At 36.9% G+C, this 72,089-nt stretch overlaps 2 protein-coding genes and 1 pseudogene across 2 annotated transcripts; 2 read left to right on the forward strand and 1 right to left on the reverse strand.

Annotated features, from left to right (window-relative positions):
- The first annotated feature begins 37,773 nt into the window (after positions 1-37,773).
- LOC130868666 (protein SCO2 homolog, mitochondrial-like) lies at positions 37,774-38,871 on the forward strand. The gene has a single exon (XM_057760807.1). The coding sequence runs from the start codon at positions 37,921-37,923 to the stop codon at positions 38,695-38,697; it is 777 nt and encodes a 258-aa protein (XP_057616790.1). The 5' UTR covers positions 37,774-37,920; the 3' UTR covers positions 38,698-38,871.
- LOC130868665 (condensin-2 complex subunit H2-like) lies at positions 38,577-40,050 on the reverse strand. Its single transcript, XM_057760805.1, has 2 exons — positions 38,898-40,050; positions 38,577-38,713 (listed from the first exon to the last, which is right to left on the reverse strand). Exon 1 carries the CDS (start codon positions 39,999-40,001, stop codon positions 38,928-38,930), a length of 1,074 nt encoding a protein of 357 aa, XP_057616788.1. The 5' UTR covers positions 40,002-40,050; the 3' UTR covers positions 38,577-38,713; positions 38,898-38,927.
- An 11,975-nt stretch (positions 40,051-52,025) lies between these two features.
- LOC130868371 (cytochrome c oxidase subunit NDUFA4-like) lies at positions 52,026-52,308 on the forward strand (annotated as a pseudogene).
- Positions 52,309-72,089: the final 19,781 nt, after the last annotated feature.

The following is a 72,089-nucleotide window of genomic DNA, read 5'->3' on the forward strand; positions in this document are numbered from 1 at the left end:
AGGCAGGCGAGACTTCCTTTGTTTCACTGTCCTGCCTGCAACAAGAAGGTAAAGGCTTTTTGTTTAGGAACTACCCAACCTGCACAGAGATCTGATCTAGGCACCAGGAGAGACAGCAGTGGGGTGAGTTTGTGACCGGCAGCAGCAGAAGCAGCCCTGGATAGGGAACTCTGAAGTTCCTCATCCCCCACCCTATACTCCCTGGGCTCACTGCAGGGGCTCTACACCCTGCATACTGCCTCTCTCTTCTTGTCCCACCCAGTTTGCATCCAGAAACCTTCCTCCTTCTTCCCCCTCTCATCTTTGGGCACATAACACCATCCAGCTGGGTCTGTCTGGCGCTGGGGGCAAATCCTCAGGGCAAGTAGGCAGGCGAGACTTCCTTTGGTTCACTGGCCTGCCTGCACCAAGCAAGGTAGGAGCTTTGTTTAGGAACTACCCAACCTGCACAGAGATCTGATCTTGGCACCAGGAGAGCCATCAGTGGGAGAGCTAATCTGGGTACCAGGAGGGCCGTCTTTGGGCACGGAGATCTGATATTGGTACCAGGAGAGACATCATTGGAGCACCAGGAGAGCTATCACTGCAGGGTGCCATCACTGGGAAGGTACATCAGTAGGTAAGGAGACCTGATCCGGTAAAAGAAGATCCATAGGGGAGCATTCGGAGAAAGAGATGGGCAGGCGCCAATGCAAGAATTCACCCAACAATCTGAAAAACTATATGAAACCACCAGAACCCAGCGACCTCACAACAGGAGTACATGAACACCTTAATCATGAAGAAGTAGATAAAATTGACTTTATGAAAGTGATTGACGCCCTTAAACAGCATGTAAAAAATGCCCTTATAGAAATGGATGAGAAGTATAACAGAAAGTTTGAAGAATTGATTAAATCAGTGAATGATACCCTAGGAAACCAAGGAAAAACAATCAAACAGATAATGGAAACAGTTCAAGACTTAAAAACTGAAATGGAGGCAAAGAAGAAAACACAAACAGAAGGCCAGCTGGACAGAGAAAATCTAGGTAAACGAATAGAGACTACAGAAGCAAGCATAACCAACAAAATACAAGAGATAGAAGAAAGAATCTCAGATTCTGAAGACACCATAGAGAAAATAAACACGCTGATCAAAGAAAACAGCAAGGCCAACAAATTCTCATCACAAAACATTCAGGAAATATGGGACACAATAAAAAGACCAAACCTAAGAATAATAGGAATAGAAGAAAGAGAAGAAGCGCAGCTCAACGGTCCAGAAAATATATTTAATAAAATTATAGAAGAAAACTTTCCCACCCTAAAGAAAGATATACCTATGAAGGTTCAAGAAGCATACAGAACACCGAATAGGCTGGATCAAAAAAAAACCATCCTCTCGCCATATAATAATCAAAATACAAAGCATACAGAATAAAGAAAGAATACTAAGAGCAGCAAAGGAAAAAGGCCAAGTTACTTATAAAGGTAAACCTATCAGACTTACACCTGACTTCTCTATGGAAACCATGAAAGCCCGAAGGTCCTGGATAGATGTACTGCAGAAACTAAGAGACCATGGATGCAAGCCCAGACTACTATACCCAGCCAAGCTCTCGTTCACTATAAATGGAGAAAACAAAATTTTCCAGGATAAAAACAAATTTAAACAATATGTAGCCACAAATCCAGCCTTACAGAAAGTAATTGAAGGAAAATCACTAATCAAGGAGTCCAACAATGACCACAGTAACTCAGACATCTAGAGACCCTTTACCAGCACATCTCAAAGAAGGGAAACACACAAAATCTACTACTAAAAAAAATGACCGGAGTTAACAACCACTGGTCATTAATATCACTTAATGTCAATGGACTCAACTCACCTATAAAAAGGCACAGACTAAGAGATTGGATACGAAAACAGGATCCGACATTCTGCTGTTTACAAGAAACACACCTCAACCACAAAGACAGGCACCTACTCAGAGTAAAGGGCTGGGATAAGGCTTATCAAGTAGATGGACCTAGGAAACAAGCAGGTGTGGTCATACTAATTTCTAACAAAGTTGACTTCAAACTTAAATCAATCAGAAGAGATGGAGAGGGACATTTTCTACTCATAACAGGAACAATTCATCAGGATGAAATCTCAATCCTGAATATCTATGCCCCTAATATAAAAGCACCCACGTACGTAAAATAAACATTGTTAAAACTCAAGGCAGCCATCAAACCGCACACATTAAGAGTAGGAGACTTTAATACTCCTCTCTCACCAATGGACAGGTCAATTAGACAGAAACCTAACAGAGAAATAAGAGAATTAATGGAGGTAATGAATCAAATGGACTTAACAGACATCTATAGAATATTCCACCCAAATAGGAAAGAATATACCTTCTTCTCTGCAGCTCATGGAACCTTCTCATAAATCGACCACATACTCGGTAACAAAGCAAACATCCACAGTTACAAAAAGATATTAATAACCACCTGTATCTTATCAATCACCATGGATTAAAGCTAGAATTCAGCAACAATGCTACCCCCAGAAAGCCTACAAACTCATGGAAACTGAATAGTCAACTACTGAACCATACCTGGATTAAGGAAGAAATAAAGAAAGAAATTAAAGTCTTCCTTGAAGACAATGAAAATAAAGAAACAACATACTCAAACCTATGGGACACTATGAAAGCAGTCCTGAGAGGATAGTTCATAGCACTAACTGCCCACTTAATGAAAACAGAGAAAGCACACATTGGAGACTTAACAGCCCACCTGAAAGCTCTAGATAAAAAAGAAGCAGACTCACCTAGAAAGGGTAGAAGACTGGAAATAATCAAACTGAGGGCTGAAATCAACAAAATAGAAACACAGAAAACAATTGAAAGAATCAATAAATCAAAAAGCTGGTTCCTGGAGAAAATCAACAAGATTGATAAACCCCTATCCAAACTAATCAAACGGCAGAGAGAGAATTTGCAAATTAATAAGATCAGAAATGAAAAGGGAGACATAACCACAGACACAGAGGAAATTCAGAGAATCATTAGATCTTACTACAAAAGCCTGTATGCCACAAAACTGGAAAATGTAAAAGAAATGGACACTTTTTTAGATAAATACCATATACCAAAGTTAAACCAGGACCAGGTGAACAACCTAAATAGATATGTTAGTCGTGAAGAATTAGAAGCGGTTATCAAAAACCTCCCTTCCAAAAAAAGTCCAGGACCTGATGGTTTCAATGCGGATTTCTACCAGAACTTCCAAGAAGACCTAATACCTATACTCCTTAAGCTATTTCACAATATAGAAACAGAAGAGTCATTGCCAAATTCCTTTTATGAAGCTACAGTAACTCTGATACCAAAACCACACAAAGACCCAACCAAGAAAGAAAATTACAGGCCAATCTCACTCATGAACATCGACGCAAAAATCCTCAACAAAATTCTGGCAAACCGAATCCAAGAACACATTAGAAAAATTATCCATTATGATCAAGTAGGCTTCATACCAGAGATGCAGGGCTGGTTTAACATACGCAAATCTATCAATGTAATCCATCATATAAATAAACTGAAAGAAAAAAACCATATGATCGTTTCATTAGACGCTGAAAAAGCATTTGACAAAATTCAACATCCCTTTATGATAAAAGTCTTGGAGAGATTAGGGATACAAGGGTCATACCTAAATTTAATTAAAGCTATATACAGCAAGCCGACAGCTAATATCAAATTAAATGGAGAGAAACTTAAAGCCATCCCACTAAAATCAGGAACACGCCAAGGCTGTCCACTCTCTCCATACCTCTTCAATATAGTTCTCGAAGTTTTAGCAATAGCAATAAGACAACATAAGGGGATAAAGGGGATTCAAATTGGAAAGGAAGAAGTTAAACTTGCATTATTTGCAGATGATATGATAATGTACATGAGCGACCCCAAAAACTCCACCAAAGAACTCCTACAGCTGATAAACGCCTTTAGTAATGTGGCAGGATACAAGATCAACTCCAAAAAATCAGCCGCCCTCTTATACACAAAGGATATGGAAGCAGATAGGGAATTAAGAGAATCATCACCTTTCACGATAGCCACAAAAAGCATAAAATATCTTGGGGTAACTCTAACCAAGGAAGTGAAAGTTCTATTTGACAAGAACTTTAAGGCATTGAAGAAAGAAATTGAAGAGGATACCAGAAAATGGAAGGATCTCCCTTGCTCCTGGATTGGGAGGATCAACATAGTAAAAATGGCAATTCTACCAAGGGCAATTTATAGATTCAATGCAATCCCCATTAAAATCCCATCAAAATTCTTCACAGATCTTGAAAGGACAATAATCAACTTTATATGGAGAAACAAAAAACCCAGGATAGTCAAAACAATCTTATACAATAAAGGAACTTCTGGAGGCATTACCATCCCTGACTTCAAACTCTATTACAGAGCTACAGTAATGAAAACAGCGTGGTACTGGCATAAAAACAGAGCAGTCGACCAATGGAATCATATAGAAGACCCGGATTTTAACCCACAAGCCTATGAACAACTAATTTTCGATAAAGGAGCTAAAAGTATACAATGGAAGAAAGAAAGCATCTTCAACAAATGGTGCCGGCACAATTGGATGTCAACCTGTAGAAGAATGAAAATAGACCCATATCTATCACCATGCACAAAACTCAAGTCCAAATGGATCAAAGACCTCAATATCAATCTGAACACACTGAGCCTGATAGAAGAGAAAATGGGAAGTACCCTACAACGTATGGGCACAGGAGATCGCTTCCTATGTATAACCCCAGCAGCACAGACATTAAGGGCAACATTGAATAAATGGGACCTCCTGAAACTGAGAAGCTTCTGTAAAGCAAAGGACACTGTCATTAAGACAAAAAGGCAGCCTACTGACTGGGAGAAGATCTTCACCAACCCCGCTACAGACAAAGGTCTGATCTCCAAAATATATAAAGAACTCAAGAAACTAGACTTTAAAAGGATAATTAACCCAATTAAAAAATGGGGCACTGAACTGAACAGAGAATTCTCATCAGAAGAAGTTAAAATGGCCAAAACATACTTAAGGTCATGCTCAACCTCCTTAGCGATCAGAGAAATGCAAATCAAAACAACTTTGAGATATCATCTTACACCTGTCAGAATGGCTAAAATCAAAAACACCAAGGATAGCCTTTGCTGGAGAGGTTGTGGAGAAAGGGGTACCCTCATCCATTGCTGGTGGGACTGCAAACTTGTGCAACCACTTTGGAAATCAGTGTGGTGGTTTCTCAGAAAAATTGGGATCAACCTACCCCTGGACCCAGCAATAGCACTCTTGGGAATATACCCAAGAGATGCCCTATCATATGACAAAAGCATTTGTCCAACTATGTTCATAGCAGCATTATTTGTAATAGCCAGAACCTGGAAGCAACCTAGATGCCCTTCAATAGAAGAATGGATGAAGAAAGTGTGGAATATATATATACATTAGTGTACTACTCTGCGGTAAAAAACAATGACTTCTCGAATTTTGCATGCAAATGGATGGAAATAGAAAATACGATCCTGAGTGAGGTAACCCAGACCCAAAAAGAAGATCATGGGATGTACTCACTCATAATTGGTTTCTAGCCATGGATAGGGGCCACTGAGTCTATAATTTGTGATCCTAAAGAAGCTAAACAAGAGGGTAAACCCAAGGAAAAACATATAGATATCCTCCCAGCTATGGGAAATAGACAAGATTGATGGGCAAAAAATTGGAATCTTGGGGGGTGGGGTGGGATGGGGATGAGGGGTGATGGGGAGAGAAAAGTGTGAAGGAGAGGATGAGGGGAACTGGGGGAATCGGGGAGATTGGGGTTAATGGAAGGTTGGATTGGGGAGCAGGGAAACTCATACCTTAGGTAAGGGAGCCACCTAAGGGTTGGCAAGAGACTTGAACCTGGAATGGCTACCAGATGCCCAGGGCAATGTCCCCAGTTAGTTCATTGGGGCACCTGAGGATAGGGAACCTGAAATGAACCTATCCTATAATCATACTGATGAATATCTTGCATATCGCCATAGAACCTTCATCCAGCGATGGATGGAGATAGAGATAGAGACCCACACTGGAGCACCGGACTGAGCTCCCAAGGTTATACTGAGGAGCAGAAGGAGAGAGAACATGAACAAGGAAGTCAGGACCATGAGGGGTGCACCCAACCACTGAGACAGTGTGGCCTATCTATTGGGAGCTCACCAAGGCCAGCTGGACTGTTACTGAAAAAAACATGGGATAAAACCGGACTCTCTGAATGTGGTGGACAATGAGAACTGACGAGAGGCCAAGGAGAATGGCACAGGAACTTTCATTTGGCGATGGATCGAGAGAGAGACAGAGACCCAATTTGGATCAACCGTCTGAGCTCTTAACGTCCAAATGAGGAGCAGAAGGAGGGAGAACATGAGCAAGGAAATCAGGACCACGAGGCATGCACCCACCCACTGTCACAGTGGAACTGATCTATTGGGAGCTATCCAAGGCCAGCTGGACTGGGACTGAAGAAGCATGGGTTCAAACTGGACTCTCTGAACAAGGAGGACAATGAAGGCTCATGAGAAGCCAAGGACAATGGCACTAGGTTTCGATCCTAATACATGAACTGGCTTTGTGGGAGCATAGCCTGTTTGGATGCTCACCTTCCTGGACCTAGATAGAAGTGGGAGGACCTTGGTCTTCCTGTAGAGCAGGGAATTTGGACTGCTCTTCAGTATCGAGAGGGAAGGGGAGTGGACTAGGGGGAGGAGAAGTGGAGTGGGGATAGGGGGAGGGGAGCGGGGGGAGGGGGCAATATGTGGGAGGAGGGGGAGGGAAATGGGAAACGGGGAGCAGTTGGAAATTTTAATTAAAAAAGAATAAAAAAAAAAGAAAGCTAATACTCATACTCCTCAAATTGTTCCACACAACAAAAACAGAAATGATATTGCCAAACTTTTTACAATGTGATAATTACCCTGGTAACAAAACCACACAGAGTTACAACCCAAAAAAGAGAATGACAAGTCAATGTTCCTCAAGAACATTAGTGCAAAAACACTCAATAAAATACTGGCAAACTGAATCCAAGAACAGATCATAAAAATTATCAACCATGTTCAAACAGGTTTCATCCTACAGATGCAGGAATGGTTCAACATATGAAAATCTGTCAATGTAATCTACCATATTAACAAACTGAAAGAAAAAAATACACATAGTCATCTCATTAGATGTGGGAAAGGCCTTTGACAAAATCTAAGACCCCTTCATGATAAAGGTCCTAGAGAAATCAGGGATACAAGGGATATGCAAAACATAATAGAGGCAATATACAGCAAGCCAACATTCAACATCAAACTAAAAGGAGAGAAATTTAAAACATTTCCAATAAAATCAAGAACAAGATAAGACTGTCCACTCCGTATCTATTCAACATAGAACCTGAATTTCAAGCTAGAACAAGACAACAAAAGGAGATCGGGGCGGGGGGGGGGAATGAAAAGGAAGAAATCAAACTTTCGGTGTTTGCAGATGTTATGATAGTATACATAAGCAACCCCAAAAATTCTACGAGGGAACTCCTTTAGCTGATAAACAACTTCAGTAATGTGGCAGGATACAAAAATAACTCAAATAATTTGGATTACAGCTGATAAATTTCTATTGCTGACAATAGCACTGTCTGTAATCTTGGCAACAGGCAAAAACTGTTGACTGGGCCTTGACAAGGAAATGAATAAGTTGGACTAGAATTACTGGTAGAATGGGAAATAAAACGACAAACAGAACTAGATACTACTATTACTAGAATGACCTCTTCTATTTTGAATTGAAGATGAGTCACAAGGTTCTAAGTCAATCTCAATTCAATTATGTTCAACTTCAAAATTTTCTAGAAGGATTTGTCCTGATGTTCCATAAGATGCTATAGCTACTGCAAAGTCTAAACTAGTATTTGAAGTTGAGCCACCAAAATTATTTCAGAATTCTGCATACTTGTTTGATTAGAAAATGAAGAGATGTTTGCATGTTCTTCTTTATTAATTTCCACAGTGATAAAGTTATTTGGTGAAACAGATGTAGCCTGACCTCTATGAGCAGTACTGTCTGTGTGCTCTCTTATTGGAGAAGATGTGAAAGAATAATTTCTTTGCAACTCAGATATGGCCAAGTTTTCTATCAATGGAAAAACTGGTAGAAAACTAGGAAAAGGCTCATGCATGTTAAAATGAGAAAAACTTTCAGGTGTTACACAATGATCTTTCTTTAAAGTAGAATGCAGAATAGGTCGAGGTAACCTACTTTCTGTCATTTCTCCAACTATCAGAATTTCTGGACTCTTACATTGGACATTTCTTTTATCTCTACTAAATGGGTCTTTTTTTGAAATTTCAGTTGTATCTTCTTCTGGCAGAAAGTTAATTACACATGTTGCCTCAGGTTCTTGATGGTGTACTTGCTTCTGGCTGTTTCTATTACTTTCATGACAGCTGAATCCTGAAAGTAATACATGGTCACTTTGTGGACTGGAGTTCTCATTAATAAAGGTAGATCTTATCCCTCCACTGGTATCACCATTGTTTGTGTTACTCTGATATTTTGTTGTTCAAAACGTGCACTCCACTATCACCAATTTTGTCCTATTTTCAGAGTATTGAAGTGAGGTAAGTTGGTCTCTCACAGAATCACCACTAGGCACACTGTCTAAAGTCTTTACTCCATCTGCAAACATAAAGAGCAAGTTAATTAGAACTGTCAAAATTAGAACATATGCTGCTTTGATACTGTTTCAATAACAGAAAATAAGCACCTAAATATTCAAATATTTTATCGTGAATATGATTCATATCTCACATGGAATCAATACTTTTGCAAAACATAAAAATCCAAATTTACAAGTAAAGGCAAGAGGATTTCAAAACTGCCTTTGAAATAACTTAATTGTTCCAGACAAATTTATGGAAATTTAGGGTTTATCAGAGAGTACTTCTGCTCAATGTTTCAGAATCTTGTATATCACCATGGAGAGGCATCTAATCAAGACATTAATACAATCCCCCAAAAGTTCAAAACTTTAAAAATATTTTTAAAAAGTTTACTTATATTATATGCATGTTTATTTGTCTGTGTAAGTGTATGCCTCGTGTGTGCAGATGCTTGTTGGAGATACCAATAATCAGATCCCCTGGATCTAGAGTCATAAGCAGTTGTCAGATACCCAAAATGAAGATTATAAATTGAATACACTTTCTTTGGAAAAAACACATTGTGATCTTGCCTGCTTAGCAATCTATGCAGACTCGAATAAAAGTTCTACTCAAGATACAACACAAATATTAAAGTTAAAATTTACTTGTCTTTTAATATTTATTAGTCTGTAGCTTTATTTCTAGGATCATGGGTAACATGCTTTCATTGGAAACATAAGAAACCATCTTAAGAAAATAAAGCATTACAGTGAGCACTTATTACATAGCAATATTCACACTGCACCCAGAGAGAGAAACAATAATTCTTAGTTTTGAGTATGGTTTTAAAGTAAAGCACCAACTATATTGAAGGCAAACTGGATGTATTGGATGGCATTTTTTATGTTTATAAAACGATTGGCATCATTTTTGGCTTTGTTATACTGGATAGAATTAAGATATCCAGAGATATCCATTATCACAACCAAATTGTTTTACAGATGTTAACATATGTCTCTGAGGAGGAGAATAGAATTATGCAAACTTTCATTTGCTGATAGAAATTTTCTTTTGTTTGACTTCTCAAAAGGTGAAATACATGAAAAATAGTGATATCATTTGCCATCACATACATAAGAGCATATCAAAATTATACCAGGATTCTCTGTTCCTAACTTAAAACAGTTTACTAGCACTACTGATATTAATAATTGCAACAGAAGATAGTTTATAATTAATTCATAGTCAAGAAAAGACAAAACAATAGTGGTTCACTGCAAAGAATCACTGTTGTGTATAGTGTTTTTGGTAACATTCTTCTTGGAAAAGCCTTAAAATGTCCAATAGTTTACAACTCCAATCTTATATGTTGAGTAAATGCTCGTGTTTCTACTTAGTAGTAAATATTATAACCTCATTTACTTTAAACTTCTCAAAAGACTCAGGTAATATATTATACAGAAATTTCCAAAGTATTGAATTCAGAAAAATTAAAGGTAACCTACCTTTAATCCAATCGTTGGTCTTCGGAAGTCCTGGGATACTCCTTGTTCATTTCTGAGATCTATTATATACGATAAATATTTCAGGTTCATCTTCTTTTGAAACACATAGTGTTTTAAATACTGATTCAGATTATGGATATTCTATTAGACTCTGGATATTTTCCATATATTCTGCAAAAATTTTTGCAAGTAACAGTGATTCATGCAGACAAGCTTATATCATACAGGTTAACAATCACCTCTCTATTTTCACTGGGACTATTTGAGTTACTGTGAAGTATTACGGTCCAATATTGGTATTGTCTTAATTCACTATCTGCCATATTTTTAATAATAAAAACAGCCTATCCAGACTCTTAAAAAGTACCACTAGCCATATGCTACAAATGATTTTCTGTACCTGTGACCATGAAATATGACAATATCATAAAGAAACTCTAAAGCAGAGAGGCAACATATAAGAGTGCTTTGAAATTTTTCTTCAAAAACCATAAAAATGGAAGAGGATGCCCAATCAAGACCTGGTCTAGTTTCCAGAGATTAACTAAGGAAAAATGAGGAGGCAGGTACCCAATAAGGTGAGTGATAGAAGAAAACCACGGTTGTCAGTGGTTGTCAGTAGCTCTTTAAAAATGTGAAAAAAAAATCATTCTGATAGGCTTTTTGCCAATTGGGGCTACTTCTAGTATGAAATAAGTACAGTTAAGAGATTTGGAGATGGAGCTCAAGATGAGCAGTGATTCTCAGAAATTTGCACAATACACTAAGTACCAAAACATTTGTAAGGAAGTGTGAGAGAATAGAGAAGAGCCTCTGTGGTAACTGTATTAGCAGAAAGTCAGGGGAGGATCAAACAAAAAGAAGGAAATAAAACAGACTTATAAAACACAGTTAAGCCTGCACTCATCACTGTACACATTTGAAGTGCAATGAAATAGGAAACTTGGGTTCTACATACTTTAAAGGTACACAGAAAATCTTTGCTTTCAGTATTTTATGGGAATAGTTCCAAGAAGTCATTTTCAATATGGTTGCTTAAACAAGATGCATAATGTTCTAACCAGACCACATACCAATGGGGATAGAGTAAACCTTATAAGGTACTACTCCTAAATGAAGAGTTATAGTTAATTTCTTCCACAATGCAAAGTATATGGCCACATACACATGTCCATATGAGCAATAATATATTTACTCTGTAATTCACTAATATATGGTAAGGAGTTTGGTATATATGGTTGGAATTTTAGGAGAGAGTGAGAGGCAGGAATGATGTAAATACATACCCACACATGAAATTCTAAGAAAAATTTTAAATCTGTAAAATATTTTTGAAAAAGCAGACTCTTCCTGATTCCACACTAGGTATTTCTAGAGACAAAAAAAGTTTCTTTCCTACACAACCCATCATGGGAACCTAAGGCAAGTGTCATGGAACTGTTCTCTGGCTCATAGAATGTAGAATAATTCTATTTATAGGGAAAATGATGAATGACAATTGCTCAGTGTTTCACTTGCTGGAAATCAAGTCTGAGCTAAGTCATGCTAGTTTGAGAATCACTATCTCCTCTGCAGAGTGATGAACAGAGCAATTGTTCAAAAATTCTTGGGCCTAAGTCATGCCAGGGAAAAATAGCTGGCAGCCTTTTCCAGCACTTTGGGACTGAGAGATACATATAGTTGTAAAATCTAAAGCCAAGCTTATTAACCACATCCTTGGCGAGACAGACAACCTAAGAAGAATATAAGGGGATTCTTCGTGATATTCTATTGTTTAAGGCAGGTCAAATGCCACTTTCTTGTATCTCAGGGTCAAGATACTAATATGGTCAAGTAATGTATACTCTAGGTAAGATTATGTACTTGTTTTGTAATTTCACTTATATTATAAAGTAATTTTCATTTTTCACTGGAATTGCTTCTAGTCTACTCTCTAGCATTATTTTGATAAAATATGTGATCTTAATAGTATATAACTACTGTAGGTAATGAAAAATAAAGTTTATATAGATTTAAAATCACTTGAATATACCTTTTTTGTGATAACTGTTTATAACACATATTTTGTTCTAATGAATTAACACTCAAAGCTCTTATAATTAACCTACATATGTATTTCAGAAAACATTATCCTTTTCAAGTTTCATTGTGGAAGAGAAAGAAAGGGAAAGTGTTTTATAACAATTGATAAACATATTATAATGTAAGTAGTAAACATAAAGATGTATTTTTATAGAATGAAATGTTCCCATTCACCCATATTTACTTTTGGTCATGGTCTTTCAGCACAGCAATAATCTACCTAAGACAGATAGTCATCAGAATTTTTTCAGTTTTAATGACTAATTAAGTACTAGAAAAGACAAGTGATATACCTTCAGCAATACATCTCATTAACATTTTAGAAAAATGCTAATAAGGTCGAAGGCATGTTCAGAAAAGACAATTGGTGTATCTTCCATATGTATTAAGGTTTTGATCATTTTTTGAATTGACATTAATTGCCTATAGTACCAAATCAATACACTGGAAATAATATAGTATATAACAACATATGCTGAAGAACCTAAGGCATCCTTATATGCTCTATTAGATTCAAATTTAATACCATTTTCATGAAGTAAACTGTTAGGAAAAATCTTAAGACGAGCCACTCCACTGACAAAAGAACTCCAATCAGACCAGATTAAGTCCCATTAAATGCCCATGTTTAATAGACAGCACACTCTCGGGTGGCTGGGAGAGCATGGTGAAGGAAAGACAGAGGGAGCACACATGCAAACCCATATGTTCCTTTTCCCAGTGTGACCTTAAATACCCTGTGTGAGCGGTGCTGACTCTCCCTCCAGGAGGGATCAGTGTTTGTCAGGCTGGGAGTTGGAGTTCGAGTGCTTGGCAGGCTGGGAATTAGAGTCCAGACCAACATTCCAGACCTTTTGGCTATAGGGGTGTGACAATGAGCTGAGGTGATATTTATGACCAGCATTTTATGCTCTCTTTGGATAAACGGGCGTTGGCTGCAGTCTGGCTACTTCCTGCGGACATGGGGTGATGTGGGTGAGGGGAGAGCTGACAGTTGGCATGCTCAGAGAGAGGAGTGGCAGGGGTGGTATCTGATTTGCTGGTATCCTGGAGTCCTTAGGCAGCTGCTTTTTGAGCGGGAAGAGAAGACAGCTTCCCAGGAGAAAAAAAAAATGTTATTATTGTTCCTATTCATTAACTGTCAGAAAGAATGGAACAGGGAATTGCTCTGGTTGGACAGGCAAGGCTCAGGTGTATCAGATACAATCAGATTTTAGTCCTGGTAGGTGTCTTTCATCTAGAAGAGTGGGTACCAATGGTAAAGTATCAGGAGCTGGTGCAGGTGCTTGGCATTATTTGGAGAGCACTTTGTGAGTTGCTCTTGTCCCAGGCAGCAGGAATGACCTGTAAAATATGCTTGAAACTTGATGGGGTTAGCAAAAAGCTCTGGTGACTGTTAGTTTTGTTTTGTCTTTTTACCAGACCTGGTTTTATTTTTATTTTTTTTTATTCTTTTTTAATTAAAATTTCCAACTGCTCCCGGTTTCCCATTTCCCTCCCCCTCCTCCCGCATATTGCCCCCTCCCCCCGCTCCCCTCCCCCTATCCCCACTCCACTTCTCCTCCCCCCAGTCCACTCCCCCTCCCTCTAGATACTGAAGAGCAGTCCAAATTCCCTGCTCTACAGGAAGACCAAGGTCCTCCCACTTCTATCTAGGTCCAGGAAGGTGAGCATCCAAACAGGCTACGCTCCCACAAAGCCAGTTCATGTATTAGGATCGAAACCTAGTGCCATTGTCCTTGGCTTCTCATCAGCCTTCATTGTCCACCTTGTTCAGAGAGTCCAGGTTCAGCCCATGCTTCTTCAGTCCCAGTCCAGCTGGCCTTGGATAGCTCCCAATAGATCAGTTCCACTGTGACAGTGGGTGGGTGCATGCCTCGTGGTCCTGATTTCCTTGCTCATGTTCTCCCTCCTTCTGCTCCTCATTTGGACGTTAAGAGCTCAGACGGTTGATCCAAATTGGGTCTCTGTCTCTCTCTCGATCCATCGCAGGATGAAAGTTCCTGTGCCATTCTCCTTGGCCTCTCGTCAGCTCTCATTGTCTGCCACATTCAGAGAGTCCGGTTTTATCCCATATTTTTTTTCAGTAGCAGTCCAGCTGGCCTTGGTGAGCTCCCAATAGATCGGCCCCCCTGTCTCAATGGTTGGGTGCACCCCTCATGGTCCTGACTTCCTTGTTCATGTTCTCTCTCCTTCTGCTCCTCATTATAACCTTAGGAGCTCAGTCCGGTGCTCCAGTGTGGGTCTCTGTCTCTATCTCCATCCATTGCTAGATGTTCTATGGCGATATGCAAGATATTCATCAGTTTGATTATGGGATAGGTTCATTTCAGGTTTCCTATCCTCAGGTACCCCAATGAACTAACTGGGGACATTGCCCTGGGCATCTGGTAGCCATTCCAGGTTCAAGTATCTTGCCAACCCTTAGGTGGCTCCCTTACCTAAGGTATGAGTTTCCCTGCTCCCCAATCCAACCTTCCATTAACCCCAATCACCCCGATTCCCCCAGTTCCCCTCATCCTCTCCTTCACACTTTTCTCTCCCCATCACTCCTCATCCCCATCCCAGCCCACCCCCCAAGATTCCAATTTTTTCCCATCAATCTTGTCTATTTCCCATAGCTGGGAGGATATCTATGTGTTTTTCCTTGGGTTTACCCTCTTGTTTAGCTTCTTTAGGATCACAAATTATAGACTCAGTGGCCCCTATCCATGGCTAGAAACCAATTATGAGTGAGTACATCCCATGATCTTCTTTTTGGGTCTGGGTTACCTCACTCAGGATCGTATTTTCTATTTCCATCCATTTGCATGCAAAATTCGAGAAGTCATTGTTTTTTACCGCAGAGTAGTACTCTAATGTATATATATTCCACACTTTCTTCATCCATTCTTCTATTGAAGGGCATCTAGGTTGCTTCCAGGTTCTGGCTATTACAAATAATGCTGCTATGAACATAGTTGGACAAATGCTTTTGTCATATGATAGGGCATCTCTTGGGTATATTCCCAAGAGTGCTATTGCTGGGTCCAGGGGTAGGTTGATCCCAATTTTTCTGAGAAACCACCACACTGATATACAAAGTGGTTGCACAAGTTTGCAGTCCCACCAGCAATGGATGAGGGTACCCCTTTCTCCACAACCTCTCCAGCAAAGGCTATCCTTGGTGTTTTTGATTTTAGCCATTCTGACAGGTGTAAGATGATATCTCAAAGTTGTTTTGATTTGCATTTCTCTGATCGCTAAGGAGGTTGAGCATGACCTTAAGTATGTTTTGGCCATTTTAACTTCTTCTGATGAGAATTCTCTGTTCAGTTCAGTGCCCCATTTTTTAATTGGGTTAATTATCCTTTTAAAGTCTAGTTTCTTGAGTTCTTTATATATTTTGGAGATCAGACCTTTGTCTGTAGCGGGGTTGGTGAAGATCTTCTCCCAGTCAGTAGGCTGCCTTTTTGTCTTAATGACAGTGTCCTTTGCTTTACAGAAGCTTCTCAGTTTCAGGAGGTCCCATTTATTCAATGTTGCCCTTAATGTCTGTGCTGCTGGGATTATACATAGGAAGTGATCTCCTGTGCCCATACGTTGTAGGGTACTTCCCATTTTTTCTTCTATCAGGCTCAGTGTGTTCAGATTGATATTGAGGTCTTTGATCCATTTGGACTTGAGTTTTGTGCATGGTGATAGATATGGGTCTATTTTCATTCTTCTACAGGTTGACATCCAATTGTGCCAGCACCATTTGTTGAAGATGCTTTCTTTCTTCCATTGTATACTTTTAGCTCCTTTATCGAAAATTAGTTGTTCATAGGTTTGTGGGTTAAAATCCGGGTCTTCTATACGATTCCATTGGTCGACTGCTCTGTTTTTATGCCAGTACCACGCTGTTTTCATTACTGTAGCTCTGTAGTAGAGTTTGAAGTCAGGGATGGTAATGCCTCCAGAAGTTCCTTTATTGTATAAGATTGTTTTGGCTATCCTGGGTTTTTTGTTTCTCCATATAAAGTTGATTATTGTCCTTTCAAGATCTGTGAAGAATTTTGATGGGATTTTAATGGGGATTGCATTGAATCTATAAATTGCCCTTGGTAGAATTGCCATTTTTACTATGTTGATCCTCCCAATCCAGGAGCAAGGGAGATCCTTCCATTTTCTGGTATCCTCTTCAATTTCTTTCTTCAATGCCTTAAAGTTCTTGTCAAATAGATCTTTCACTTCCTTGGTTAGAGTTACCCCAAGATATTTTATGCTTTTTGTGGCTATCGTGAAAGGTGATGATTCTCTTATTTCCCTATCTGCTTCCATATCCTTTGTGTATAAGAGGGCGGCTGATTTTTTGGAGTTGATCTTGTATCCTGCCACATTACTAAAGGTATTTATCAGCTGTAGGAGTTCTTTGGTGGAGTTTTTGGGGTCGCTCATGTACACTATCATATCATCTGCAAATAATGCAAGTTTAACTTCTTCCTTTCCAATTTGAATCCCCTTTATCCCCTTATGTTGTCTTATTGCTATTGCTAAAACTTCGAGAACTATATTGAAGAGGTATGGAGAGAGTGGACAGCCTTGGCGTGTTCCTGATTTTAGTGGGATGGCTTTAAGTTTCTCTCCATTTAATTTGATATTAGCTGTCGGCTTGCTGTATATAGCTTTAATTAAATTTAGGTATGACCCTTGTATCCCTAATCTCTCCAAGACTTTTATCATAATGGGATGTTGAATTTTGTCAAATGCTTTTTCAGCGTCTAATGAAACGATCATATGGTTTTTTTCTTTCAGTTTATTTATATGATGGATTACATTGATAGATTTGCGTATGTTAAACCAGCCCTGCATCTCTGGTATGAAACCTACTTGATCATAATGGATAATTTTTCTAATGTGTTCTTGGATTCGGTTTGCCAGAATTTTGTTGAGGATTTTTGCGTCGATGTTCATGAGTGAGATTGGCCTGTAATTTTCTTTCTTGGTTGGGTCTTTGTGTGGTTTTGGTATCAGAGTTACTTTAGCTTCATAAAAGGAATTTGGCAATGACTCTTCTGTTTCTATATTGTGAAATAGCTTAAGGAGTATAGGTATTAGGTCTTCTTGGAAGTTCTGGTAGAAATCCGCATTGAAACCATCAGGTCCTGGACTTTTTTTGGAAGGGAGGTTTTTGATAACCGCTTCTAATTCTTCACGACTAACATATCTATTTAGGTTGTTTACCTGGTCCTGGTTTAACTTTGGTATATGGTATTTATCTAAAAAAGTGTCCATTTCTTTTACATTTTCCAGTTTTGTGGCATACAGGCTTTTGTAGTAAGATCTAATGATTCTCTGAATTTCCTCTGTGTCTGTGGTTATGTCTCCCTTTTCATTTCTGATCTTATTAATTTGCAAATTCTCTCTCTGCCGTTTGATTAGTTTGGATAGGGGTTTATCAATCTTGTTGATTTTCTCCAGGAACCAGCTTTTTGATTTATTGATTCTTTCAATTGTTTTCTGTGTTTCTATTTTGTTGATTTCAGCCCTCAGTTTGATTATTTCCAGTCGTCTACCCTTTCTAGGTGAGTCTGCTTCTTTTTTATCTAGAGCTTTCAGGTGGGCTGTTAAGTCTCCAATGTGTGCTTTCTCTGTTTTCTTTAAGTGGGCAGTTAGTGCTATGAACTTTCCTCTCAGGACTGCTTTCATAGTGTCCCATAGGTTTGAGTATGTTGTTTCTTTATTTTCATTGTCTTCAAGGAAGACTTTAATTTCTTTCTTTATTTCTTCCTTAATCCAGGTATGGTTCAGTAGTTGACTATTCAGTTTCCATGAGTTTGTAGGCTTTCTGGGGGTAGCATTGTTGCTGAATTCTAGCTTTAATCCATGGTGATTGATAAGATACAGGTGGTTATTAATATCTTTTTGTAACTGTGGATGTTTGCTTTGTTACCGAGTATGTGGTCGATTTATGAGAAGGTTCCATGAGCTGCAAAGAAGAAGGTATATTCTCTCCTATTTGGGTGGAATATTCTATAGATGTCTGTTAAGTCCATTTGATTCATTACCTCCATTAATTCTCTTATTTCTCTGTTAGGTTTCTGTCTAATTGACCTGTCCATTGGTGAGAGAGGAGTATTAAAGTCTCCTACTCTTAATGTGTGCGGTTTGATGGCTGCCTTGAGTTTTAACAATGTTTATTTTACGTACGTGGGTGCTTTTATATTAGGGGCATAGATATTCAGGATTGAGATTTCATCCTGATGAATTGTTCCTGTTATGAGTAGAAAATGTCCCTCTCCATCTCTTCTGATTGATTTAAGTTTGAAGTCAACTTTGTTAGAAATTAGTATGACCACACCTGCTTGTTTCCTAGGTCCATCTACTTGATAAGCCTTATCCCAGCCCTTTACTCTGAGTAGGTGCCTGTCTTTGTGGTTGAGGTGTGTTTCTTGTAAACAGCAGAATGTCGGATCCTGTTTTCGTATCCAATCTCTTAGTCTGTGCCTTTTTATAGGTGAGTTGAGTCCATTGACATTAAGTGATATTAATGACCAGTGGTTGTTAACTCCGGTCATTTTTTTTAGTAGTAGATTTTGTGTGTTTCCCTTCTTTGAGATGTGCTGGTAAAGGGTCTCTAGATGTCTGAGTTACTGTGGTCATTGTTGGACTCCTTGATTAGTGATTTTCCTTCAATTACTTTCTGTAAGGCTGGATTTGTGGCTACATATTGTTTAAATTTGTTTTTATCCTGGAAAATTTTGTTTTCTCCATTTATAGTGAACGAGAGCTTGGCTGGGTATAGTAGTCTGGGCTTGCATCCATGGTCTCTTAGTTTCTGCAGTACATCTATCCAGGACCTTCGGGCTTTCATGGTTTCCATAGAGAAGTCAGGTGTAAGTCTGATAGGTTTACCTTTATAAGTAACTTGGCCTTTTTCCTTTGCTGCTCTTAGTATTCTTTCTTTATTCTGTATGCTTTGTATTTTGATTATTATATGGCGAGAGGATGGTTTTTTTTTGATCCAGCCTATTCGGTGTTCTGTATGCTTCTTGAACCTTCATAGGTATATCTTTCTTTAGGGTGGGAAAGTTTTCTTCTATAATTTTATTAAATATATTTTCTGGACCTTTGAGCTGAGCTTCTTCTCCTTCTTCTATTCCTATTATTCTTAGGTTTGGTCTTTTTATTGTGTCCCATATTTCCTGAATGTTTTGTGATGAGAATTTGTTGGCCTTGCTGTTTTCTTTGATCAGCGTGTTTATTTTCTCTATGGTGTCTTCAGAATCTGAGATTCTTTCTTCTATCTCTTGTATTCTGTTGGTTATGCTTGCTTCTGTAGTCTCTATTCGTTTACCTAGATTTTCTCTGTCCAGCTGGCCTTCTGTTTGTGTTTTCTTCTTTGCCTCCATTTCAGTTTTTAAGTCTTGAACTGTTTCCATTATCTGTTTGATTGTTTTTCCTTGGTTTCCTAGGGTATCATTCACTGATTTAATCAATTCTTCAAACTTTCTGTTATACTTCTCATCCATTTCTATAAGGGCATTTTTTACATGCTGTTTAAGGGCGTCAATCACTTTCATAAAGTCAATTTTATCTACTTCTTCATGATTAAGGTGTTCATGTCCTCCTATTGTGAGGTCGCTGGGTTCTGGTAATTTCATATAGTTTTTCAGATTGTTGGGTGAATTCTTGCATTGGCGCCTGCCCATCTCTTTCTCCGAATGCTCCCCTATGGATCTTCTTTTACTGGATCAGGTCTCCTTGCCTACTGATGTATCTCCCCAGTGATGGCACTCTGCAGTGATAGCTCTCCTGGTGCTCCAATGATGTCTCTCCTGGTACCAATATCAGATCTCCGTGCCCAAAGACGGCTCTCCTGGTACCCAGATTAGCTCTCCCACTGATGGCTCTCCTGGTGCCAAGATCAGATCTCCGTGCAGGTTGGGTAGTTCCTAAACAAAGCTCCTACCTTGCTTGGTGCAGGCAGGCCAGTGAACCAAAGGAAGTCTCACCTGCCTACTTGCCCTGAGGATTTGCCCCCAGCACCAGACAGACTGAGCTGGATGGTGTTATGTGCCCAAAGAGGAAAGGTGGCAGAAGGAAGAAGGTTCTGGATGCAAGCTGGGTGGGACAAGAAGAGAGAGGCAGTATGCAGGGTGTAGAGCCCCTGCAGGGAGCCCAGGGAGTATAGGGTGGGGGATGAGGAACTTCAGAGTTTCCTGTCCAGGGCTGCTTCCACCGCCGCCGGTCACAAACTCACCCCAGACCTGGTTTTAATACTGCAGTAGAACTTTTCCAGGAACCTGTAAGAAAACTGGAACAGATTTACACCACAGAAAAAGGTTTTTGCTTTAGGTTAAAAGGTATGGACTTTTTAGAATACAATTAAAGTAAATTGAGAACGCTGAACCTCTGAAGATACACCTGAAACTGTTAATCCTCGACTATGAAACCTGTTAAAGAACAGTACCTTAAGTTGTCAAATGCCCTTAGACAGATCTGGGAGGGATAAATGAGCAAAAATGAGACATCCTTTAAGCTATGCAGGCAATCACAGATCCTCTACTAGTTCTTGGAAAACACCAGTCTTAGAAGCAGTGTTTGCCATTAGCTGTTGAGTATAAGAGCCCCAAGGATTTTTCTTGTTGGGGAAGATTTAGTCTACCTGGCTTGGCAGGATGATCAGATCAATTCCCGGATAAAACATACAGAAAGCTGTAGAGGTGAAAGGCCACTTTTTTGCTTTGTGGATTGCTTTGCCAAACCCCGAGGCAAGGAGTGGAGGCAGCTAAATGTGTTCTTGAAGGAGCTAAATGTTCCTGCAGAAGCTGGTGTGTCTTTGTTAAAATTTTTTGTTAAAATGCCATATTCTCAGATCTATAAAGGCACTTGAGAACCAGGTACCTGTTACCTGTTATTTTAAACTGGGCAGATAAGCTAAATTTAGATGTGTATTTTATATAATTAGTTACATTTTATCAATGCTAGTAGAATACTAGCACATACAGTTACCCTTACCAATGATGGTGGACTTGCACATGTGATTGCACTTACAAAAGATGAATGCAAGGTTAAAATGTCGGCTACCCACGTGTTTGTAGTTTTGCAGAGCTGTTGTAATCTGGAGATATAAATTTTACAGATTTTAATACAAGTACACATGCATACAGAAGTTTAAATTGAACTGAGGTGATATTTATGACCAACAAAACTATTTTAATCACCCTTGACATGATAGTAATAATAATCATCCATAGTTCACATTTTAAGAGAAATACCAGTTCTAGGGTTAGAACATTTTTTTAACATCAGCATTACTGAATTTATGCCCAGATAATTCCACTGGGGATGTGTCCTTTGAATTTTGTGAAACAATAAACATTTTTGGTTTTTCTATGGTAGATAAGTAATAGCATGGTGCCTAAACTTAAGATTAAACATGTAACCAAAGATAGACACAATTGTCTGCAGGCAAGAGCTTCTTGGTTAGTACATTTCTTTGCACGTTGAAGATATACATCTGACACTTCAAAAGAGAGCAATAAATAGTAAACATATATTCAAAAATGATGACTATTATTAAACAAACATATATGGATATGTCATCAAATCCCATTGAAAATGGCTGTCAAAAATTAATGAACACTTCATGCCACATTCAAAATGGTCTGAAGCACATTCCAGGCATTCTTTGGTAAAGAAATTTTTAAAAATACATAATATTTTACTCTGTAAATTTAATTGTGACTTGCATCAGTTCCTAAAAGAAATTTCAATTACACAAACCCCAAAAGGCATCCCAAATATCCAGAAATGAACTCAACTTGAACTATGGGGAGATTTTTGGTAGGTTGAAAAAAGTCAGTCACCACAAGAATTTGTAAAGCCAGTTTCCTGGCTACCAAAAGGAATAATTTCCTTTATTTCTACTAAAAACTCATATAGCTATCCTATCAGCATATCAAGGTCCAGGCTACCCTCCAGGGTACCTTAGTTCCTACTCATAAGTACATTTCAATGCCCCCACACCAGTCTCCTAAAGATTTCCTCCTCCAGCTACTGATAATACATGCAACCTGGCTATTCTCACTCTTCTAGGCTTCAGTTACTGCTATTTTCATTTAGCTTTTTTTATTTATTATCCCCTGATATTCTACTATCTCTCACAGATAGCTCTGGCAATGTCCAGTAGGTTGGCTATGTTCCCTCTACTTCTCATTTGTCTATTTTGTACTCTTCCGAATACCCCCGGCTGTTCTTGCTCTCATAATTACAGAAAACCTTTCCATAAAAATGGAACAATCATGTTGCCAGTTTAAACAACTTACTTTCTATCCATGGTCTTTTTTTTCCAATTTTGGGTGATCCTGTTTCTTTTTATTGTCTGATTTCTGGTAGATAGAACTGCCACCAATGCGTCACTTGAATTTCCTTCTGATATATGTGGCCTTTTAAACATAGACTTGGATCATGCATTTTCCACTTGGTTCTGGTCATTCTCAATATTTTCTTTTCCAAGAAGTCTTGCAAAATATAAATGGTCATATTTTAGAGCAGGGTTCTCACAATTATCAATAATACTGTCCCCTTTAATGAAATTATGACCTTGTGACTTGCTCACAGATGTTTCTGTCCAAGACTGGCATTCTTTATGGTGTTTTCCTGCCATAACTTCACATTGTTTAAAAGTTGTTGTCTGGTAATTAGCACTATCACAACTAATCATATCATGCAAAAGGTCTTCTTTACCTGATATAACAAAAGGGAAAAAAGTTGGAAGGAATTCTATAAATCAGACTCATCATAAAATACTTTTCAAAATCTTTAATTTATAAACCTTATGCACCAAGTTCTCTGAATTTATTTTATGGCTGTTAGCTTAGTAATTTTGTGAGAATTCTAAGAGTGCGAGCAAGTATGTCTCTGACTTTTTACCTGTTAATGGGACTTTTTTCCTCATATTGGGTTTCCTTATCAAGCTTCAATAGGATGTCTTTTGCCTTGTCTTACTGTAATTTGCTCTGTTGTACTTGGTTGTTTTCTCTTGGAGCCTGTTCATTTATGAAGGGAAATGGAGGTGGAATGTGTATGGAGGAAAGGGGAGGTGGGGGTGCTAGGAGAAATCAAGAGATGGGAGATTGCCTGGAATGTATGGTATGAGAGAAGAATCCCCTTTCAGTTTTAAAAACACCACACACATGAAGAGAAGCCTAAAGAGTTAAATATTTTGAGAAGATTTAATAATTTTAAAATCAGTATATTTGCTAATGACACAATCTTGATTTAAAAGTAAGAAAAGGATAGTTTAAATCCATATTGGGAAGCTTAACATTTTTCTAGATAAATTTAGCAATACTTAGAGAAATTCAGAAAATATCTTTTAAAAAATATCCCCCTTAGTAGTTATCAAAAATCATTTTCTTTCAGTTCATGGTAAAAATACTGATGCGATTAAGAAATACATTACAGTTCAGATTCAATACTAGTGCTTTAGTTCAAATTTAAATTTTATTTGTTTCTCATTAATTTATACTTTTATTTCTAGGGTTTTAAATTATGTACGCCATTCAATAATGCATGGGATTGTTTGAAGTATAATTCTATTAAAGAAGTTGGTAAATGAAAAAAAAATGTTTTGGATTCCAAATGATATGAATAACTCATATTGTTACCAGGATTTTATGTTGGTCTGAAATTGTAAATCAGATCAAATGACTATGTTGATCCATTGTACTATATTTTAAAGAAACCACTGATTATACCACTACGTGGATGGGTAGAAGTCAGATATGAAAGAGTGAACAGCCAGAAGCATCAGGGATTGTCAGTGCTTAATGCCAGGGCTATCTCTTTGGAGCAGAGAAAATAACAAAAACGTGAGGACAGTACTGCAAGTTATAAGTTATTGAGAAGGAAGGAGGGTTGGTTAGCTGGAACAACCTGGGAACTAGCATAGTATAGGAATAGTAGGGGAGATGAGACGTTCCAGCAAACTAGTGTAGGGGTGTTAGTATTCATAACAATGATGTGTTACAAGGAACCAGAGAAACCTGGAAGTTAGTTTTTGGCTTTGATATGTTGATGTGGGATTCTCCTTTGTATGCTGTGAATATGTTTTTATTTCCATTGGTTAATAAAGAAGCTTCTTTGACCTATGGCAGGACATAATAGGGCTAGGCAAGAAAACTAAACTTAATGTAAGAAGAAAGAAGGCAGAGTCAGGCAGATGCCAAGAAGCTGCTAAATGAGGAAAACAGCAGAATATTACCAGTAGGTCACAGCCTCATGGCCAAACAGTGCTCTAATTAATATACTTTCCATGTGATTATTTGTGTCTGGGTGACCAGAAAGCAAAAGTGCAGTCTCTGTTACAATTTGTAACCACATGTATATTCCCAAGGTAAGAGGCCCTTTCTGTCTGGCAGAAATACATTTTAATGTAGGGTTTTATCTCTTCACCAGCAATACTTTTACAGTTCAACTGCAGCAGAGCTAAGATTGCCACTTTTAGATTGTCATAACCTTTTGAGAAATGAAGATTCCCCTTGAATCTGACAACTACAGAATTTTCATTGTATGCATATAAGAACATGTTCAAGTACCAACATACTTTACTTCACCTTTGTTAGATTGTAAAACTTATTTACCACTGGAAGAGAAACAGCCATCTTGGGGATAGAGCAATGTTTTTCAATATAATCACTATTGATTGGTGGCAGGCATGTGGCTTTATTTGGAAGCAGTCTTGTGCATCAAATGATATTTGGTAGCATTCCTAAAGTCTCATTATTGGGATATTAGTTATCACTAGGATATTTATTATTTTAATCCCAACCTCAATGTGTCAACCCATAATCATTTTTAAAAATATAGTAATATGTCCATTAGGGAGGGAAATGATTATTGTCAACTGAGATTTATTGATTAAAGGCAAACAGCATTCAGATTTTCTTTTGAAGATGCTGTATTTATGAATTCTCAAAAGAAGAAATATACAGAGTAACTAGCATATTAAAAATAAGTAATTTTAAACATTGGGGAAGTACATATCAAAAGTATACTAAAATGGAACTTCAAACTCAGTTTACTGCTACCTCACAAATATGCCATTCTCCATATTCATATTTAGTAGTTGTTTCTGGGAATTTTTTTACTGAAAAGACATTATGTTTTTGGAAAACTTGAAAAAGATTCTTAATTTGTAACTTAATTCCTGGCATCTCATTTTTTTGTAATTCCACCTATATCTCATTCATATTTGTGTTAAGAAGTCTTATGCCATGTATCACCAAAATTTATAAAGCATTTAAGTTACTTAATTAAGACCACTTAGTTTTCATCCATGCTCTATCAATCAACAGTTTTGGGGTTTTACTTCTTATCTGTTCTCTACTAGGTCAACTGAAATCATTGCTTTGGTGATAGTCCTTGGATATGTGTGTCTTCAAGTATTTAGACTCAGAATGTAGATTTCCTACATTTTTGTGGTTGAATTCCACATTATGTCTTGTAAAATTTCACATAAATAACAAATTCTCATTTCATAGCATTGATTTCCATTTGTAAACTTAACACTTGTTACTCTATGGACATCTTAATTGGTTGAATTGTATTCATTTTGTGTCCCAAATTTGTTATCTTTATTTTTTCACTTTTTTCACACTTTAAGATTGTATGGAATATATACATATTAGAGTACTACTCAGCAGTAAAAAACAATGACTTCTTGAATTTTGCATGCAAATGGACAGAAATAGAAAACACTATCCTGAGTGAGGTAAGCCAGACCCAAAAAGAGGAACATGGGATGTACTCATTCATATTTGGTTTCTAGCCATGAATAAAGGACATTGAGCCTATTATATGTGATCCTAGAGAAGCTAAATAAGAAGGTGAACCCAAAGAAAAACATATAGACATCCTCCTGGATATTAACCTTCATCAGGCGATGAAAGGAGACAGAGACAGAGTCCCACGTTTGAGCACCAGACTACAACCCCAAGGTCCAAACCAGGAGCAGAAGGAGAGAGACCACGAGCAAGGAACTCAGGGCCATGAGGGGTGCACCCACATAATGAGACAATGGGGATGTTCTTTCGGGAACTCACCAAGGCCAGCTGGACTGGGTCTGAAAAAGCATGGGATAATACCGGACTCACTGAACATAGTGGACAATGAGGACTGCTGAGAAGTCAAGAACAATGGCACTGGGTTTTGATCCTACTGCACATACTGGCTTTGTGGGAGCCTAGGCTGTTTGGATGTTCACCTTAATAGACCTGGAAGGAGGTGGGAGGTCCTTGGACTCCCCACAGGGCAGGGAACCCTGACTGCTCTTAGGGCTGATGAGAGAGGGGGAGTTGATTGGGGGACGGGGAGGGATATGGGAGGCGGTGGCGGGGAAGAGACAGAAATCTTTAATAAATAAATTAATTAATAAAAAACAAAAAAAAGATTGTTTGAATAAAAATATCTGTTCTTTAGTATAATTACCCCTCATACAGATGAGCCAGGCTGTCGGGGCACATGCCTTTAATCCCAGCACTTGGGCGGCAGAGTCAGGCAGATGTCTTTGAGTTCAAGGCCAGCCTGGTCTACAAGAGCTAGTTCCAGGACAGGCTCCAAAGCTACAGAGAAACCCTGTCCTGAAAAACAATACCAAACAAACAACTCAAAAATAGACAAATGGACAAATGAACTTCTCCATGAAAAAAAAAATGAAATTTATGCCCTGGCAATAGTAAAGCATGCATGGGCAGCTAGTACATGGCAGTTCTGTCGAACTTGGTCATATTGGGTTTCACAGTCTAAGTTGATGAGGACAACTGACCAGGCCTTTTCCTTGGTCTTTTCCATGGGATACCATAAATGGAAGGAGGCAAAAAAAGCATCATATAATCAGATCTGCAATAAACTAGTGTTCTGAAACTTTACTTCATAAGCAATGGTTGAAAGGAAAATGTAAATTTTGTACATATTATATATACATTTCATGTTTATAGATTATTTCTAAAATTGTACAGTCTAAATTTTTAAAGAAAAAACATTTAAAATTCATTTTAATAGACTGAATACATTTAGAGAAAAATGTTCAGGGAAACAGTAGAAATATTTAGCATTTTACTATTTTCATAAAATTATATACCATTGTGGAAGGTATGCCAAACATATTTCTTACAGTTCCAATAAGGCAATTAATATCACCAAACAAGTATTCTCCAATTAAATCCAGTACAAGGCATTAGCTAAAATGCATTATTGTCAATTGTTTTCAGAATCTATAACATTCCTTTTATGTTCTTTACATGTTATGGTCTTAAATATGAAGCATTATTTTAAGTTATGAATATTGTAGACATGGGCAAAATAAAACAATTTGTAAAGGGTTTGTGTAACTCAGTGTTACACGAATTTTGAATTTATATTTATTTCTTATTAATCTAAATGATTAGAATAATTATAACATGAGTGTTATGGCATGTGGAACAACCCAACTATTAAAGTGGACTCCTCTTTGGATGTATATGAGTCTAAGTTTAAGAACAAACTTTTATGTCTTTTGTTAGTAATACTCCACATAATTAGTGGAAGAGAAAAGTAGTACTATGTGTGGTTAGAGCAATTTATTTTTCAAAACTTAAACCTTTGATTTTGACTCAGATAATTATTTTGGGAAACATCCTGTGAATTGTAAGAGGTTTGAACATATTCTTGATATCATCACACAAGACCATACTAGATGTAAGTAACCTCACATCTTCCCTTGGTTGTGATTATTCACAATTGTGTCTAAACATAAAAAAAGCTATTCCTCAGGAATAGATGCAGCTGTTTTCAGTTCACAGTACTTGATTATAGAGTTTTTTCACCATTACTTTGTGCTATTGAAGTGGTTGCATGCCTGAGTTCTCAGAAATAAGTAAGGCATACAAAATTAACAGACATGTTACAAAAGATAGGAAATATCATTATCTAACAGTGAAGGGCATAAGAAATATAGCCGAATGATCTTTAATAATAATAATAACAACAACAACAGTATAAAACTCCACAGATTTATTATCTTTGGTTCCATGTAGATAACATTTTTCCTAAGAGCCCCTTTGAAGAAAAACTGTAAAACAGATTAGTTGTTCAGTTTACTATGATAGTTTGATTTATTTGCATGGTCTATATTACATACCTTCTATCTAGTTATTGATCTGATAGGCAATTTCTCTTACTATAATTTTTGAGTTGAATAGACTAATCTATTAGTTGTCCTTGGTATTATAATAATAATAATAGTAATGTATATTTCACATTGTGAGAGAGTAAGAAGTAGGGGAGTAAGAGGAGTATTTCTCAGTATCAGTGTTCTTAACTTTGGGGTCTCCATAACTATATTGGAGATAATTATCAGGTATTTTTCAGTATTCTTAGTCTCTCTTTTCCAGGTGAGTATAATATCAGAACCCTTCCCTGGTGTTATCCTATTTCACAATTATTTCATTACTAACAAGTTTCTCCCTCATTTTGCATCCACTTAATTAAAGTTTGCAACATGTAAGCTTAGTATTGAGGATGTTGACCTCTTGAATTAGTAACATACAAATAAAGACAATGAAAAATGTCAGAATGATTTGCAACAATGTAAGACATCTCTGTATATTCTGAAATGTCACCTGATCCCATTTACAATTGAAATAAACTCAGCTATTCAAACTCACAGAAGTAGTGCAGAAATAGTCTAGAGAATATTCTACTGAAAGGGTATTTATTATAGAAAGAAACTCCAAAATGTTAAACTCTGGAGTTGCTACCTGGTATATTATTCTGGTGGTGCTCAATTCTGTAAAATATCTTCGTCATTTTCCCAAAGATTCTCTGAAGACACACAATATAATGTGAGACCAGGTTAACACTCCATTCTGTAAATTTAGAGGTGACTTATTTTCATGACATGTTCCCTTTTTGAGAAGATCTCGGTTATTAATTCCCACATGACCTGTGATAGGTAGCTTTCCAGTCAGTGTTTCAGATCTACTTTCTTCTGATAGATTTGATTGCACAAATATTATCTCAGATTCTGAATTTTCTGTTTCCCTCTGCTTGTTTTCCATATTTTCTCCTGCAAGAAACATAAAAAAGACTAGTACTGATTTATTAATTTGGGTTTCAATTCTTAAAATTCGCTTATTTAAAGATATCACAATTTTTTAATTACTCAATTTGTTACTGAAAAATACAGTTTTCTTTACTCCTCATCTAACATATTTTCATGCTGTAACAGAAAGTTTAGCCAGGCTCCTAATAAAATTACTACTAAATATATCACACAAGACTATCTATCTCCTAGACCGGTTAACATCAAAAGAAGAAATGAAAAAGGAATTTAAAAAACATGATCTACCATAAAATAGTATGCACAAACTTTGTCTATAAACAGTATGCTTGGGAAAACTAATATTTGAATATTTTACATAGTTAAGTATTTTCAAAATTAATACATTTTCTAATAAAACAGCACAGTTTTACCAGTAAAGGGAAAAAAAGGGCATTTGGTTCAACTTGCTTTGCAAAGATTCATGTTATCCTTAATAATTCTAGGGAAATTTAAAAGAGAATCAGAAAACATAATATTTCAATGTTTCACTGTGCATATAATCTAATAGACTACAATAGATGATTCATCAAAATAAATTCATTGCAGTTTATACTGCAGTCTGTAGTATAAATTTTATACTAATTATAAATATTATATATATTTATAATATATTATAATTATATAATATAAATATATTATAATAATAATATAAATTATATATTTTATATATCATATATATTTTATATATTATAATATAAATTAAATATAATATAAATTATAATATAAATATAATATAAATATAGATATTAATTTAACCAAATATACTGTAGTTATTATTCAGTACTAGAATTTTCGTTAAAATGACATTTTGAACTGATTTTGTACATCTTGTGTTGATTAATTTTAAAATATTACTTATGTTTACCTATTTCCTTAAAGGTGTGATTTTGATTATTCATGACGTCAAGTTATAAAACTGTTGAAAATATTGACAAAATTAAATGAAATTTATATGTTTTAAATAGTTTGAATAATTCTCAATATTACTAAAGTCTAGAATTGACATAAATTGCCTATTAAAGCAAAATATATTGAACCTAAACTTATACATCTAAGACAACACCAAAGAAACAAAACCTGCTATAGTAGACTCTTCACTATCTTGACATAAATCTATGATAAGGAATAACTCATTATAGTGGGGATTTTAAAGATAATGTTCAACCCTAAATCTCACTGGAAGAAAATTGTAGCTTTCTGGCTACAACTGAATTTTGAAACATCAACACTTCAGTTTGGGGGCCTAACATCTCTATAAGAAAACTATTCTTTATGTTGTGGGATGCCTTGGAGCTTTTCTTGACACTCTTGTGTAGACAAGTACATCCTTACCCTTACTTTAGCAATCTACAATTATTTCATGACATTCTCATATGTCTTATTGGGGAACACATTTATCTCTAATTCAGGTGTATTTGAGTTGAGTTTTACAGCGTTTCTAATTACTGTCAAGGGTGTTGCATTCCTGATGTCTCAAAAAAAAAAAAGACAATGCAAATGCTACCTAGATAGATGAAAATGGTGAATAACATTAATCATCTTGTAAATATACATTAAAATGAGTGGAAATGCCATCCCAAATAATTTTCAATGGTTATTATAAAAATAAGTAACTTACCAAATTTCATAGTTTTGATGAAGCTGGTTGCACCTGTTTCATTTCCTACTTCAAAAGAAATTCTGTCAGTTCTATAATAATAGCTCATGATTTGGGGTTCCAAAATATTTGTGCTTTTACTTAAAAGGTAGGATGATCGATTTCAAGCTGTCTCTGGATGACACTGTGGATCATCTGAGTTCAGATAACAAAGAATAAACTCTATTTCAAAAAGAAAAAAATATGGTAAATATTGTGTATTTTTTAAAAAAAGTCTGATAGGACAGCTGAAAAGTGCAAAAGAGCAGAAATGAACACAGTTAAATAAGTAGCAACATTGGTAAATTATCAAGGCAACATCTTCAGTAAAAATCCAAAAGCTGAGATGAAAACTAAAACAACTGAAAATCTATTCAATGTAATTGTGACAGAAAATTTCCCAGACCCTGAAAATTCATAAGCCAAATGCCCATTTAGAGCTCCATATAGAAATAAACAGAGAAAAACTTATGTACAATACAGTAGAGTCATATGAAAATTAAACCTTATTTTACCTAAACATTTCACAAACAGGAATAGAAATTCTAAAGTTCATACTAACAAATGTTCAAATTAAAAATCAGATGGATCTGATTTTTCAATGACATATATAATAATTTAATGATATATAATTCAATGATCTATATTAAAGTCACAGAAAAATCCAGAACCAAAGTCAGTATAGAAGGCTGAATGAAATAATAAAGGTCAGGGCAGAAATTAACATATTTCAGATTGAAAGAGTGCAAACGATTAATAGAGAAGATATTTTTCAAAACATAAAAAAATAAACAAATCTTAGCCAAACTAATAAAAATAAATGGTGGACTCAAATCAATAACATTAGAAATGAAACTGAGGACCTTACAACATATACTAGTGAAATTCAGGAGGGTATTAAAGAATGTTTTTAATCTACATTTGATACCATAAGATTATAAAAAGTAGATAAATTTGAGGACACATGATGATATTAATTGAGCCTAGGCAGGCTTAAGTATCTTGATAATATCTCTAGCAACAATATCAAAGCAGTAAGAAAGACTACTACTAAGAAAGAAATGATATCGAGATCAGACAGATGCATGACTGAATTCTATCAGACTTTTAAAGAACAAATAACAACAATGATATTTAGCATATTCTATGGAATGTGAGTAGAATATGTGTTATAAACTTCATTCTACACACTCATATGTTATTATATCAAAACCAATTAAAGATCCATCAAAAAATGATGTAGAACATTTTTCTCATGAGTATATACACAAATAATTTTTTGCCAATTTAATGAAAAACAGTTTTCAAACTATATGTCACAATCAAATCTATATCATTACAAACTTTATAAGCATATTTAAATTCATGCATATCACAAAATGTAATGCACCACATAAACAGCCTACTTCAGACATGATTTGATCATCTCAACAGACACAGAACATGTCTTTGACAAAGTTCAAAATACCTTCTTGATGAAAGTTTCTAAAAAGCTATGTACAGAAGAAATATGTTGCTATATAATCATTACCACAGATGACAAACCTACAACAAATTCTATTTAATAAATATGGGGAAATATGAAAATATTTCCTCTATAATTAAGAATAAGACAAGGATATCCACGTTCTCAACATAGTTTTATGGAGTCCTAGAATTCATCTTATAGATTGTATGATGCTATCTTTAAAACATCCGAAGTATTTTATCAGAAAATTCTTGAGATTTAGTAAATATTTTAAGAAAAAAAAAACTATCCTATATATTGACAATGAACATGTTTCTAGCAAATCAAGGTAAATAACTCCACTTCCAATTGCCTGAAAAGCTAATAGAATATCAGGAAGAAAAGTAGAACAATGAGATAAAAGACTATACAGTTAAATTTTAACAACACTAAAGAAAAATGAAAGTTGAATCTAGAAAGTGGACTTTCCCATTTCCATGTATTTGGCAAATTCAAAATTATAAATACTGGCTCAGTACCAAAGTAATCTAAAAATTCAATATAACCTTTTTCAAAATTCAAATAAAATACTTTGTAGCAATAGAAAACATGGCCCTAAAATTCATATGAAATCTTAAAATATCCTGAGTAACCCAAGAGATGTTTAGCAGAAAGGACATCGCTGCACATATTATAATACCTGATTTCAAACAATACCACGGAGCACAGAACCATAGTACCAAACTGTGGCATGTGTGGAAAAAAAAACAGCTAAAATAACTTAAAAAAAAAACCCATGTGACTGAATGGGATAGAATGAAGACTCTAAAATAAGTCCGTACAGAAACAATCACATGTTTTTTGACAATAACACACACGCGTGCGCGCGTTGGAGAAAAGAAAGCATTGACAACTAGTGCTGGGGAAACATGTAGATAAATGAAATTAGATAACTGTCATTTAGCCTATAATGATATGTTAACTCAAAATAGCTCAAAGACCTTAATACAGTGTATGCTGTTTGTACTCCTTATGAGTAAAGACAAATGGGTGTCATGGACTACATAATGGAAGTTGAAAAATCTTTCACAAACTTGTTCCAAAAAATGTGAGTCCTTAAAAAACAAGTGTAAGTTTCTAAATGTAGAATTTGGTTATTGTGCATGGGCATGTGTTAATGGAGGAAAACCATGTCAGAGAGAAGGAACATACTTGAAAGAATTTCACTCATGTTGAAAACTAGCCTAACCTGGGGGTTGGAGATCAGATTTTGAATCTGATCAATGTGAAAATAATTGATGCTGTCGACAATTTGGTTTTAAATATTTTCTACACAAATGAATAGTTTCAAGTACTTTCTGAAAAAAAGGCATATTTTTCTTCCTGCTTAACATCTACTTAACATGCATAAGACAGCACCATTCATTACCAAGGGAAAACAATCTACCCTCAAAATGTTAGTCTATTTGGCTTAGTGCAACTGATTTAACTGTCACAATCAAAGAGAGGTTTATAGAAAGAACCATATCTAAATGACCATTATTCAATTGCTAACATCATTGGCTTAAGCATGACATAAGGCCAATCAAATCTAAGCTCTCTGTCTTAGAACTAAGAGTCCAAAATGGCTGGGAATGTGGTAGGAAATCTTCCCTCTCTCTCCTGCGTACCACCACAGTTCTTTCAGTCTTGTCCCCAGGCCTTTGACAGACCACTTACCACCTCCATTCCCTGAGGACTCTTACAGTGGTCTCAACATTCCTACACCTTGTGGACACATTAAAAACCCCCTTTTAGTTTACCTACATTCCTTTCTGGCAGACGTGAAACATTTTCTACACTGAACCTCGAGTGATAACACTTTACAGTGATTAAGGTTGGCAAATCACATCATCCTTGCTTCTGCTAAGATTTCTTCATTCTCACGCTCAGCATAGTAACACTCTGTTTATAAGTGTCCCTCCCCCGACTTCCATTTCAGTAACTGGAAACTCCAACTCCTGATTCGGATAGAGGGTCCCCTGATCCTTTCATTTCTGTCTCTCCAGGTGATTCATCTTCTACAGATGAATTCCCTACAGAACTGCCTCTTCATACCATACCTCTGCTTCCCTGTGGATTCCCGCCTCAAATGTGTGGGGAGGATCCCCTTAATTCTTTCCTGAAGCCCCTTTCAGCCTTTTCTCCTAGCCCACCTCTGGTTCTCTCTGCCACCTACCAACTTGCAGAAATGCCATCTAAGAGGCAATCTAATGAAATCTGTGAAAATGTAGTTTAATGAAATGATGGAAACAATTCACGAAACAACAATAGGATTTAACAAAGAAACAGAATCTCTTTAAAAAAAAAACACAAACTAAAATAAAACTGGAAATGAAAAATTTAGGAAGTCAAACAAAAATCTCTGAAATAAGCCCCACCAACACAGGTAGGAAAAACAGAATCTGAGTTTTTGATGACAAGGTAGAAGAAATGGATACCTACCTTAAAGAAAATGTTAAATCTGAAAAATCCAGGCACAAAACATCCAGGAAATCTGGGATACCATAAAAAGACAAAATCTATGAACAGTTGCAATAGGTCAAAAGCCCAAAAAATGTCAAAATCATAAAAAAGTTCTATTAGCCTTAAGAAGGAAATGCCTATCAATGTACAAGAAGCACATATAACACCAAGTAGACTTGACCAGAAAGGAAAGACCTTTAGGCACATAATAATCAAAACAATAACCATAAAGAGCAAAGAGAAATTAAGAGCTGAAAAGCAAAATGACCAAGTACCACATAAAGGCAGACCCATTAGTATAACACCTGACTTCTCAATGAAAACTCTAAAAGCCAGAAGGGTGTGTACAGTTGCTCTCCAAATGCTAAGAGACTAAATATGTCAGCCTAGACTATTATATGCAGCAAAAATATCAATGATAATAGATGCAGAAAGAAAAATATTCCACATAAAACTAAATTTAAGTAGTATATACCTACAAATTCAGATCTAAGGAAGACACCAGAATGAAAAACCTTATCCTAAAAAGGTGGCCACACTCAAAACACAGAAAGAATGAATAATCAGTAAAGAAATGAAAAATTGAGAAAACTCACATAAGAGCAATACAGATTTTAGCCATTCTGACAGGTGTAAGATGGTATCTCAAAGTTGTTTTAATTTCATTTCCCTTATCGCTAAGGAGGTTGAGCATGACCTTAAGTGTCTTTTGGCCATTTGAATTTCTTCTGTTGAGAATTCTCTGTTCAGTTCAGTGCCCCATTTTTTTATTGGATTAATTAGCATTTTAAAGTCTAGTTTCTTGAGTTCTTTATATATTTTGGAGATCAGACCTTTGTCTGTTGCAGGGTTGGTGAAGATCTTCTCCCAGTCAGTGGGTTGCCTTTTTGTCTTAGTGACAGGATCGAGGTAGAGACAGAGACTCAATTTGGAGCAAAGGTCTGAGCTCTTAAGGTCCAAATGAGGAGCAGAAGGAGGGAGAACATGAGCAAGGAAATCAGGACCACGAGGGATGCACCTACCCACTGTGACAGTGGAACTGATTTATTGGGAGCCCACCAAGGCCAGCTCGTCTGGGACTGAATAAGCATGGTTGAAACTGGACTCTCTGAGCATGGCGGACAATGAAGGCTGATGAGAAGCCAAGGACAATGGCACTAGGTTTCGATCCTAATACATGAACTGGCTTTGTGGGTGCTTAGCCTGTTTAGATGCTCTCTTCCTGGACGTAGATAGAAGACCTTCGTCTTCCCGCAGGGCAGGGAATTTGGACTGCTCTTCAGTATCGAGAGGGAGGGGGAATGGTGTGGGGGGTGGAGAAGAGGAGTGGGGATAGGGGGAGGGGAGTGGGGGGAGGGGGCAATATTTGGGAGGAGGGGAGGGAAATGGGAAAAGGGGAGCAGGTGGAAATATTAATTAAAAAAGAATAAAAAAATAAAAGCTCTTTCTAAAAATTAAAAAAGAGCAATACAGAAACCAACCAACACTTGTCATTGTTAACTCTTAACACCAATAATTCCTTAATTAAAAGACACAGTCTTAGCCGGGCGGTGGTGGCGCACGCCTTTAATCCCAGCACTCGGGAGGCAGAGGCAGGCGGATCTCTGTGAGTTCGAGACCAACCTGGTCTCCAAAACCACAGAGAAACCCTGTCTCGAAAAACCAAAAAAAAAAAAAAAAAAAAAAGACACGGTCTTAAGATATTGTATTATAAAACAGAAAATTTCCTCCTGCTGTGTCCAAAAAAACATACTTTTTCATCATAAGCAGACATCATCTCAGAAGAAAAGAATCTAAGCCAGTTGAATTTCTAGAGTTGAGTGGGGAAGTGAACAGAGACCTCAATCCTTTATTCAGAAGCTATTTCCAACTGATGATCATTCCCAAAGGGAATATTAACTTTCTCCAATGGAGTCTTGTTGGTTATACAAACCACACTTAAATTCAGGCCCCATACCCTGCAGCAAATGGCCAGCAAAATATATATATATATATATATATATATATATATATATATATATATATATTTCAATGGTATTTTGGAGAATTTTTGTCTCATAATAATTTTTGAATGCATTTTTAACCTTACAGGACTTGATTACATATTACGGTTTCTGATTTTGTGTTTTTATGGGATTTTTGTGTAAATAAATATGTTTTTATAACAGTGTGTTTCTTGTGTGTTTTCTTTGCGTGTTTGTTTTTTCTTTCCTTTTTTCTTGTTGTTCTTATTTTGATGCATATCTGCTTTATAATGAGAGAGAAAAGGAAGGGTGGTTGGAGAAGTGAGGAGAATCAGGGTGTAGTTGAGAGAGGGAAATTCCTGATCCGAATATACTATATGATAAATATATTTCCAATAGTAACCATGAAGTAATATTTAACATTTGCCTGATTAATTTTTGTGTGTATTAGTATACCCATGGAAAGCCAGGGTGACTGGAAGTGGAAATTTCATGAATTTAATAAGCTGCCCAACCATTTGTTTCTTTTTTTTTTTTTTTTCCTTTAAAAAAAATTTATTGTAAATAGACGCGTGTTCTGGTGCCCAGGCAAAGCATGTTCTGAATGCTTCTAGGCATCCAGAAGGAAGCCTGGTGGTTGAGGGGCAGGTTATGGACAGATTGCGGTAATTAAGGAAGCGTGGTGGTTGAGGGGCAGGTTATGGACAGATTGCGGTAATGAGGCTGAGGCTCCCTAGTTAAAGAACTAGGAGCGAACCAGCTATGGACAATTGGTGTTGCCTAAGCTCAAGCTTAAGGCTTGAGGTGGAGCAGTTCTGCGTTCAGATGAGCCCCGACAGGCAGCTAACCTGCGTGGATATGGGGTGACAAGTTTCTTCAGCAGTGGGGCCCAGGCACCTTGTCTGTTCTTTTCCAACTGCTGGCATCTCTGTTCTTTTTCAGGAGCTTCAGGTCCATGGTGCTACAGGCTCTAGGGCCCAAAGCCTGGCCCAGGCTCTCTCAGTTCAAACCTCGAGTCCTTCTCCGGATCCCAGGAGGTGAAACTCTGTATGTAAAGTCCCGACACTGGTCAGGGCAGGGCCAGCACAGAGGCCCTGGGCTAAGAACCAGGCTGCTGATCACTGCTGTGTTTGGAGCTGGGCTGGGCTGGGCCTGGCTGGCAGCAAGAGCTGAGAAGGAACAGAGGCGCCAACAGCAACGGACAGAGGCCCTGCGCCAGGCTGCTGTGGGCCAGGGCTACTTCAGCCTAATGGACCACAAAGGCCAGCCGCGATGTAAAGCCGACTTTCGAGGCCAGTGGGTACTGATGTACTTTGGCTTCACTCACTGCCCTGATATCTGCCCTGATGAGCTGGAAAAACTGGTCCAGGTGGTCCAGAAGCTGGAGGCAGAGCCTGACCTGCCCCTGGTGCAGCCTGTCTTCATCACTGTGGACCCAGAACGGGATGATGTGGCAGCCATGGCCCGGTATGTGAAGGACTTCCACCCAAGACTGCTGGGTCTGACTGGTTCGAAAGAACAAGTGGCCCAAGCTAGTCGCAACTACCGTGTATACTACAGTGCTGGTCCCAAGGATGAGGACCAGGACTATATTGTGGACCACTCCATTGCTATCTACTTGCTCAACCCAGACGGTCTTTTCACGGACTACTATGGTCGAAGCCGGTCAGCAGAGCAGATTGTAGACAGTGTACGTCGGCACATAGCTGCCTTCCAAAGCATCCTGCCCTGAACATCCTACCTAGGTCCTGTCGGTAAATAAATGAATGTAGTCAGTGTGTGGGTGCTCTCTATCCGCAGTCCATTTAAATGGCTTGTTGAGTGAACAGGGAGGGGACAGCAGTATCAACAGGCTAGGCCAGCCTGGAGGCAGCACTGGAGTAAATGGCCCCATGGTACGTTAGGGGCACAAGATTTCCAGGTATACACTACCTTCCACCCCTGCGCCTCAGTGCTCTTCACTCAAGGCTGGACCATGGAGGGGGCAGCATAGGTCTGGAAGCGTGTATGGGCTCGCTGGTGTGTGAGCAGTCTCAGAGACATGGTATCCACAGCTGCCTCCAGTCCTGGCTGCTGGGTGATCTCCACCGTATAGTCATTAGCCAGTTGTAAGGAGGCCAGCATGGAGCGGCAAACCTCAAAAGCAGGCTGCCCGGCTACAAGCTCTGCAAAGGGACACCACTCATTGAGCTGGGGGAACCGTGAAACCAACTGGTCCCCATAGGTGTGGATATCAAAGGGCACGTGCTGCTCCTGCTCCTGGAGCAGGGGCTGGATAGTATCTTCCCAGTCCCTGATGCGCTGGCTAAGCTCTGTCTCCTGGACAAACTTCTGGGAGGTGGCGATGAAGAGTTCCACATTTCTTCGGACCAGCTCTTCATATCTCAGGGACTCTGGCATAGCCTCTGCATCTAGGTCAGCAGCTTCCCCAGGCATCACCTCCTCCCGCTCTGCATATTCCTCAGGCTCTAGAAAGTCATCCGCTTCCCCAAGGTCTTCTACGGAATCTTCCAAGCGTTCCTCCTCTACAGGCCACATATCCTCCTTGGCCCCAGGCAGCCATCTCTCGGTCATCTTCTGCCTCTGCAGCTTCTGAAGGCTCTCTAGCTGGTCTCTTACGTGTTTCCAGTACAGCACTTCCATGTCTGCAAAGGTTGGGCCCTTTCGCCGAGGCCTCCTGCTGTCAGCATGGTCAGCATAGGCAGCCAGGTACCACTGGTGGAAGTCCTGCAGCTTGGTGGCACCTTTCCTCTTGCGCTTATGTCCTGGAGGCTCCTCCATACCAGGCGGCACAGAAAAGGGCTTACCTTTCTGGAAGACCTTAGAGTCCAAGGAGTCAAAAGGGTCCAGGCTCTGCCAGGGATCTGGGGTCTCCTGTAGCCGGGAGGCAGGCTCCGGGTTCCCTTGTCGCTCCCGCAGCAGGTATCTCCTGGGCAAGGTGGCAGTCTGCTGTGAGGTCCTGGGTTCTGCAGGCTCTAGAGCAGCCTCCTGAGACTCTGCTGCATCCTCTGCATCCTCATCACCACCGCTGAGCATTGGGCCTTCTGGCTCTTGGGAGATGTTGAGTACGGAAACTTGACTCCCATTCCCATTCCATTGTTTCTATATAACCATATCGTCCTTATATACGAGTAAATAGAATACATAAGGTAGTCAAGTAATCTGTACTCTAAATACCACCTTACTAGGTAAGTATAATTCTTCAGCTGTTGTATCCTTTTTTTGATAAACACACAAAAAAGCACATTATAATGGTGCTTAAAAATATTTTTTTAAAAAATAATAGTAATATCTCCATACAAATGAAGGTTTTACTTACTATTTAGACAAGAAAATATATAGCAAATAAATATTTACACTTTTCCTGGACTTGAAAGGACAAAAACTTGTCTAATTACAAAGTTTTAGATAAAAAAACAAGAGCACATGTTGTCATAGAAGGATTCAAATGATGTTAATGCTCTATTAACTTTATATTTTAAAAGCATGCATTCTAAGCCAGGCAGTGGCGGCACACGCCTTTAATCCCAGCACTCGGGAGGCAAAGGCAGGTGGATCCTTGTGAGTTTGAGGCCAGCCTGGTCTACAAGATCTAGTTCCAGGACAGGCTTGAAACTCTGTCTTGAAAAACCAAAAAAAAAAAAAAAAAAAAAAGTGGGCATTCTAAAGATGATGAAGTTTTACGTCAATACAAAAATAAATAAGGAAAAATTAAAATTTCCCATCATTTATATGAAATTATAACATTTAAATAACAGTAAAAGTGCAATATAAAATTAACTTTAATACTTGAAAAAGATTTACAATAAAATCCTAGACAATATATCATTTTTTAAGTTCTATTAGATTTTGCAAAAAACTTTCAACTCAATAAGTCTCTTCTCTCTTTACCCTTATCCTTCCCAGTACTCATACTCTTTGCTGAGGAATTCTTAACCTATTTCACCTTTCCTCCTCCTTCATGACATTTGAAGTCATTCTTGCATGAAGGTCTAGATTTGGATTTCTTCCATTTTGGTTGTGGAAGCTTTCTAGAGCTTGGACAGGGAGTATCTGGCAACTCATAACTGAACATTGAGGAGCTGAAGTTGGAGTTTTTGGTTGATGGCAATCTTCTGTGCAAGCAATGAGATTGAGATCTGGATTCTGAGTGTTCTGGAGAAAATATGCTGTAAGATCTGTATTGGATCCTGGTGGTGGGACAACAGTGTCTCTTACTGTGACTCTGGAATTCATGGTTCTCTTTCTTGAAATGGTATTGCCCTCCCTGGCCACAGTCAGTTTGAACAGACAGTGGATCATCGTTGTGTACCATCTGCACCCTCAGTTAACAACCATACAGTAAAATCCCATTTAAGGCATCCATAGCATCCTTAACATCATGTTTGTTGTAGAAATGGATGATGGCAAAGCTATCAGGTTCTTTGGTTAAGTGGTTTGGGGGGATATATACATCACTAACAGGCCCAAATTCCTGAAATACATGCTTCAGGTTGAAGTGCTGTTTGCCAAGTTGTCCACATTAGGAAGAGGATGGCTGTAATTCATGATCCTTGATTCCTTAGTCTTGGATCCTCTGAAATGATCAGTTGTAAAGGGGAAAATAAATAGAACCGGGAGAAGAACACAATAGTTGTGGCCCTTTCTTTCCATTTGACTAGGTGGTTTTGACTGTGAGATTTCAATTGTATTCACTCACACATTCTATAATGGTTCATACAGCCCCACCCATTCTAGTGCTGAAACTCTTCGAGAAACAGGGGAATATAACTGCATACCAGTTTTACATAAATAATGTAATCGCAACACAATTATTTTAACATTTCTGATATAAATTCAGACATCCAACATTGATTAAAAGTTAGAAATGAATTGATTTATACTTAATATAACATTCATTTTCTACTCTTCTTCATCACAAAATGAAATTATAAAGCTACTAAACATTTTTATTCCTTCCATTCAGTGATCTATATAGCAACAATATGAAAATAGAAGACTATGTGTAAGACCTTCCAGTCACACAAGTGTCTAGACCCCTCCCCCAAGGACCTCTAACTGACAGGTTCTACCCACAGAATAATACAAGTGCCCTAATTGCTGGATCCTGTCCCTGTACTATATATAGAGTAAAAAGCCCAATTTCTAGACATGAAATCTCACAATATCCACCCTGGAAATCTCCACTCTGAAAAGTTCCATTCCCTTCTGATGAAGCTCATATAAGCTCTGTATCCTGTTCAGTTTGCTGTTGTTTCTCACCTGAGCAGAAACAGTTACACTTCTGTTTTTTTTCCCTCCTGATAAATCTGTTGTGTGAGGTTTGTTGTGCAGTGTGACTTTGTAGTATTCATTTGCTCCCAGATTCCTGTATAGCTTTCCATCTGAGCTATAATGCATAAACTATGAATTAGAAACTGTCTTTTTTCCAGGGGAAAAATTGTTGATTTATTTTGTCCAAACGTTATTCTTTTATTAATTTAAAAATAAACATATTAATTAATTAATATTTGATTATTTTAAGACAGTATGTTTAGGTATCCGTGAATCTTGAGTTTTAGATCATGATGACCTCAAACTTACAGAGATCCACCTGCTTCTGCTTTCTCAGTGTTGGGATTAAGGATCTGTACCCTCAGACCTGGCCAACAAAATATTTTTTGCAGTGTTTGGAGTTGAACCAAGGTCTTCACAAATGTTAGGCAAGTTCTCTATCACCAAGCTATACATTTTACATAAATACTTTTAAATAGAAACAAGATAAATATACAGAGAAATAAAATGTGCTGAGAAATAGTAGCCACAGAATTTGCCCATTTCTCTTGTCTTTGATTCAATACTTTATTCAAAAAAAAATTTGTGATCCTATGTCAGCTAAACCAAATAAATTTATTGCCTCTTTCAGCTAAACACAAATATTTCTTTGTACTGACAATGACAATTATGGTGCCTTAAGTTTAGATAACACCAACCTTGCCAATTGTATTCATCTCTAGTGAGAGATCAGTAATGATTAAAAAAAAAAAAGCATAAAGTGGATATTTAACTTGTTTGTTCTGCTTTGCATCAAAAACTATTGAAGAGAAGTAACTATTAACAAAAAAGAAAAGAGTATGGAGAGAAATGAGTAGCAAGAGACTTTGGGATGTCAGTTGACCTTGTTTCCCATAATATAGCTCTTTTAGCTTCTTTTTATAAATAATTTCATCATGAAAAAATTGTCTAATGCATTATAGTAAAAGTGCTTGTTTTGTCTGGATCCCTTTAGGGGGTTCTTGGTTTTACAGATAAAATAACTTAAAAATGTTTTTGGAAGACTACCTTTTTGGAACTAGAGAAAAGAAACAATAATGGAAACATGATGGATATCACAACACTTGTTGGGCAAATGGAGTTGGCAAGGGGAGAAAGAATAAAAATGTTATTCTCAGCTAGAAGTAAAAAACAATTGTGTCAACTCAGCAGTGAAAGTTTATAGGTGCACTGAGTGAGTCAGGCAAGGGCTGACACTTCAGACAGAAACAATGCCCTGAGTATCTTGATAAACAGATTCAGGATTTTGGCTCTTCAGAAGAAGAGTTGGAAAGGAATGGAAGGGTAAGACTTTTGAAAGCAGTGAGCAGTGAGTCTGAAGGTAACTACTGCACAAAAGAGGGTTTGGGCTCTATGTGTAAATATCCAGGTAAGTTGAGAGTTTATTTCTATCATGTTTTAAAGCTGTATTTTTATTTATGTTTTTATGTATGCACCTGGGTAAGTTTATGGGTAGCACACTTGCTCGAGGAGGCAAGTGGGGATCAGACTCCCTGGAACTGTAAGCTTCCCAGTACAAGACTCTGGCCTGACAACTGAACCCAGGTTTGTTATTAAGCCCTAAGTATACTTGACCACTGAGCAGTTTGTCCAGCCCCATTTCTATCATTCACTTATGTCTTCAACAATTTATTTTTAAATCTAGCTTGCTTTAGACTTTAAAACAAGATTTTATACTTAGCACAAGAAGTCTCTGCAATTGTCTTGGTAAGGAAAATACCTATTTAAATCTGAAGTATATAATCAGACACTGACAAATTTTAAAGATGGCTGTTCACCATTGCCAACTAATTTATATTAAAAAGCATCACTATTGTATTAGTCATATGTTCTAAGGGGAATCCCAACATTGAAGACATCCACATCCTAATTTTGCATACTAAGCTGACAAATATATTTATATGTCTCAAATATTGTCTATACTGCTGAATAAAATGTCCAATATATTCCTTCTCTTCTTCCCTTCATTAATAAAATTTAATTAAAATAATTTTGATGAGTAGTTTATACATTCATAAAACATCTAGTAAGCATAAAAAGACACATTTAAAGCTAATCATAATAAAAAGACAGGAAATTGTCTAAAATTTTATTATCATACAATTTTGCTTTTCTTACCTCCTTATTTCCACTAAGAATTTTTAAGGTCATTGGAGGCATCCTTTTTTTGAATCTATTAATTTAAAAAAGTTCAGTGTATTTCGTTAGAGAGCTTGCTACTATGACCAACCTCTCCCTGGGGTATTAGAAGTAGGGCATTAGTTATAATAAACAGGAAAACACTGTTAGCTTTCTCTTATATTAGTTTCCCTTATATAAGTTGAATAAATATTTGGGCTTTCATTTTCTCAATCACTCTTCTGAGAGATGAATGAGAGATTCTGTGATAGTGGTGGAATATAAAGTATATTTTCTTTCTTGTTATTTCATTTTATTTTTTTAAAAGGAAAACAAACTATCTTTTTCATTTTACATACCAATCCCAGTTCTCACTTTCTCCTCTCCTCCCATCCCTTCCACTTCCTCCCTGACAACCCCCTATCCATTCCTAAGAGAGGGTAAAGCACATTGTTTTGGGGTGGTCCAAGGCCCTCTTTACTATATCTAGGCTTAGCAAGGAATCCATCCAAAGGTAATGAGTTCCAAAAAAGCCAGTACAAGTAGTAGAGATAAATCCTGGTCCCACTTCCAGCAGCCCCTCAGTCTGCCCCAGCCATACAACTATCATCCACATTCAGAGGGTCTAGTTTGGTCCTATGCTGTTTTCTTCCCCGTCCGGATGGAGTTGGTGAGCTCTCATTAGTTCAGGCAAACAGTTTCAGTGGGTGTCCCGATCATGGTTTTGACCTCATTGCTCATATTCTTAAGCAAGAAGTAGGAGAGTTTCTATATTTAAAGGAAATATAATAAAGCAGAAAGAAAAACTAGTGACACATAGGAAAAATAAGCCTGAAACAATCCAATTTATTCATTATTACTTTTAGTAGAAGAGGATTTTAGTAAAGCAGATTTTATTCAGAGGCCTCCTACTATAAGGATAGGTGAGAATTAATAAATGATGAACAAAGGTATAACTGGGTGTCAGGTATTTGCTTTGTTCTTTGGTTTTGTTTTTCTTTGCTTGCGATGGGATCTTGCTACATAGCCCAAGCTGGCCCCAACCTCACTGAGATCTGATTGTCTCTGTCACCTGAGTTCTTGGATTAAAGTTGTGTGCCAATTTCCCTGGAGGGTCAATAGTTAGGAATCAAGGATTTCTCTTATAAATTTAGCAGTAATTTACAATGTGTTGTATATACAAGAATTTTGTGATTATTATACATTGATGAATGATGGAGATATTTTCTCACATGTATTCTGATGTTTCCTATTGTGATAAATTTTGGAAAATAAGTCAAGTTATGTAATGCACTATCATGGTTTTAGAAATTATATATTATGGCAGTATTTTAAAGGAAAACTCATGATATTTTTTAAAGATGATAAATCATATTTTATTAATAAAATTAATAATACACAGACCAGATACAATAATTTCATTTAAAATGGCAGTTATTATTTTCACATAAAATATAAATATCTTTTATTTAACCTACTGTTTTGTTCATATTTTAGGGTGCTAGATGTTAAGAGTTAATTTTTTCTGTCAGAATTACAGATGTTATAATGCACTAGTTTTTATAATTTTATCTAAAGCACGGGAGATAGAAGCATAAGAAAGGAAGAAAATTACCTCACAAAATGCAGGAATGTCCTTGAGGCACTCAATACACAGAAAATGGTCTGCTTTCAACCTATTGAATCACATTAAGCTTGTGAGATCCAAATGACTGCAGGGATACAGAATAGTCAGAAGATTTCCAATGCCAAAAATGTAAAATTGAGTCCCATAAAAAGAAATAAAACTACAAAAACTTCAAAATGTAATCATCCATGAAATAATGCATATAATAGGCTGAAAAGTAGGAGAATAGTCATTATTTCCTAAAATAATAGGCCCCAATATTCATGTTGCCTTTTTGTTACTAAAACAATGATGAAGCAAAAACAAATCTCTTAGCACCCTCTTGTGTTTATAAGGGAACTAGACTTTTCTCATCCACTTGTGCTGTCTCTCTAGTCATTCCATTGAAAGTACACTGAAAAAAAAACTTCCTCATTTATCGGTCTACATCCACAAATAGAAATTAAAATGTTTTCGAGCCCTTAAAAAGTAACTGGGTAGTACTAAAAAATAATTTATTATGTATCTAATATATATTCAGAATAAAAGATGTATCAGTCATTGATTTTTATTTTGGATATGATGTTTTCATGGACAGAAATTAATGTCAGATAATTTAAAAAAATAATGTTGAAGCTATTGACATAGACTACATGGTTTACAACCCTAAAATTAATTTGCCTTGAATTTATCCAGCAGTTATATGTGATTTGTTATGTAAATCATCAGAATAAATTAAAGCTTCCATTTCCTCTCTTTCATATTTCATACAATATAATTGTATGTGGAATGATTTTGTCATAAAAAATCCATTAGTTTAGCCTTGAAAATGAGGGGGATATACTTGGTTAGTAATAAACAACCCTGTAGGGTTTGTTTCCAATAAATGAGGTAGTTGGGAATATATAGAAATAAACATCTAAATTTGTTCAATATGGAGTATCTTATGGTTTTATCATTGAGATACATGATATCATTAGAGTAGTATACATATACTATTTGTATTAGAAATCAAATAGAGAATCATGAAATTGTGTGCACTTTAAAACATAGCATAGATATTATGTCAGTATATATCAGAAAATGAATACAACATGTAGGGATAAATACTGAGTAAAATGATATACAATAAAAGTAAATGCAATTTAAGATTGGTAATATACTCTCTATTTCTAAGGAGCATATGCGTTACTTAATACAAGGTAATGCTGAAAAAGTACTTTAAACTCTGAAATTGTAGTTTAGAAATCATACTCAGTGTGGAGATACAGTTGACGATGAGGATGACAGATCAACGTTAGGGGAAGAAACCTGACTTATAAGTAAATTGTTATTTCTATATGAAAAAAAATCAATGAGACAGCACGTTCTATTTTATGCATGTTAAGCTTTTTATTTATTTGAAGTATAAAATTATAGAAAATATCATACTTAAAATGCATATTTTTTCAATAATGTAATGTTAATTGTATAAACCACAGTTAACCTTCTTTTATCTAGTTTCATATAGAAAGCAATATTTTTTGAATGCAGTCTGTTTTCAACAACTGATTAATAAAGTCAATATGTGCCATTTACTTCCTTCTTCTATGTTTAGTTCATGTTTAACAAAATATTTCAGAGAACTATAAGGAGTTTGAAAAATATGTGTTGATTTCAGTCTGTGGTCAGTTGACTTTGTTGCTTTTTTGCTTGAGGCAAAATAGTTTCTAATGTTGTGAGTATAAAGTAGAGGAAATTGCTTCCTTTGTGGCTGGAGGTAAAGATAGAGACAGGAAAATAACAAGATTTCAATATCCCCTTCCAGCATTTTCTTACAATGACCTAACTTCCTTCCACTACATCCACTCTTAAATGTTTCACAATTTGTGAGTTCTAGGCATCTTTTAACACAGAGGTCTACAGAGGATAATTATTTGAACAATGCAACTTGCCAACTTAATGAAGATTGATTTTTTGGCTTTAAAATAAAAAGAAAAAAAATAATCCTTCAAAGGTAGAAGAATTTCTTAGTTTTTTATTTTATTTTTTAATTGCTGTTCTTGACAAAGATATGACTAGGAATTTTACTTATTTTGTCTTTCTTCTACACACATTGCCTATTACACCTTTTAGAATTGTTTGAGTATGTTCTCCACAATCTCTGCCAGTTCTTTCTATAAATTTTGGCTCTTGTTTCAGCCCTTGAAGCTTTCTAGCAGACCACTTATGAGCTGCTATTAAACAGTATCAGTCAGGCATTCCCTTAAGTCTGGCAATCACAAAACATCAGCAACAAAGTAAGGCAGGACAAAGGAATTTGTGATAAAATCTACTCTTATGGTTACCTTTCTTTTCTTTTGCCTAAAGTTGAGGACTTAGTAAACATTTGTGAGAACTACAAACTATGTTTTGGAATTGACTTTTTAAGATTAATTAGAAGTAAAATTTTCCTGATACATGCATAAATTTCCTACGGTTGCCTTAACAAATTACTGTCAGTTTTACAAACTGAAATAAGAGTAAATTATTTCTCACAATTCAAGATACCTGCTATCCAAAATCAAGATACCGAAAAAGTTTTTTCTCAAAGCTCTCACCAATATATTGCGGACCCCTTTCTTACATCCCTCTGGTTCTTGAAAATTGTTTGTATTGCATGGCTTGTGGCAGCATGACCCAGTCTCTACACATTGTCTTTTCATGCCCTATACATTACTCTCTGTGTCTATAAACATGTATCCAAATTTCCTTTGCTTTTCTCTTATAATGATATCAGTTACTAATGTAGTACCTACCTGAAATCCAAAACGATTTCAAAACTGAGACCTTCAAATACTCACAAGTACTTATGTCAAATAGCCAAGTAAGGCTACATTCTAATTTTCTTGGTGAATATGAGTCTTTTGAAGACACCTCGGAATCCATTTATATTTGTAGAATTCAATAATTTATTTTGGCATGGAAACTCACACATAGCTTAGAGGTATAAAATTTACAAATACACTATTAAAATTTCCTCTGGAAACATAAATTCTGTGCCTTACTTTTTCCACAGGTTCCATTTAGAAATTAAAGAACAAAATTCAAGGAAATATAAAAGTAAGAAAACTTTAAAAACGAATAAAGAATTGTTCATTCTTTTCCAAAATATTGCAGCTACTTTGAAGTTAAAGCTAAAATCATGCATAAAATGTTATACTGAAATGAATAATATTGTATGCTAATTAAAATATGCAAGAAAAACTATAATCAAACATTATATAGATAGAATTCCAGCACTGATTAATATTAGTAAAATATTAAGTTTCTACTACTAAGAAATTTTATTCTTGTGGAGTGGCACAAAGAGACTTAAATATATTTTCAAATAATCAGGACCTCTTTGACTCATGTTTTTCTTTCTAAAGGTAATTCAAACTTAAAAATGAAATACGAATATTCTTACATCTTGAATCTGTGTTTCTAATGCCCAAATTAGTAATTGACTAATGCAAAAGATACAACAAAACTGCATATAAATGAATCAAGGAAGAAAGAGATATAATCACATGAGTTTCAGATGTAAATTCAAATTTTTTAAACTAAAAACTACTGAAATACACTAGGCATATCTTCCAAGTAGAAAAGGATATATATTTGTACTCATCTAGCTTCTGATTCTTTCCGTATATTACACCGTAGCATTACTTTAACATTGTCAATAGTAAGAATTTTTATTTTAAAAAGAACTCTATAACAAATCTTGTCTTTTATTCCTTCTTTTCCTCCTTTCACTGCTAGGGGTGCCTGAAAGCAAATCAGGGACTTCACACATACTGTGAAAACAATCACTCATTGTTCTGTGTTTTTTAAATAACATGTACTAAATTTATTCTTTAACAGTTTTATACTTGTATACAGTATGCTCAGATTACTGTAACATCCAACTTGCTTTCACACTACTTCTACCTTTACTAAAACCCATCCTCTCTGCAAGTCCTTTCCCCACTTTCATTCCTGTTTGTTTTGAGTGTTCATTGAGTCTAACCAGGATTGTTTGCATGACTATGAGTTTGGAATTGTCCTCTGGAGCTTAGAGGGTTTCTCAGGAGGTACATTATGAAGATAATGAATTTACCTCCTCAGAATTCAACAGAAACCAGTGCTTCTGCATGAAGAGGTAGAATCTTGGGCATGCCCCTATTTGTGATTGACTATTGCATGGTTCACACTTATGGAGGCTTATAACAAGTAACCCAGCTGTTGTGTGATCATAAATTCATTGGCTATACCATTTTCAGAAATAAGGTTTTCAATGTTTTTATCCCTAACTTTTAATTATTTGAAATTCAGAAATTTACACAGAGAAATGCTCTCTAGGTTACATTTTCTGATGTCCCCTCCAGTACACTTGAGCTTTTCAGATCTGTTTTGATGTTAGCAGCCTTTCCCTAGGTTAATAATCAAATATAACTACCACTCTAGTTGTATCAATATAAGTTATGGGATGTGAGAGCCATGCCCCTTCAAGATTACAGAATGAACTGCTGCTCAAGCATCATAACCAACTTTAAAAACAAGCATAATGTGATACAAATTAACAGTTCCCCAACCTCACCAGTCACTTTTGAAAAACAGAACAAAATGAAACAAGCAAATAAACAAATCCATATGTTATTTAGTTTCCAGATACACTTTGTCCGGTAGTCATGCAAACGGAACATCTAACATGTACTGTGAGCACCACCCAGTGGCAGAAAAATAGACTGGAAACAGAATGGAAAATTTTATAGTTGGGGTTTCCAAAGCCTGGGGAAAGAAAAAGGGAGCTGCTAAAAGCCACTTGATATCAAATTTTTGCTGCAATTGTCATCCAGATCTGAGTACAACTTTTAAAAGTGTACACTTTTAACGTGAGGTTGGACTGAGAGCAAAAAGAACAGAAAATAAATGTTAAAGTTGGAAAGCGTGTTTTTTTGTTTTTTGGTTTTTTTTTAAACAATACAGTTCTTGGGCTGGAGAGATGGCTCAGCGGTTAAGAGCATTGCCTGTTCTTCCAAAGGTCCTGAGTTCAATTCCCAGCAACCACATGGTGGCTCACAGCTATCTGTAATGAGGCCTGATGCCCTCTTCTGGCTTGCAGGCATACACACAGACAAAAATTGTATTCATAATAAATAAATAAAATATTAAAAAAAACAATACAGTTCTTTCAGAATTTTAGACAATTTATTTCAGGCTACCCCCTTCTCTATCCACTCATGTTGTGTACTATTTTCAGTTAAACTTAGTGACTTTAAATGGTTTTACCTAAGGTTATACCTTAATAAAATCTTTTTAAATATAAGTTGGTCAGTTTTTTGTCAACTTGACAAAAGTTTGGATCATTTATAAGAGGGAACATTAATTGAGAAAATTTTCCAACCAGATAAACCAGTGGACAAGCCTGTAGTATATTTTCTTGACTGGTGATTGATTTGGGAAGACCTAGCTCACTGTGGGTAGTGCCATGCTTCAGCCTTTTGTTCAAGGTGCTATAAGAAAGCAGGGTGATGAAGGTATAAGAAGCAGTCCAGTAAGCAGCACGCCTTCATATCATCTACACCAGTTCTTGTCTTGAGTGCTTGCTTTGACTTCCTGGGACTACTGGCTACAAACTATAAGGGGAAATAAACCCTTTCCTCCCCAAATTGCTTTTGGTCAGGGCGTTGCACAGCAACAGAAATTCTAAGCAAGACACACTGCTTATAGAAATCATGTGCTGAGGTTTAGATTTTCTCTAGTATTTTGTGTGTAGTCAATAAAAAATAAACTTTGCTGTTAAAGAAAAATAAAATTTAATATTTTAAATGATGTAATTGTGTAGTTTATTCATAATTTTAAAAGGAAATTTTAAAATATGTCTTGTGATATACCTATAAAGAATGAAAAATATATTAAGAATTATTTTCTGATTCTGTGGTATTGTATATCCAAAAACTCAGCTTGGTTGTACAAGGTGCTCAGTATCTTATCCTGAGTGTGTTTTCATATGTCTGTGAATATAGGCCTCTGCTACAAACATGCTGCGCTTGATAACTGTTCAGGCTAAAAAGTATCCATGCTTGATTCTCCTCTTCATGTTTATTGGAGCACGAAAAACTGGGGCAGAAAGGTATGTGATGTGTCTGGTTTTGTTCAAGCCAGATGTCAGATGAGATAGGAAGAATAACCCAGAACCTTGAAAAAATGGGCCCCAATGAGTAATATAAGCTTTACTTTGTTATTCTGGAGAAGGAGAAACTGGAAATAGAAGGTACAAAATTCTTAACCACATGTTTCATCATAAAGCTGATTATCATATAGGTCTTTCAGAAACCACCCATATAATTTACCACTTAACCTGCAAATACTTTTTCAATGAATGAAAAAAGTTGTGTTGATATTTTGGAGATTATTATGCTGATCTATAATTTCAAAAACTTGAAAAAAGAAGTATATTCTGTACATGAACAAGAAAAATTTGTGACATTTAAGTTAAATTTTCCATAGCTTTGCTTTCAAACTGAGAATGTCTTGAAGTTGATCACTCCCCATTCATATATCACAAATGCACACACACACACACAACAAAATATTGTAAGCAAGCTCTTGTGAAAAATAATTTTCTAGAAAACACCTGTTAAATTGGGTGTGGGTGGAATATAGCTGTTGAACTGTTGAGGAAGGTCATTCTTGGATGCACAATGAATTAGGAGTACAGATCTTAGCACTAACAAAACAAACCGTTAAGTGAGAAGATACTGTTCTTATTTTTAAGGCTCAGATATTCATTTCCTTTAAGATTTGTATGAACTGGCATACTTTTTAATTGTCTAGGAGAGAACAAAATGAACTGTCTTCATAATATATGAGTTAAGTATGTAGATAAAGACTTTCTACTTCATTGTTCTGCTCTTAATATCTATAACAGTACATGTCTGTATGAGGCAGTAATTATGAATGTAAGTGAAATGTTCAGAATGGCAAAAATTGTTTTGTCATTCATTTGTTGAATATGTCTAATTTATCATCAAAGAACGTGAAATATATCATTTCAGATCTTCCTGAAAATAATTCTTTTACCACAACAAACAATGTCAAAATTATGATAATTGAAAGGAACTATAACGACTTTTCAATTTCATCTTTTAGCTAGGTCAGAATGGAGAGTTGGCCTAATAGTTTAGAGTTACTTTTCCTTGAGTTAGATTCATAGCATACATAAGATGGCTCACAACCATTGCAACTCTAGTTCCAAGGGTTGCAATACCTTCATCTGACATCTGTAGGCACCACATGCATGTACTGCACAGATACACATAAAATAAATTTAATAATTTATATATTATTATAAATACAATATAAGATAAAACAAAAACTGATATGAGAATTGGATACAACAAACAGAAAGAGCCCAAGAGATGTCATAAGAAATAAAACTGCAGTTAGCTTACCTGTTCCACTGGATGGAGTGGCCTGTGGAATCCCAGTAGACTGAAATCTAATGTTTTTCCTAGATACATAATGTAGTTATTTTTCTTAAAATATAATATAATAATCATTAAGTTAGCATTTGCATATTTGATGTTATAACCAATATGTTGAAATATGTTGAAAACAAACAGGTGCCTTGGTTACTCAAATATTACATCACTGTTAGAGAATTAAATACCTTCAGATTTTGCTATCCAAGGATGATTTCAGAGTCAATTTCTTATGAACATTGAGAGATTACTGCAGGTGCAAAAATGTGAATGGATATGTTATCATTAAGCTATGCTTAAGGTTTGTAATGATAGAGTATATGACAATACTCTAGGCAACAGAATATCAGGTTTTCATGTCATCTCATTTTCTCTCACTTACCAAGGTCACTATCTTAAAGAGATACATTGTTTTTTTAATTCATTGTATATTTGATATTCACTTAAATCTTAAAACTATTTTATTTATGCTCTCATCCATCAATAGGTAATTTGCCATATACTTTGTTGGGAAAATGGGAATGTATTCATATTTTACTTTATTTTTTATTTTCATTTGGTTTCATTTCATTTTTTTTTTAATTTTTAGGCAGAGTACCTTTATGCATCCCTGGCTGTCTTGGAACTCTGTATGTGGAACAGATTGACCTTGAACTTACAACGTTCTACCTGCCTTTTCCTCCTGAATCTTAGGTTTAAAGATGTGTATTAATTATTATTATTATCTTATTGAAATCTTACATACCAATCCCAGTTCCCACTTTTTCCTCTATTCCTGCTCCTTCCACCTCCCCTGACCAACCAGACCCACCATCCATTCTACAGAGAGGGTAAGGTCTCCCATGGAGGAATCAACAAAGTCTAGCTCATAGCTTTGAGGCAGGATTAAAGAGTTCTCCATTATATGTTCCCTGAGGCAGGACCACTGGGGTTTCCCAGTGGCCCCATAGTCTGTCACAGCCAAACACATATCAACCACATTCAGAGGGCCTAGTTTGGTCCTCTGCAGGTTCCCCCACTGTCAGTCCAGTGTCAGTGAGCTCTCATTAGCTCACCATAAGCTATTTCAGTGGGTATCCCCATCATGGTCTTGACACGTTTGCCCATATTTTGGTGCCTCCCTCTCTTCAACTGGACTTTTTCAGCCCAGTATTTCACTGTGGATCTCTGCATTTGGCATTCTAATTAACATATTTCACTGTGGCTTAATTTCCATTTCCTTCTTAATTAATGAATGTCACCATTTTTGCTGTTGGGTATTTATAATATTTTTAAATTTATGGGTAACCTCTACATTGTTAATGTCATTAGAATAATAGAAAACATATATCATATAGGTTATAGCTCAGGAAATTTTAAGAAATAAAATCAAGTGATATTAACTACAATCATATAATAACAAAAATATATATTATGTTAATCCAAGGACCCCCCGAATCTGTTTGTGTGAGTTGTATTTTCTCAATGAGCTGTTTATGAGGTGTGTTTTTATCAATATATTGTTTAAATTGGCTTTTTCAATAAAGTGTGGAAAGTCTACATTCCTGATACTAGGACCAGCAGCACATACTTTAAGAATATTTCTGCTTCTCAACTCAAAATATTTCTAGGCATAGTGAAATTGTATAGTCTACCTTTTTCTATTGAAAGATGAGAAAACATTTTCAAACTAGTTTCAATAAGCATCAGCATATTCCCTTGTCCTGATTGAAAACTTCTTCTTTCAATACTTCTCTTATTTCAACTTTAAATAATAGGTAATTACCTTCTTGGATTGAGAGTTACAATAAGTATGTTAGGTATCTTTTGTACTTTGTAACATTTTTACAAATTTTTCTCTGAAATTTTGTCTAGAACATGATAATATTAATAGTTCCCCATTACTTACAGCATGATGTGGGATTCCCTTCTCTATACTATGATTACCATTAATAGCAGGGCAGAACTTATAGCGAGGCAGAATTATAGCAGGGCAGGGTAGACTAGGAAGATGGAACTGAATACAGGGAGAAATAAGGGCAGAGTTAAAAAGAAGCCATGGAGCCACTGGAGACAGACACTGGGAACTTTACCTGGTAAGCCACAGCAACATGACAATGTACATATTAATAGAAATGGGTTAAATTAATATAAGAGTTAGCAAATAAGAAGCAAGAGCTAATGGACCAAGCAGTGATCTAACTAATACAGTTTCTGTTTGGTTATTTTGGTTCTAGGAGGCTTGGACTAGTAAGAGGCCCCCTACTTACTACAAAAACAAATTCAGCTAATTCTACAATCTCAGTCCTTGTTATCTAATACTAATCTTAAGGAAATGTTCTTATTTAAGCATCATTCAGATATTAGGCATTGTGTATAATTCTGAATAGAAGAACAATTCTTTTTTTGAAATAAAACAATAACTGGAGGGAGAAAAGCCTGTCTACATCTGTTTATTTAATCTTAAATCATTTATTTACCCTTGGTACACAATGCAGAAGTTTAAGTATCCTTGTAAGTTTATAGTTACAATGTTGTACATATCCAAGACTAGAAGTAGCTCTCCACAAACTTACAGCAAGGCTCAGTATCAGAAGGCAATACCTGCACAACTCATCGAATATGGAGAACTGATGCCTACATAGAGCATTCATTCCTACATGGTAGAGCCTTTGGTTAAGTAAGGTACTCTAATGAATACCATAGGAGAAATGTGAGTACCACCATAACCACCAACTCTTTATTCTACAGTGGTATACTTCTGGGAATAAATGCTAGTGCAATTGTCAAACACAGATTGTGGGAGTATCCAACAAATTTCTTATTTTACTGAAGACCCACTTTAAGAAATAAAATATGTATGAGGTATTACTTAGTGATCCAGAACCTGTGACTATATATCCCAGGGATCTAAGGTAAAACCAAATACTGATGTTCTAAAAATGTAGAAATAAAATAACTAGATTCTAATGACATTCTGCTATAGTTTTTTACAACCATCATCAGAGAAGTTTCCTCCTGCAGCAGACAGAAACAAATACAGAGACCCAAAATCAGACATTGTGCAGAGAATGAGCAATCATGGAATGAAGTCATATCCTTAAATGTGAGGTCCCCATTACATTTTTCTCCCCAGGACTCAGGGAAACCTGGTAGATAAAGTGGAAAGACTGTAAGAGCCAGCAAGTATGGAGGATACCAGGAAGGAAGGCACTCTAAACCAACAGGAGACAGATGCATATAAACTCACAGAAAGTGAGGCAGTTATGCACAGGACCTGCAGAGGTCTGCACCAGATAATGTTCTACAGCTGAAAGACACATTCTCCTGTTATTAACCCAGAAGTTATCTCCATTTGATAACCATTTGCAATTGAATATTTAGTTTTCTCCAGTGGAGTCTCACTGGGGAAACAAACTAGTTTTAAGGATTAGGCTGTATCCATGACTATATATATATATATATATATATATATATATATATATATATATATATATTATACACACACATTCAGATTGCCATCTTGTGTTATGCCATCTACATTGTGTGTGTATACATTAAGACTGTCTTCTAGTGTTTTTCCATAATATATATATATATATATATATATATATATATATATATATACACACACACACACACACACATATATGCACACACATTCAGATTGTACAGGTCCTCTGTGTATATATAATGACTTCAAGTTCAATGCTTTTATGAGATTCTTGAGTGTGTGAATAACTTTTCTGATTCTATAACTGTGTCATGTGTACCTTTTCTGGGCTTTCTCCTTCTCTTTGTTTGTTTTGCCCTATTCTGATATATCAGACCTTTCAGTTTTTAATCTTATTTTATTTTGATATTATTCCTTATTAGTTTGTTTTTTAATGGGAGTAAGAAAAAGCATGGATCTGGATGATGGTGAGGGTGAGGAGCCACTGGGGGAAGTAGAGAAAGGAAATATTATAATAAGGATATGCTATATGAGAAAAAGTGTATTTTCTATCAAATGACAGGTCAGGCCTAAACTGGCTTTGGATATATGATCAACAATCTAAATTAACCTCCATAAAAATGACTTATGTTTATTAATAATTGAGCATTCACATTTTGAAATCAGATGCATAACTGGAAGGAACATGCATGGCAGCAAATATGTAGATGTCTTAATCTGTCAATCAAAATAGTGAACCATCCAAACTATGTCCTCTAGTAACCAGATCCTCATTTCTTTAGAGTCTCAAAATATGGGATGCCAGACTACCTCCTCTGTCTTTAAGCATTTGTTGCCTGTTGTTGCCAATGTGAATCATATTTACCTTACTTTCTGTGAGTTAACTCCATGGAATTGGAATTTTCATCATTTTACAGTTCCCTTTAAGAGAAATAAGTATTTTTTTGTGTGTCACAAAATTATGGAAATAAGAAATGTTGATTAATGAAACAGAATCAAAGGCTGAGACATAAATCCATACACCTATGGATATCTCACTTCATAAAGACGCTGGAAAGACACAATGGAAAAAAATAAAGCATCTTTAACAAATGATGCTGGTCTAACTGAATGTCAACATGTGAAATTATGGAAATTTGTCCCTACTTATCACCCTGTATAAAACTTAAGTCTAAGTGAATCAAATACTTCAACATTAAACCAGATACACTTAACCTGATAGAAGAGAAAATGGGGATAGCCTTGAATGCATCAGGACAAAAGGTAATTTCTTAAACAGAAGTTTGATATTACAGGAACAAATATCAAAAATTGATGAATGGGACCGCAGAAACTGATAAACATCTGTAAGGCAAATGGCACCAGAAATAAGACAAAACTGCTACCTAAAAAATGGAAAATGTTTTCACTAACTCTAAATCTGACAGAGGGTTAATATCTAAACTAAATAAGTAACTCAAGAAACTAGAAATCAACAAACAAAACATTCCAATGAATAAGTGGAATACAGATATAAACAGAAAATTCTCAATAGATGAATCTCAAATGGCTTAGAAACATGTAAAGAAATGTACAAGTCCTTACTCATCAGGGAAATGTGATTCAGAATCCAACTTACACTTCTCAGAATGACTAAACTAAGTAACCCAAGTAACAGTTCATGTTGGCAAGGATGTTGAGCAATGGGAACATTCCTCCATTCCTGGTGGGAGTGCAAACTTTTGTAGCCATTATGGAAATCAATATGGTGGCTCTTAACAAAATTGAGAGTCAATCTAGCTTGTAATGGTTTCATTCATAATAGCCTCAAACTGGAAACAACCTAGATGTTCTTCAAACTGAAGAATAAATAAAAGATAAATATGGTATATTTAGAGAACATAGTGTTACACAGCTGTTAGAAAAATGACATAAAATTGATGAAACTAGAGAAAGAAATCATCCTGAGCGAGGAACTCAGACTCAGAAAGAAAAATACAATGTGTAGTCACTTATAAGTTATGTAAAGGATAATTACACTACAAATACAGACACAGAGAGGTTATGCAATAAGAAGGGCACTGGGGTGGAAGATGAATGCATCTCCCTGGGAACGGGAAATAGTATAGGTTTTGCTTGTGAACTATGGGCTGATGGGCATGGGAACAATGATGACTTCCATCGAGCTGTTGTCGTTAATTATTTTTCTAAACTTCTGTATTTTACTCTTATTTAGACACTGTTACCAAGAGACCGTAACCCTCATTGTGTGATTAATGAAACTACATATTTAATTTCACTAAAATCTACTGGTTGTGTCTTTATGCACTTAAAAGGAGCTATGTGCAGCCAGCATCATCACAGAACTGTTCCATATCAGAGGCACCGGAATTATTCTGGATACTCAGTAACTACTGCCAATCAGGCCAGGAAGAACTAAAACCCTGCTTAGATATATGGCCCATCTCTGAATTATCTCCTAATGACAACAGTTTTCTTTTGTTGGTGTCATTATTAAATCCCACATCCATTCAACTATTAAATTCTGTCAGGAGCCATTTTAGGCTTCTCCTTTCTCACATCTCACAGGGCCTTGAAGTAAAAACCTTGAGACAGAAAACTTAAAGTTAACTAAAACATTGTGTGCTAATCTTGGAGATTCAAGCTTCAGATGGCACCACAGAGTGTCTTCTTTGCTGCTTATCCCTAACAGCAGGTGTTCTCGACACCAACACTGACCTTGCAACTGTTCGGCTTAGCTGCCAGAGCTCCTCCTTCCCTTCCCCCTTCCCCCTCCTTTCCATCCCCCTTCCTCAGTTCCCCCTGCCCAAGTTCCTCACTGAGGAGTATATAAGACATAAAACTTGCTTCAATAAACGGATGCCTTGACAAAAAGAATACTGCTTGGTGTCCATTTCTCTTTCCCGCCCATGTCTTTCAGACCCTGGAATAACTTAGGACCTGCTGGGTGGGTCAAAATTCTTTTGACTATGCAGTGAGAAGTGCTCAGAACCCTGGGTGGAAAGGATTAGTTCTTCCAAGTACATCTTTCATAGTGGAAAGCATTAAGTTAGTTAACCATCTAGCAGGAAATATCCTTAAACATCCTCAACCATGTCTTCTCATGAACTTTCTCCTTTCATTGTTCCCTGTTTTTGTTTTTTTATATTCCTCTTGACTTGCCCTATTGTAAGGTCAACTTAGACTTCTGAGGAGAGCTCACCTCTGAACCATTTCAAAGTCTCTTCTTATAAAATAAAGAAATTGCTTCTTCCCACACTAAGAATAATCTCAAATTCCTTCTGCTTATAAAGAGATAAAATAATCATTGTGTACTTTCAATGTCTATACAACTAAAATTTTCTTAAATAACCAAAATATTCACTCTGGTAGACGCAAATTTTATGGTTTGCAAGGCCAAGGCTTGAGGTATGTACCCTACCTACTATCTATCTGAATCATTTACTGGTACTGCCATTTTTGGCTAAATACAGACCCTCATGTGATTCTGCTTTACATTTTACACCTTTGAGGCAAACTATCATACTGAATAGTTTTAAACTGTACTGATTCTTAAATAAGTATATAAAAATTGCAAACTTCCTAAGAGTATACTCATGAAAAACATAGCTGAATCTCAGCCAATCACAACTGAGCATTATTCAATCATAGACACCTAAATGATCACATTATGTGCTTACCAGGCAAATGATCATTTTAAATCCTTGAGCAATTTTTCATAGGATATTTTATTTTCCTGCCATAAATTTGCCTTAACCCCAGATTTGCTATGTACTTCCTTAATCTTACTTGCATTTGAGAACTTCATGATTTGGTCAAATATCATTGGTTTAATTTTATTTGTCATGTTGGAATGGGAACTAAATAAGTAATTTTAAGTAAGTAAATAAGTAAGGTATATTCTCAACTTCAAGTAGTTATTTTTTTAAAGTGTTGCTATGTTTGGGAACTGGAGATATAGGACAGTTTGTGAAGTGTTTTTATAGCCTTCACTGAGTCCTTGGTTTTATTACCTGTACCCCATAAAACTGGATGTAAAAGTACACATATATGTACCTCCACTACTAAAAAAGTAGGAGCAAATAAATAAATAAAGGTAGCAGAAGAATCAAATGTTCATTCTATATATAAGTCCAAGTCAACATAGTGAATTCTATGTCAGCCTGAGCTATTGTCATTACAAAACAAACATATCAACAATAACAACAGCCAAAAAAGGTGATTTTATTTCATTATAAATTTATCCAAACACATATTATGTTCAACATCATGACTTACTTGGTCCTCATGTAAATATTGCTGTGGTTAAAAATGTAGTTTCATCAACTTTAATAGAAATGTACCAAGTGCAATATATATACATATCAGTCAAACGCACATTTTCTTTCTTTTGATGTTTTGATACTTTCTAAGGTTTTCAATATATCTACCAAATCCTGAAGTTTTAAGCTTCAGGATATAGATAGTTCAGTGATACATTGCCTGCCTTTCATATGTAAAGCCCTGAGTTAAATCTCTAGCACTGCTCCACACTTAAAGAAAAAGAATTGTAGAGGCCTGAGCCAGGTCCCCTGCGGGTCTGCGCATGAATCTGGGACCTTGGAGGGAGTAGGCAGGAACCAGAGATATCTGCAGGTCCACACATAAGTTTGGGACCTCATAAGGAGTACCCTTGAGCCAGGACCTCTGTGGGTCCAGGCGTTGGTCTGGTACATCAAAGGAATAGGCAGGAATCAGAAACCTCTGTGTGAGTCTGGGACCTCTGAGGGAGTAAGCCTGAGCCAGATCCTCTGCAGGTCTTGGTGCACCAGAGCCTGGAAACTCTGAGGGAGTAGATCAGAGGCAGAGATCTTTGCAGGAATAACTATAAGCCAGGGTCCTCTGCATGAGTGGATCTAAACCAGGATTTACAGAAACAGATCAAAGCTGACAACCTAGGCTAGAGCAGGCCTGAGACAGAAAACTCCAATTGAGGGGAGCAAAGCCTGGGAGTGCTGAGTGACCTCCAGGGACACCAAAGTGACCAAAGGGGTAACTAAAACCGTGGCACTAACTGTACCACGAGGAACAACCATCTGAGCATTGGATTCACTGGCACCTAGAAGATTAATCAACAGAATCACCAACAGCCCCAAAGACACCTATTAGAAGAAAAGATGAGTAGAAAAGGTAAGAACACGTGCAACACTACAAAGAGCAACATGACAACAGTAAAACATAAAGACCCTACAACAGAAAGACTTGAACAACCAAATATAGATGAAGCAGAAGAAATTGAACTAAAAATAACTTAAGGAGAATGTTTGAAATCCTTAAAGAGGAAATGAGAAATTCTCTCAAGGAAATGGAGGAAAAGACAAAAAAAATTGAAAGACATCAGCAAATCCCTTAAAGAAAACCAAGAAAAAGCAATCAAACATATTAAAGAAACTATCAAGACATGAAAACTGAAATAGAGAAAATAAAGAAAACACAAGACCATGGGATTATAGAAACAGAAATTATAAGAAAACAACTAGGAACCAAAAATGCAAGCATGAACAGCAGAATATAAGAAATGGAAGACAGAATCTCAAGCACTGAAGATACAATAGAGGAAACAGACTTGTCCATCAAGGAAAATGTTAAACCTAACAAAAGCTTAACCCAAAATATCCAGGAAATACGGGACATCATGAAAAGGACAAACCTAAGAGTAATAGGCATAGAAGGACAGAAAATATATTTAACAAAATCATAGAAGAAAACTTTCCCAACTTAAAGAAAGACATGTCGATGAAGATACAAGAAGCTTACAGAACACCAAGTAGACTAGATCAAAAAAGAAAAAAGAAAAAAAAACAGTCCCCTTTCCACATAATAATAAAAATACTAAACATACAGTGTAAAGAAAGAATAATAAGATCTGCAAAGGAAAAAGTCCAAGTAACATAAAGAGGCAGAACTATCAGAATTACACCTGACTCTTCATTGAAGATAATGAAAGTCAGAAGGTCAAGGTCAAGCATTATACAGATATTAAGAGACTATGGATGCCAGCCCAGACTTTTATATCCAACAAAACTTTCAATAACCATAGGAGGACAAACAAGATATTGCATAACAAAACCAGATTTAACCAATACCTAGCCACAAACCCAGCCTTATACTAGAAGAAAAACTCCAAACCAACAAAGTTGGCTAAATCAACAAATACACAGACAATTGATGGTCTCATAACAGCAAACTCCAAAGTAGAGAAAAACAAACAAATTAACATCACCAACAATAAAAACTAAATTAATATGAGATAGCAATCATTGGTCATTAATATCCCTTAATATAAATGGACTCAACTCACTGAGAAAAAGACACAGGCTAACAGATTGGATACGAAAACAGAATTATCCTTCTTCTGCATAGAAGAAACACACCTCACCCCACCCCCACCCACAAGCCTACCTTGTCTGCAAGGTCCTTTGCTGTGGAACAGTTCCCTGCCCTTTCACTAAGGCTACCAACCCAGAGCAGTGAGAGCCTGACTAGAGGGCAGGCCTCAAGGTCCCCGCCAGGGAAAGCGGGCCCCTGCTGCTGGGGCTGCAGTGTCTGCTGTGCTCTCCTGGACCTGCTCTGCCTGCCCCCTATTTCCCTTGGCCACTGGCTCATCGGGGCTACCAGGAGTCCCTGTGTAGGTGCTGAGAAGTCCCATCTGGACTGGTGAGTGTGTGCTATCCTGGGGTGGACTGTCCCGGTAGAGAGAACAAATGCCCCTCCCCCAGCACCTGCTGCAGGGCTTTCTTTCCTACACATGCGCCCCCACCCCCACCCCCAAGCCTGCCTTGTCTGCAAGGTCCTTTGCTGTGGAACAGTTTCTTGCCCTTTCACTAAGGCTACCAACCCAGAGCAGTGAGAGCCTGACTAGAGGGCAGGCCTCAAGGTTTCTGCCAGGGAACGCGGGCCCCTGCTGCTGGGGCTGCAGTGTCTGCTGTGCTCTCCTGGACCTGCTCTGCCTGCCCCCTACTTCCCTTGGCCCCTGACTCATTGGGGCTACCAGGAGTCCCTGTGTAGGTGCTGAGAAGTTCCATCTGGACGGGTGAGTGTGTACTAGCCTGGGGTGGACTGTCCCGGTAGAGAGCACAAACCCCCCTACACTAAGGCTACCCAACCAGAACAGTGAGTGCCTGCCTAGCGGGCAGGCCTCAGTAACCCTCGAAAGGGAGCACAGGCACCTCCAGCTTGTACTGCAGTGTCACCTGTGTTCTACTCGACCCCGCCCTACCCCTTGCATTTGCCCTTCTTTCCGCGGGTCATTGGAATACCAGGCATCTCTGTTTTGGTGTTGAGGAGTTCATCTGCAAGGGAACGGTTCCTGCCCCTACACTAAGGAGATACACCCAGAGAGTTAGTCACAGCAAAGACTGGTCCAAGACACCAGGCCTCTCCTGGCTCCATTTGAAGGAAAAGATGGGCAGGCGCCAATGCAAGAATTTCCCCAACAACTTGAAAAGCAACGCGACATCAGCAGAATCCAGGAATCCCGAAATGAGAAGTGTACACCCTAATCCAGAAGAATTAGAAGAATTCGACTCAAAAGTGAATTATATGAAAATAATAGAGGACCTTAAACAGGAGGTAAAAAACTGCCATAATCAATTAGAGATTACAAACAAAAAGGTAGAGGAAATGAATAAATATCTCAAAGAACCCAAGAAAACCAAGAGAAACAAGAAATAGTAATCAAACAGGTAAGGGAAACAGTTCAAGACTTGAAGAATGAAGTGGAAGTAATAAAGTAAACACAAACCGAGGGAAGGATGGAGATGGAAAATTTAGATAAACGAACAGGAACTACAGAGACAAGTACCACCAACAGATTACAAGAGATAGAAGAAAGAATCTCAGACACTGAAGATACCATAGAGAAAATAAACTTTCTGATCAAAGAAAACAGCATAATCAACAAATTCTCATCACAAAACATTCAGGAAATCTGGGACACAATAAAAAGACCAAACCTAAGAATAATAGGGATAGAAGAAGGAGAAGAAGTACAGCTCAATGGTCCAGAAAATATATTTAATAAAATTATAGAAGAAAACATTCCCAACCTTAAGAAAGATATTCCTTTGAAGGTCCAAGAAGCATACAGAACACCGAATCGACCGGATCAAAAAAAACCATCTCCTCGTCATATAATAATCAAAACACAAAACATACGGAATAAAGAAAGAATATTTAGAGCTGCAAAGGAAAAAGGCCAAGTTACCTATAAAGGTAAACCTATCAGACTTACACCTGATTTCTCTATGGAAACCATGAAAGCCAGAAGGTCCTGGATAGATGTGCTGCAGAAACTAAGACACCATGGATGCAAGCCCAGACTACTATACCCAGCCAAGCTTTCGTTCACTATAAATGGAGAAAACAAAATTTTCCAGGATAAAAACAAATTTAAACAATATGTAACCACAAATCCAGCCCTACAGAAAGTAATAGAAGGAAAATCACAAACCAAGGAGACCAACAATGCCCACAATAACTCAGACATCTAATGACCCTTCACCAGCACAACTTGAAGAAGGGAAACACACAAACTCTACTACCAAAAGAAAGAAAGAGAGAAAGGAAAAATGACCGGAGTTAACAACCACTGGTCATTAATATCACTTAATATCAATGGACTCAACTCACCTATAGAGAGGCACAGGCTAAGAGATTGGATTCGAAAACAGGATCCAACATTCTGCTGCTTACAAGAAACACACCTCAACCACAAAGAGAGACATCTACTCAGAGTAAAGTGCTGGGAAAAGGTTTATCAAGCAAACGGACCTAAGAAACAAGCAGGTGTGGCCATACTAATTTCTAAGAAAGTTGACTTTAAACTAAAATCAATCAAAAGAGATGGAGAGGGACATTTTTTACTCATAACAGGAAAAATTCACCACGATGAAGTCTCAATCCTGAATATATATGCCCCTAATATAAAAGCACCCACTCATGTAAAAGAAATGTTACTAAAACTCAAGGCAGTCATCAAACCACACACACTAATAGTAGGAGATTTCAACACTCCTCTCTCACCAATGGACAGGTCAATCAGACAGAAACCTAACAGAGAAATAAGAGGATTAGGGGAGGTAATGAATCAAGTGGACTTAACAGACATCTATAGAACATTCCACTCAAATAAGAAAGAATATACCTTCTTCTCTGCAGCTCATGGAACCTTCTCGAAAATAGACCACATACTCGGTAACAAAGCAAACTTACACAGTTACAAAAAAATATTGGTAACCACCTGTGTCTTATCAGATCACCATGGATTAAAGGTAGAATTCAACAACAATGCTATCCCCAGAAAGCCTATGAACTCATGGAAACTGAACAGTCAACTACTGAACCACACCTGGATCAAGGAATAAAGAAAGAAAGAAATTAAAGTCTTTCTTGAATTCAATGAAAACGAAGACTCAACATACTCAAACCTATGGGACACTATGAAAGCAGTGCTAAGAGGAAAGTTCATAGCATTAGGGGCCCACTTAAAGAAAACGGAGAAAGCACACATTGGAGACTTAATAGCCTACCTGAAAGCTTTAGAAAAAAAAGAAGCAGACTCACATAGGAGAAGTAGAAGACTGAAAATAATCAAATTGAGGGCTGAAATCAACAAAATAGAAACACAGAAAACAATCCAAAGAATCCAGGAAACAAAAAGCTGGTTCTTGGAGAAAATCAATAAGATTGATAAACCCCTATCCAAACTAATCAAACGGCAGAGAGAGAATACGCAAATTAACAAAATCAGAAACGAAAAGGGAGACATAACCACAGACACAGAGGAAATTCAGAGAATCATTAGATCTTACTATAAAAACCTGTATGCCACAAAATTGGAAAATGTAAAAGAAATGGACACTTTTTTAGATAAGTACCATTTACCAAAGTTAAACCAAGACCAGGTGAACAATCTAAATAGTCCTGTTAGTCGCGAAGAATTAGAAGTTGTTATAAAAAACCTCCCCACCAAAAAAAGCCCAGGTCCAGACGGCTTCAATGCAGAATTCTACAAGAACTTCCAAGAAGACCTAATACCTATTCTCATTTCACAATACTGAAACAGAGAAGTCATTGCCAAATTCCTTTTATGAAGCTGCAGTTACTCTGATACCAAAACCACACAAAGACACAATCAAGAAAGAGAACTACAGGCCAATCTCACTCATGAACATCAATGCAAAAATACTCAATAAAATACTGGCAAACCGAATCCAAGAACACATTAGAAAAATTATCCATTATGATCAAGTAGGCTTCATCCCAGAGATGCAGGGCTGGTTCAACATACGAAAATCTATCAATGTAATCCATCACATAAAAAATCTGAAAGAAAAAAACCATATGATCATTTCATTAGATGCGGAAAAAGCATTTGACAAAATTCAACATCCCTTTATGATAAAGGTCTTAGAGAGATTAGGAATACAAGGGTCGTTCCTAAGTATAATAAAAGCTATTTATAGCAAGCCGTCAGCTAACATCAAATTAAATGGAGAGAAACTCAAAGCTATTCCACTAAAATCAGGAACACGACAAGGTTGTCCACTCTCTCCATACCTCTTTAATATAGTGCTTGAAATTCTAGCAATAGCAATAAGACAACATAAGGTGATCAAATGGATTCAAATTGGAAAGGAAGAAGTTAAACTTGCATTATTTGCAGACGATATGATAGTGTACATAAGCGACCCCAAAAACTCCAGCAAAGAACTCCTTCAGCTGATAAACACCTTTAGTAGCGTTTCAGGATACAAGATCAATTCCAAAAAATCAGTTGCCCTCCTATACACAAAGGATAAGGAAGCAGAGATGGAAATCAGAGAAGCATCACTCTTCACGATAGCCACAAATAGCATAAAATATCTTGGGGTAACTCTAACCAAGGAAGTAAAGGATCTATTGGACAGGAACTTTAAGTCTATGAAGAAAGAAATTGAGGAGGATACCAGAAAATGGAAGGATCTCCCTTGCTCTTGGATTGGGAGGATCAACATAGTAAAAATGGCAATTCTACCAAGGGCAATTTATAGATTCAATGCAATCCCCATTAAAATCCCATCAAAATTCTTCACAGATCTTGAGAAGACAATAATCAACTTTATATGGAGAAACAAAAAACCCAGGATAGCCAAAACAATCTTATATTATAAAGGATCATCTGGAGGCATTACCATCCCTGACCTCAAACTCTATTACAGAGCCTCAGTATTGAAAACAACTTGGTATTGGCATAAAAACAGAGAAGTCGATCAATGGAACCGAGTAGAAGACCCTGATTTTAACCCACAAACATATGAACACCTGAGTTTGATAAAGGAGCTAAAAGTATTCAATGGAAAAAAGAGAACATCTTCAACAAATGGTGCTGGCAGAACTGGTTGTCAATGTGTAGAAGAATGAAAATAGATCCATATCTATCACCATGCACAAAACTCAAGTCCAAATGGATTAAAGACCTCAATATTAGTCTGAACACACTGAACCTGATAGAAGAAAAAGTGGGAAGTTCTCTACAACATATGGGTACAGGAGATCACTTCCTATGTTTATCCCCAGCAGCACAGACATTAAGGACAACATTGAATAAATGGTACCTCCTGAAACTGAGTAGCTTCTGTAAATCAAAGGACACTGTCACTAAGACAAAAAGGCAACCCACTGACTGGGAGATCTTCACCAACCCTGCAACAGACAAATGTCTGATCTCCAAAATATATAAAGAACTCAAGAAACTAGACGTTAAAATGCTAATGAACCCAATAAAAAAATGGGGCACTGATCTGAACAGAGAATTCTCAACAGAAGAAATTCAAATGGCCAAAAGACACTTAAGGTCATGCTCAACATCCTTAGCGATAAGGGAAATGCAAATTAAAACAACGTTGAGATACCATCTTACACCTGTCAGAATGGCTAAAATCAAAAACACCAATGATAGCCTTTGCTGGAGAGGTTGTGGAGAAAGGGGCACACTCATTCATTGCTGGTGAGAATGCAAACTTGTGCAACCACTTTGGAAATCAGTGTGGCGATTTCTCAGGAAATTTGGGATCAACCTACCCCAAGATCCAGCAATACCACTATTGGGAATATACCCAAGAGATGCCCCATCAAATGACAAAAGTATCTGTTCAACTATGTTCATAGCAGCATTGTTTGTAATAGCCAAAACCTGGAAACAACCTAGATGCCCTTCAATGGAGGAATGGATGAAGAAAGTGTGGAATATATACATATTAGAGTACTACTCAGCGGTAAGAAACAATGACTTCTCGAATTTTGCGTGCAAATGGATGGAAATAGAAAACACTATCCTGAGTGAGGTATCCCAGACCCAAAAAGAAGAACATGGGATGTACTCACTCATAATCGGTTTCTAGCCATAAATAAAGGACATTGAGCATATAATTTGTGATCCTAGAGAAGCTAAATAAGAAAGTGAACCCAAAGAAAATCATATAGTCATCTGCTTGGAGAGGGGAAGTAGACAAGATTGCAGGGCAAAAACTGGGAAATTGCGGGTGAGTTGGCAAGGGGCAAAGGGGAAATGGGATGAGAAACATGAAAACGGGAGGATGGGAGGAGCTCGGGGGATTGGGATGGTTGGGATATAGGAAGGGAGGACATGGGAGCAGCGAAGTATATATCCTATCTAAGAGAGACATCTTAGGGTTGGCAAGAAACTTGACTCTAGAGGGGTTCGCAGGTGTCCAGGGAGATGTCCCCAGCTGGTACCTTGGGCAACTAAGGAGAGGGAACCTGAAATGACCCTATCCTATACTGATGAATATCTTGCATATCACCTTAGAACCTTCATCTGGCGATGGATCGAGGTAGAGACAGAGTCTCAATTTGGAGCAATGGTCTGAGCTCTTAAGGTCCAAATGAGGAGCAGAAGGAGGGAGAACATGAGCAAGGAAACCAGGACCACGAGGGATGCACCCACCCACTGTGACAGTGGAACTGATTTATTGGGAGCCCACCAAGGCTAGCTCGTCTGGGCCTGAATAAGCATGGGTTGAAACTGGACTCTCTGAGCATGGCGGCCAATGAAGGCTGATGAGAAACCAAGGACAATGGCACTAGGTTTCGATCCTAATACATGAACTGGCTTTGTGGGTGCTTAGCCTGTTTAGATGCTCACCTTCCTTGACATAGATAGAATACCTTTGTCTTCCCGCAGGGCAGAGAATTTGGACTGCTCTTCAGTATCGAGAGGGAGGGGGAATTGTGTGGGGGGAGGTGAAGAGGAGTGGGGATAGGGGGAGGGGACTGGGGAAGGGGGCAATATTTGGGAGGAGGGGAGGGAAATGGGAAACGGGGAGCAGGTGGAAATTTTAATTAAAAAAGAATAAAAATAATAATAAAAAAATAAAATAAAAAAAAGAAGAAACACACCTCAACCTCAAAGACAGACATTGTCTTAGAGTAAATCCTTGGGAAAAAATATTCCAATCAAATGGACATAAGAAACAAGTGGGTGTAGTTATCCTAATATCTAACAAATATCTAACAAAACAGAGGAAATCTCAATATTGAACATCTATGGCCCAAATGCAAGGGCAACCTCATATGTAAAAGAAACAGTTCTAATGCTTACATCAAATATTAAACCACACGCACTAATAGTGTGAGACTTCAACACTCCACTCTCACCACTCAGTCAGTCAGACAAAAAAAAATGAACAGAGAAAGAAATAAGGGAACAAACAGACATTATGACTCAAATGGACCTGACATATATCTATAGAATATTCCATCCAAACACAAAAGAATATACCTTCTTCTTATCTCCTTATGGAACCTTCTCAAAAATTGACCACATGCTTGGCAACAAAACAAACCTTAACAAACACAAAAAAATTTAATAAAACCATGTATCATATCATATCACCATCGTTTAAAACTAGAAGTAAACAGCAATACTAAATCCAGAAAACCCACAAACACATGAAAATTAAACAATTTTGACCGGAATCATCAATGAGTCAAGAAATAAATAAAGAGAAAAATTAAATACTTCCTAAAATTCAATGAAAATAATCACACAACATACCCAAATTTATGGGACACAAAGAAAGAAGTGTTAAGATGAAAATTCTTAGCACTAAATGCCTACATAAAGAAGCTGGAAAATTCCCACACTAGTGAATTAACAGAACATTTGAAAACTTTAGAACAAAAGAAGCAAACTCACCCAAGAGAACTAGATGGCAAGAATATAATCAAATTGAGAGCTAAAATCAACAAAATAGAAAAAAATTAAAACAATGCAAAGTATCAATTAGACAAAGAGTTGGTTCCTTGAGAAAATCAACAAAACAGGCAAAACTTGACCAAAATAACCAAAAGGCAGAGAGAGAATATCCAAATTAACAATATCAGAAATGAAAAGGGGGACATAACAACAGACATGGGGGAAATATAGAGAATCATCAGATCATATTTCAAAAACCTGTACTCCACAAAATTGTAGAACTTCAAGGAAATGAACAACTTTTTTGATAAATATCAATTACCAAAATTAAATCAAGACCAAATAAGCAAATTAAATGGACCTATAACTGCTGAAGAAAGAGAAAGGGTCATCAAAAGTCTTACAACCAAAAATAGCCCAAGACTAGATGGTTTCTACAAGATGTTCAAAGAAGAACTAGTACCAACACTCCTTAAATTATTCCACACCATAGAAACAAAAGGAACATTGCCAAACTCTTTTTAAGAGGCTACAATTATCCTGATACACAAACCACATCAAGACATTACTAAGAAAGAGAATTATAGACCAATCTCACTCATGAACATTGATGCAAATATACTAAATAAAATACTGGCAAAACAAATTCAAGAACACATAAGAATCATCATCTACCATGATTAAGTCGGCTTCAACCCAGAGATGCAAGAATGTTTCAACATATAAAAATCTGTCAATGTAATCCACAATATAAACAAACTGATCAATAAAAACCACATGATTCTCTCATTAGATGCCAAAAAAGCTTTCTACAAAATACAACATCACTTCATAATGAAGGTCTTGGAGAGAGTAGGGATATAAGGAACATACCTAAGCATAATAAAGGCAATATACAACAAGTCAACAGTCAACATCAAACTAAATGGAGAGCAAGTCCCAGTGATCC

The sequence above is a fragment of the Chionomys nivalis genome, chromosome X (assembly GCF_950005125.1).
Source record: "Chionomys nivalis chromosome X, mChiNiv1.1, whole genome shotgun sequence".
NCBI lineage: Eukaryota > Metazoa > Chordata > Mammalia > Rodentia > Cricetidae > Chionomys > Chionomys nivalis.

Bases quoted from the DNA above. Each gene is read 5' to 3' on its own strand.
- LOC130868666 (XM_057760807.1), top strand. From the start codon at position 37,921: ATGGTGCTACAGGCTCTAGGGCCCAAAGCCTGGCCCAGGCTCTCTCAG.
- LOC130868665 (XM_057760805.1), bottom strand. From the start codon at position 40,001: ATGCTCAGCGGTGGTGATGAGGATGCAGAGGATGCAGCAGAGTCTCAG.